The sequence below is a fragment of the Dermacentor andersoni genome, chromosome 10 (assembly GCF_023375885.2).
Source record: "Dermacentor andersoni chromosome 10, qqDerAnde1_hic_scaffold, whole genome shotgun sequence".
In the NCBI taxonomy this organism is placed as follows: Eukaryota; Metazoa; Arthropoda; class Arachnida; order Ixodida; family Ixodidae; genus Dermacentor; species Dermacentor andersoni.
Window position 1 is genome coordinate 101169375 of NC_092823.1, and position 72089 is coordinate 101241463.

A 72089-nucleotide genomic window follows, 5' to 3' on the forward strand; every position below is an offset into this window, starting at 1 on the left:
GGAAGTTGATCGGAGCAATTTTGCACAGCATGTTTAAACTTGATACATAGAGAAGGTGTTACATTTGCTTCATTGAAACTGGCTAGTCCTCTAAGTCAGGTTCATCGTCAGGTAATGCCACCCAAGGAAGTTAAAGAAAATCTGCTGGAGTGGCAGGAGCGCCTGTCAAGTGAAGCCGCCGCGTGGCCATGTTACGGGGGGCAAAAGTACGCCAGTCGCAGCAGCTTGAATGTTTCTATTCGTCGTACCTTGCCCTGCGTGGTGCTAGGCGCATCCCAAAATGTTCTAGCGCGGTTGGGTGTTTTTAGAAAAGTTGACGGACAACCAGTTGACATGTTAGCGGCATCCTTCCCATTTAAATAAGATTACAGATTAGCATTGCCTTGCTCGAGAATAAAGAACAGTTCTATATTTAAGGCCAAGAGGAAACGGACGCTGTCAAAGTTCCGAGACCCTCCAAACAATAAAGAAGCTAAAGCATCGGCAACACTTGGGGCCCTATAACGTAACACTATTCCAATATGCATTTATCCCAGTTTTTTTACTTCTAATCCACGTAACCGCCGACGCAAGCATCGGGCGGTGACCCGCAGGGTAGTCTGAACAGACCAATCAAATGCCCTCCTCTTCCATAGCACAGTCTTAATTAGGGGTATATTTATCAAAAAGCAATCTCCATCAAAGTCATCATCCTCACCACCTTCATCCCAACTAGACGCAACGTAAAAATTAAATTATGGGCCTTTACGTACCAAAACCACTTTCTGATTATGAGGCCATGTAATGCATTAAGCCCACTACGATGCGAGTCGTCGTTATGCCAGTATTTGTACTCGCCTTTCCTGTACTGTTTTCTTCGTCATAATGTCATCGTCGAAAGGCCACATCCAAAATTTGATCTTCACTGTAACCACCGTATTTGGAACTAACTACGCCACCAACCGCCACTGGGATTCAAAATTAGATTATAGGGTTTTACGCTCCAAAACCAGGATATCATTATGAGGAAGGCCTTAGTGGTGAATTCCGGATTAATTTTAACCCCTAGGATTCTTCAACATGCACCAAAATGCCACTGGAACTCAAACAGCTTCGTCTGCGGTAGCGTGAGATCCGCAGGTTGACGCCTTAGCCGCTGCTTTATTCCGCGGAATCAACACTTGACAATTCGTGCGATATTTGCCAGCGTGCCCAATAAACGATGTAGTGGTGACCTTTTCCTTGCGTACGAAATGCCACAAAGAGCATCACTTTAGTCGACGACGACAATGTCGTGTGTGTATAAATGAAAATAATAATGAGAATATGATCGTGTCTGCGGTGGGATTTTTTTGTCGCGGTTACTGAGTTCAGAGCAAGAATCAGATTCTTTAAATGATTTTATTTTTATATATTGATTTTTCATATTGGGAAGCACCCTAAATCATTTCACACTGGTCTGGAGCGCTACGACTAGAAACAATAGTTTGCCTGCATTTTGCCTGATTTCAAGTGGATTCCTCAGAGTAGGTTGCGGATTATCGTATGCGTAACTGAATAGTCTTGTGTTTTACACCTCTCACACAGCGTGCTATGCAAAAAATACCTCTATTTCACTTGCAGTTAGAATTTTATTGCATTGCTCGGGCCAATTCCGAAAGCTAATGAGTGTGCGAATTTGTTGCTCAATGCAATGTTATGCTTCTAAAGGCCCTACCCTTAACGTCAAAGCATGTTCACATGAGCATGTATTTACTGCATCCAAAAGCAACGGGACGCTAGGCTGGCTGCAGGGTAACAATTATACGGCTCCTGATCGAGATATCTTCAAGATAGCAAGTCGCTGATTCAGACCTTTTAGCACATAATCCATATTGCACCAGAATATTGCTGGTGCTGAGGCAATACCGAGTAATCGATGGTTAAATACAAAAATTTCCTATGACCATTGACGTCTGGAAATGTCTCGAGTCTTGGTCAAATTCTAGTTGCTGATATTTGCGGCTTACGTCAATCTGAGAATTTCTCTCCTTCATCAAGCGCCGAAAACAGTATCAGATTCAGGAAGTGGGTACCTCTTTATGTACACTATGGGATTGATGGCTACTCTAGTTTCCACAAATTCGGATTGAACCATCACCTTTAATGACTGGTACTATTGGAATCGCGTATTCCCAGCTGGCCTGTGTGGTACAGCGCGAAGCGGGACAGGGGACACTGGAAAAAAGGAGGATAAGCGCTTATTGCCAACTCAAATTTTATTGCGTGATACATACGTAAACATAAATTTCAGTTGGAAGTAAGTGCTTGTTATCGTTTTTTTCCTGGGTCTCCTGTCCCGCTTGGCGCTGTACCACACAGCCTAAAATGAAAACGAACTAGCCCAAACCATCACACGTCTATGCCACCGCTGTCAAGTGGGAAAATCATTTTTAACGCTTCCACCACGGCTTTTAAACCAAACGGAGCAATACTTGGTTTACAAAGTAGTTGTTCCATGTAATTTAAAAAGAGTTTTCATCTTTTACCTTGAATGGTATTCCACCCATCCTTGAACTCGTCTGGGTAACGGTCCACCAGGTTTTGCAGCACGGGAGGCTTCGTGCTGGCCGCTTGCACATGTTGCCGATTCCTAGGGCAGCAGACTTGCACCCAGCCTCGCTTAATTTGCTGCAGCCAGCTCCGTCCAAGAAGAGGCAGAACATCCTGGCGAAGCACGTACAGAGGCAAACGTTGGCACTGACCGTTGTGCACAAATGTGGTGAACGGCTTCACAACTTTGTTCGTGTACTGCTGTCAGCACGCATAGCACGAACGCCCCCGCAGCGGGGCCTGTACCGCCTCGGACTGACGCCAGCGCCGCGAAGTGTTCGGCGCCGTTGCCGATATTTGCCGCTGTTGACGACAGCTACAGTACAGCGAGATTTTGACTGGTTGACTTGCCTTCGCTTGTGCCTAGCCGGCGGGGAGAATGCGTTCATTTGACAGGTTCGTTTCGTCGCGTTTCGCTCGCGGCTGCGGTTCCACGCGCGCACACAGAAAACACGTGGGGGTTCGCTTATCTCGGCAAAGCGAAATGGGACGCGACGGCTCTCGCGCCTTTTGAGTTTGGCCGCAGAGCTGGCGCTTGAAGGAAATTATAAAAAGAAAAGCGTAGTAAACCCAGGTTTGCGGCGTTTCTGAAGGCTGGACAGTAAATGAGTCTGCAAATGGCGGTGGTGTAGTTTAGGCTCTTCTGCATTTATTAATTCTCGGACAGCGCGCACTGAGTGTTCTCGCAGGTTAGTCCCTGACTATGTCTTTAGTCCACTCTGCACTGGAGATCTAGTGTCGGGGCTTGCAAACTTCGCTTGTCCTGAGCAAGCAGGACGTCTGAATGCAATTTAAGCTAAGCTTTTCACGTCTAGTCATTAGCGAAAAGCGCGAAGTGGCATCTTGTCGGATAGGAAACTGACTCTTAGGGCAAACGCGGTTTGGTTTCACGGAATTAAATGTCCGAAGGCGACTCAGGCTAGCGATGACGTAATGGAGGGCTCCGGATAATTTCGGCCACCTGTGGTTCTTTAACGTGCACTGACATCATGCAGAACACGGCCCTCTAGCATTTCGCCTCTATCAAAATGCGACCGCCGCAGCGGGGATAGAGCCCGCGTCTTTCGGGTCAGCCGGACGAGGCCCATAATCACTGATCTATGGCGGTGGCACCGCTCGTTTAGGTTGGTCTATTTGAAGCTTCAAGAATAGAAGGAACCGCATAGCAAGCCGCTTTTTAACGCCACAGAAATACTAGTCCCATTACGAGAAACTCCGATGGCGTGTGTGTGTCCTCGCGGATGATATCACTGTGCAAAAAGATATCCTTCTTTTTTGTATAGTCAGAATGCTAGTAAATAAGATAAATTTGAAATTTTCAGCTGCATTCCAATATTTTATAGTATGGCTGCCGAATATTTACAGTGCCTAAGAATACTTTCATTGTACCCGCACTAACAAGGCTGTATGACGCTATGACAAAAAATGAGGGTTCAACGAACTTATGCTCAATAAACGCCAAGAAATAACGCGGGATTTCTGTGATTTTTTTTTATATTTCAGGCAAAGACAAAAGACAAGGAAGAAATTCGCGAAGGCATCGAACTAAGGCACCTGGTGCTATTTGACACGAAAAAGAATGTTAGAAAAAAGCACCACCAAGAAGTGTAATTTTCTGTTTTGTATAATCATTCAGGAAGGTAACAAAATTGCAGCGATGTTGTGGGCTGCATTATTGTGAACTAAAACGTTCTGACAGAAAAGTAGACAGTGACAGATTTTCCCTAGTGCACGACGTCGTTAGGACCAAGTTCGAGAAACGAGCGTTTACCCTAACGACATCGGACCTGTTTCGCAACAGCTCATTGCAGGCCTTTACAACCGTCGTCCTCAAGGAAATGGTCCAAGTCGGGAAAGCTTACCTCCGCTTTCTCACGTGTGACAGGTTTCGGATTATCAGTCACCAGCTCCTCGCCCGGTGATCACCTCCGTCAGCCTCCTGATTCGTCGTCGCTACCTCGAGCGAGTTGGCACGAACTTGTTGCTACATTGAAGCCAGCCCAGAATGAAACACACAAGCGCAAGGTTTTGTGGAAAAGTCCCACTTAAAGGTAAAGGCTTAGCGGGGACAGATTGGCCACCTGCGTACCTGCCATCAACGAAAGGACAGCTGTCGACCACAAGCTGGTAGAATAACTTCTGTGGGTTGGATCATACCTGCTAGGCGTAGTTTGTGGACCCTTCGTAATAGAATAGTCACTTTGTCAATATCCCGAAAAATGACCCCTACAGCTTTATATTGTATTATCTATAGGACACTAATGTTAGTTTTTATACGGATTCCACACAGTACATGCCTTATATATCTTTGATTATTTGAGGTAAGTATAAGTCTCTGCTCTACTGAGAGGGGGAGTATGCTTGAATTGTCTTCCGAAAGACGAGTTACATTAGAAAAGTGGCTATTGCTGCTAAGGTTTCTTGTTAGACTTATTCCAAGATATATATATATATATATATATATATATATATATATATATAAATATATATATATATATATATATATACATATACATCCGCTCATACTGTGAGCGCGTCGGAGCTTGGCATATAGCCAAACGGCATTTGAATATATTGCTGGCATGAAATTGAAAGCATTATTATTAAAGGTCAATTTTATGCTTCCCCGAGAGCACCCGGAAAATAGTTTTGAAGGTCAAGGGTAAGCATTATTTGATCTTCGTAGCAAGCAACCACATTAAACAACACGCAGTCGGCAAAAAAATATCGTAAATTGAAGAGGGGGAGAAATTTCATCACCTATATCATAAAATATACAAAAATATACGTCCTAGCACACTGCCATGAGGCACTCTGGAGATTACTAAGAGTTCATTAGAGAGCAATCATCAACTTAAGCGAATTTCTCGCGATTATTCCTATAAGCAGCCACCCACTTAAAAATATAAGCTTGAAGGCTAATCGATTCAAGTTTAGTGCAGGCTTTCTTAACTTCCAGATATATTACGTCAATATAACTTGACTTATATAACAAGACAAAAGAGATGCGCGGCATCTGTTGTACTGCGTCATATCGTAAACTAGCCAAGCAGAACAGAAATATATCTTGAGCCGGCTTGAAATTTTGGCGGTGTGTGGTCCGTTGGAAGGATGTGATGTGTTCTGTTGGAGCTGAAGTACACCATAGTGACGTATTGAGTGCTCACAGTTCATATCGACACGTGAAAACTGTCAAAATCACCAGTTGTGAGGTGGTTTGAGCACGCGAGTCTGACTACACAATGAAGTATTTAAATCAAATGACAGATGTTGATGTACTGTGTCCGGCACCAGTCGAGGTTCTGAAGAGATACCTGCTAAAGAGTTTAAACCGGCGGCACACCTGAAGTTGTGTGGAACCTTAGTCCATAAGAGTGTGTCTATATAAGAGAAAGCCGAGGCGACCGAGACCAGGAGATATCGAAGGGTATGGAAACGTCTTACTTAAGATAGCCAGTAAACCAGAATGATCGATGTGGCGATTTTGGTCACTATCATGATTCTCAGGCAACAAACTATGCGGAAGTTGACGCCGAAATGTGCGGTGTGTGTGTATGCGCGTTCTGCGATGTATTCCTGGCGTAATTTTTAAAGTGTAATTAGACATTTGCGGTTTTACACGTTTAAATATGGGACCCCACATGTTGACGTCTAGAATTTTTCTGTTAGGGGTGTAACATGATCATCTTTTACTGTGCCTCGCACTTCACAGGTTCCTCGATATGGTGTGTTCACAGCGGACATTTATGTACAGCATATGACTAGGGAGAAATTAGTTACATTGCGCAGCCGTGATGAGCGAATAAACCGCCGGACCCTACGAAAGCCTACGAGCACTTGAGGTGCGCGCTAACCATGTTTCTGTATTATTACATAAATTCGTTCCCTCAGCAAAATGAAAAGTTCATCATTCTTATTCATCCGATTCGTGAAACATCTGCTGTGCTATCTCAGAGAGAAAATCATAACTGCGCCTTGTTCGCTTCATTAAAACACTGCGTCGAAAAACACGTGTATGACTTGTACTGCAGCTGTCACTGTGACGTCATTCTATCATGTATGTGTAACGAATCGCTGGACGTTCCACCATGCTAATAGCATCGCAATTTTTGAATTTTAATGTTCCGCCTATAGACGCGTCCTTATCAAGCCCGAACTGCGCTTCACACTTGAAGATTCAGTGGTATTTTACGATTTGCTCACGATGCATGGCCTAGGTGTTATTATTATCGGCCTCTTTCTACAAGTGGGATGTCAAGGCAAAGCGAAGTCCCGCGACTTTACTCCCTCTAATACACGTAAGCTATGCCTAATTAATATCGTTGTGTCTGCATTTACTTCTAAGCACGGAGCAATAATTTGTGACTGCCACGACTTTTATAAAGCCAGTATAACTTCGTGGTTTCTGTTCTCATAGCAAACGGGATTTCGTAACTGCAATGATACAGATATCTTATGCTAATCCACCAGCAAATGAATAGCCACGTCGGTGCCCTAACACATACCAATTTTCGCTCTCTAAAGGCTTCTTATGTTGCATAACGCGCTCTCCTCAAAGGTTATGAGAAGGAATGTTCTTCTTGTATTGAATATTGTTGTATAATTTCACTGCAAGAACTGTATATAGGGTGTTTTCTTAGCTGCACCAAATTTTAAAGAGCTGCCTATGGCGGACAGTTCAATTATATACCTTGAGGTAAATTACTCGATGTGCCAATCATTGATTCTATTAGAAATCTGAATGCTGAATCATATATCTACCACAATCAGATCAACAAAATTGATTAATTATTTACGGCATATATTTCTGTATACACTTGTAGCGAGTGAGTCTGCAAGGCATCTTGACAAGGAATGTATTCTGAGGATGACACTGGCTTCATGATATGCGCCGCCAAACATGTTATAAAATGCAATGTTGTTTCACTTCCTTTTTTAAAAAAGGCGCTGTTTTCTGCATTCAAGCACCAAAGTAACGGGAATGCCATTAAATTTTCTTCGTGGCCTTGGAATTAAATATCTCAAAACAGGTGCTCAGAGAATTCACTAAAAGCGGAAACCTCGTGCAAACTCACCGGCTATGAAACATGCTTAAAGCGGGGCGCCTAAGGACGGCACATAGAAAGAATGCGCGGCGGACAGTCGCCGACAACGGCTAGAATTCGTAGATTGAAATATGTGCCGTAAAGGAAATAATTAAAGATGTGATTCAAGCAGCTATGGTAACTATTCAATTAAGCATTATGATTTTTCATAGAAGCAATGGCCGGCCCATCGAGTTTCTAGAAGAATGGTTAGAAATGTGCTTTCTGCCACAGTCCATTTTTTTATTTGTTGCATCTAATGAAAATTGCGGCAGAACTCATCTCACGACAACTGTCGACGGTAATGGATCAACACTGAATTAATACTGAATCAATTAGTATATCAGTGGTGTGACCGTTGGCTAATGAAGCTTAATCCCACTAAATGCAAACTCGTTTTATCTTCACGCCAGTGTAATCCTCTGCTTCCTTCGTACGTAATCTTTAACTCCGCTGTTGAACAATTCTGATCCTATAAGTACCTGGCGTCACTTTATCCCGCGATCTTTCCTGGGGCGCAGATGTCACTAAGGTTCAGCGTTCACATCTCATGACGATGTATATCGCAAATTAGGTGAGACAATAAAAATGTACAGAAGCGGTATGTATCAAAGTTAACTGCCTGCAAGCTTGCAGCATAAAATTTGCCATATAAGCTACCGCTCAGAACGAGACAATAAAATTTTTAAAATCTTATATTATTCTGCGGAAGTTTGTGCCATTAGCCACAATATATGTCCGCCTCGGTTAGGATCCCCTCTGCATAGACATCCCCTACACTACTCCCACGGACTTTCTATAAAACATATGTATGCATTTAGAAAACACCCTGAACAGTTCGAATGTGTTCCACCTAATTTGGAATTAGGATTTCTTCCCGCATCATGCATTGCCTCTTTGCATACGTTAGATTGTCTCCAAACACACTTCTCGGTACATATGCAAGTAATGGAAAATTGGCAGTTAAGTGGCGTTTCCTGGTTTGTAATAAGCGAATGTTAATTATGACATCTGCTGCTTTTCAATGATGGAGACATTTAGGTGCGGCAGTGTCTAAATACGCATCAGAACTAACCACTGAGGGGCACTAGGTGCAGCATTAACGCCTCGACGTTAGCCTTTTTTGTTGGACTCCTGGTAATTCAATCGTGTGGACTATGTGTTACAACATATAATAATGTTAACGCCACAGTAATGTGCAATACATTGAGCGATAATTGTTTGTGATGTCTGATTCTGCGACCATATACCATTCTAAATATAACCTGTGCAATAACTAACGTGATTTCTTACCTTCATTCAACTTTAACAGGTCCAAGAACACTTCAACAATAAGTCGGTAATGATATCTATAGTCATTAAAAACATCAGTATGGTAAGTGCTGAAGTCTCTGCTTAATGACCGAACAGTTCATATATATATATATATATATATATATATATATATATATATATATATATATATATATATATATATATATATATATATATATATATATATCTTAGGGCATTTTTCCTCCACTTTAATTTCCCTTAATTTATCGTTTCTTTGTTTCATTTAGTAAGCACAAGTAATTTTCCCTGTGTTGTCCGTGGTGTCAGTGTTTGTTGACTTTTATGGTATGACTAACAAAATTCGGGCCCCTCGGTTAACCTCTTTCTTCTCGTTTATATAATATATATATATATATATATATATATATATATGTGTGTGTGTGTGTGTGTGTGTGTGTGTGTGTGTGTGTGTGTGTATGTATATATGTATATGTATGTATGTATGGTGTGTATGTTGGGTTAAAAGACACACTTAGCCTGGACCGCTGTATCCTTACCTTCGAGTGAACTGTAACCAAAGAGAATAGCACAAGATCTCCCGAGAATACATCAACTATGCGCGAAGCTATCGGCGACAGTACACGTCAAAAGCTCTGCCTGAGAGTAACATCAGGAAATAGCAAGTGGAGGCACATCATGCATTAAACATTCACTCCGTTGTATTAGTATCCAGGGCGTTCAAGTAGGAATTATATCGCAGGGATATGTGTATGTAATTCACTAAGAAATTGCCAATCCAGGACAATAACTGCCGTAGTCAAAGGGGACCATAAACTAAAGAAGCGGACAGTTGGGCTTCTTGGTGAGTTGTTATTAGAGGTAAATCAGACGCTGCAATAGTACATGAACAGCGATTTGTTTGGACGCCCTTGTCCATCTGTTATTTTTTTGCGCTGTCTATTTATTCCCGGAATAGAAGCCTAGGAGGTTGTATATGTCAACGATTCGGTCGCAGTGCACTAAATTGAACGTAATGTTATATGCAGACGGCATATCTGACAATTAATTAGAGCATGTACCTCTAAACCAAAACGTACCTGCTCAGAAATGAAGTGTCCATAAGAACTGAAGCGCCACTGTTCTGGCCACAGCTTATGTAAACACAACTTGATCTATATTGTGTAGAAGATACCTGTTGGTCAATCAGTGCTAGCGAATAAAAGAATTTTTGACCGCATTGTGGCGTAGTGGCTTTCTTGTTTTTGTTTTTATTTTTTATTTTTGCGCTGCAATCACGAGGGCGTGGGGTCAAATTTCGGCTACGGTGGGCGCATTTTAATGGACGCCAAATGCAGAAACGAATATCTACCGTGCAGTGGGTGCACCTTAAAGAACTCCACGTGGTCAAAATTATTCCGGAGACTGCCACTATGGCATGCCTCCTAATCATATCGAGGTGTTGGCACCTAAAAGTACAAAATTTATTTCTAAGGCAACTTTTGAAAGTGTGTTTCTGTATCTCAGTTATTTCTTCTATTTCTGTATCTCAGTTATTTCTTCTATGTTTCACTTGGTAAACCTTCAAAAAAACTTGTCAGGCTAAATAAGACTTACTGAATAAAAAATACAATTTGTAAAGTAATATACTGCGCAAAATAATAGGTCGTCTAGGGTATGTAACAAATTTGATGTTGGGTCCTCTGCGGAAACTGAATCTTCGTGCCTCTGAGCAAGGAACTCTTTACGTATGAATAGCCATTGGATATACCACGTCACAGTATATAAATAAACACTCATAAGGAGTATAACAATGGTAATGCAATCATTGCAAAATTTGCTTCTTGGACCGAGATAGGCCCATCACTCAGGCTCTCAATCAGCATTTTATGCGGATCGAAGAACGAATTTAAATAATTTCATCGAGTGCGACAGTGTACCTCAGTGGAGTCCAGTTCACGACAAGAGTGGTTCTGGATCTTTCACGTGACGCGATCATTAAGGACGACATGTTCAGGTTCGAGTTCATGAGCCTCAATTAAAACACTTAAGAACGACAGACTGGTGGTCTAGTTCGTATAGCATTATTCACACAGTAAGGCAGAAGCGCATGGACGAGCAAAGAAACGAGAGGCCGAACGCTATCAACAGAGTGTTTGTTGCACGGGAGCAGATAGATATGTCACCGTACAAAAGGAAGGAAGAAGGAAGACACAAACAAATCAACCCAGGAAAATTAAGTGACACAGGCGCCTAACGAGACAAAAACATTGATTTCTCCGATAAGGAGACTGACGGTATTAGTTGTCCGTCAGTCTGGCCAGACACCCTGACCAGCTCACCAGAGAAATAGTAGAAGCTGAAGAGTTTAGGAATAGGGATTGTGTTAGTTGCCCGTTAGTCTCCTTCAGACCATTTTGCAGCAGAACGATTAAATTTTTTGGTTTCGCTTGCTTCGTTTTCTGAGGCATGCTTCCAGTATACACAGCACTGATTAAATCCGAAGAGCAGGTGACGTGCGGAAGGCAGCGAAGTGACGTGGGCAATAACGCACGCACTAGACACACCTCATTTTATATACATAATATTGCGGCGAGACCACGTCGTACCAGACACAGTAGATACAGCACCGATAGAATCCGAAGAGCAAGTGACACGTGGGAGCCAGTGACGGAAACAGTGATGTGACGTGTGCAATGACACACTCACTTGGCCGAACTTCAGTCAACCAGAACCTTGGAGCAACCACGGCGTCTGGGGCGCGTGCTCGTCACGCACCCCGGAGGCCCACCTTTGATTCCCATCCAGACTTAAATGCACCAAATTATCTGTCGAATTCCATTAATGTATTTTGCATACAGGCACCTGCCTGATAAATATGACGTCAATCCGAGTATTTTGACGTGTGTTTACTGTTCACGCCGTCGGCCATTTTTGGTACCATCATTCAGTCCCGTCGCCATGGACAACGCTGGATTTTAGCGTAATGGGGTACATAATTTAGCAATAATGGTCAGCTACCCTGCTTGAGTGAATCAAGTATGTTATAATGTCTTTCGTTCTAGCATTCTGTAGCTCTGGGTGACGGCGCCCCTAGCTGGTGTCATGGATGGGACACGAATAGGCCAGGCGAGCACGTTGAACGACGCTGCCAGAAAAAATGCGCGGGCACACAAATTGCAATAGAAAGTTGGGCGAGTTGATATGGTAAGATTATCTTGGATTTTAGCACGAAGTGACAAGGACAGAGACTAGAAGTAGACAGGACGAGCACTAATCTGCTTCTAGTCTGTCAGTGTCACTTCGCGCTATATACCATGATCATGTCCCACAAAGTGTATAGGATTCTACGGTATAGCACACCACCATAGGACGCACATGCCTCACTCCCACTAATAGAATACAGCAGGTCTCGTGAATGAAAGAGAGAGAGAGAGAAAGAAAGAAAGAGCAAAAAAATTTCTTTCAATCATCGAGCTCGTTGCTCTTGAATAAATAAAAGAGAATCTTGAAATTCAAGTGGGCTTCACTAGTAGCCAAGAGCGAAAATGGCACTACCACAACACCGACCGTTGTGGCGTAGTAGCTTTCGTGTTGCGCGGTTGAGGCCGAGGGCGAGGGATAAAATCCCGGCCACACAGCCTAATTCTGACGGGGTCGAAAGGCGAGAACGCACGTTTACCATTCATAGGCTGGACAAAAAAGATCCCCAGGTAGTCAGAATATTTTTCAGTCCGTCCCTAAGGTGTGCCTTATAATGATATCATGGTTATGGCACGCAAACCCCCAATTTACTGTAAAACTGCTACAATAATGATAGGAACACCTTGCTGCAGGCAGTCAAGACATCTCCTTTGTCACTGCTTGTCCGAACTTTTCACTTGATGATAATACGATAGTCCTGGACTTTGTTATTTTTTTCTTTTCAGAAATAAAAACAATTTTTACTTCGGTCCGCTCTTGAGAATTTTTTTAATGTTGGCACCACCACATCGTATCAAGCATGCCAATGTTGGCACCACCACATCCTCCAAGCATGCCAATGTTGGCATGCTTGGAGGACTGCAAATATACCGATTTCGTGATCAGCAGATACTCCGCATCCATAGGATTGGTTTACCTCATGCAGGGCTGGCTGAAGCCTAAATCACTGCGATAGGCGTTTCATCTGCAATTGGTATATATAAATGATGATGACCACAACATATATATGGAACAATAAATAAAATTCACGAAATATTTCGTTTCACACGAGCAATCCTGGACACACAATGTTAAGATAACTGTCTTAAGAAAAGAAGAAGAAGTATTTTAATGATTGGAAAATGTAGAGAGGTCGGCCGGATAATGGAGCATCTGGCCTGCTACTCTACGTAAGGGAAGGGGAAGAGGGGGAGAAAAAGTGTCACAATGGGGGATGATAATGGGAGGAACGTGGTGAATGACATTACACAACTGGTATCACAGGCGTGAGTCCAGGCCCGTGTCACCTAGGAAACGTGAAAGTGCACGCATTGTCTCTGTCGTCTGCCAACTCTGTGGCCACGCGCCTAGCAAGAGGTCCTCCGACAGTGGTCCATTGTGTAAGTGTCTCAATGTATCTGCCAATGTCAGTCTTTCGCGCGCATACTTCTGCACTGAGCAATAAGCAGTAACTCATGCAGCTTTAAATTTGTAGCATAGAGGAGCAGTATGATTTGGAAAGCACAATGGCTGCTTCAACTATTTTACAGAATATGGATCTGGAGGTCAAGGAACCCAAGAAGAAAGTATTGGACGGTAATGCTACACTAAAGCTTCTGCAGAACTACTCGGATTCTCATAGTTTGACGAACGATAGCATTATTTATCTATTCACTGAGTAAGTATTGGGTTTGTGTGTTTTGAATATATACAACAGCTTATATATAATACAATAATGTTATATTATATATATATATATATATATATATATATATATATATATATATATATATATATATATATATATATATATATATATATATATATATATATATATATATATTAACACAACAGATCATATAAATCCACTATTGTACCTGTTTCATGCACTACTATTTATGGAACGATGAGTGTTTAATTTCTATACGTAATTCTAGCCTGACATTAGGAATACTACCTTGTAATGCTCTGCATAGCGAATTCAATTGCATAATTGAAGTAGGTCAAGGAGGTAACATTTTCCCTGTCCTAGCAACGCGTAAAATCCAATTAAAAGACAAAAACGCTAATTGTTTGGCTGTATGTCATACTTAAGACCGTAGAAAGAAGTCATTGATATGCAGCAGATTGTCTACAGTTACCAAAAATATTTTCCCTATACCAACCACAAGCAGTGATGTAAATTTTGGTGCAGTTGGTTACACTCTTAAAGAACTGAAAACCTGCTTACAGCCATGTTTCAGAATATTGTTTTGTTTAGGCACAAACCTATGTTAGTGTTGAGCAGCAGTGAATAACTTGCCCCCTTGCCGGTGGTCAAACTGTGGTCAAAAGAAGTTTAAACGAATTTGAAACATTTCTTCATGGATATGAAATAATTTTTAACGTGCCAGTAGACAGAATCCATAAATATGCACTCAGACGTAGTGGTGTATGCTGAGATACACTCTAAATAGCTTCTGTGGGTGCTTACATCTTAATATCTTTCTTCAGGGTAGTACAAAATCTTCCAAACCTGATGAAAGAGGTGAGGAACACAAAAAACTTATATTTCGCTGTTAATTTCTAACCAAAGGTTTGATATACTAAATGGCATCGCTCTTGTGTTCATTGGAGCCTCTTCTCTCTGGCGCTGGGCATGTTCATTCAGAATTAGTGGAGAAGGAGAAATATCACACTTTGCCATGAGAAAAATAAACTGCCATGTCTGCGCTGTACATTAACAGTGCTTAGAAGCCAACATGCTAAAAAAACTTCATACACCTAGAAAAATGTTACCCACATCATAAAACACGGATACTTTGATCGCTCACATAGCCTCAAGCCAAGCCCGGCAGCGCCTGCATGTCCATTAGGGTGGCATGCGAACGTCCTCTACGAGGTTGCATGGGCGGCTCTACGCGTGATGCAGAAAGTTTCAATAGCTTAAGTAGCAGAACACTTATCTTTTGAAAACAGTGCTAAGGCCGTCAATGTTCCGATTACCTGCTCTAGGCAGCCGGTCGTCTATGTTGCTTGGCGGCGATGTCATTGAGTGCCAACCCATGACGAAACTCGCACTCCTTCGCGTGGTATCCCTGACGAGGGAATGGAAAACTATGAAATGTGCCACAAGCAAAAACAATGCAGGATGAAGCATTGGCTACGTACACTGCAGAACATTAGAGAAAACTTCGCCACGTAACATCGGTAAGTGCATGTTTTGCTGCCTATCGCAGTTACGTCATACCATCGTTCATCGTTTCTAGGCATCTGATAAAACAGCGAAACAGTGGTGGTCTACATGAAGCCTTCAATTCGGTGTAGAGGTCCAACCGGGGACATTGCTACAAAGGAGGAATGCACATTTCCTGTGCCCTTTAATACAGGAAAAGTCATAAGCCAGTCCACTCTGTGAAGGTGGATGACCAGCGAAGCTGTTTAGCGCACGACAGAAAGGTGACCCAAATTTTCAACAAACGTAAAAACTTATTTACCGTAGTTTTTATATGCATTCGCGTGGACGACGGGACCGCAACCAACGGAGAGCGGAAGGACAGGAAAATAGATACGTAAGTGCGTAAGAGTTCGGTGCTGTTACGTTCGACCGGCGGGGGCTGGCGATCTTCGGGGAAGCGACCAATGGAAAAGCGCCACCATGTCTGCTGCGATGACTGGCTTTGAAAGGACAATACGTCAGTCCTCAGCCCATCGGCGCCACCATGGCTGCGGCGGCGACTCGCTTTGTAAGGAGGACAATGTGCCGCGTCCTCAATGGAACGACGCCGAGATGTCGACACGCATTTGGTGGAGCAGCTATTGTTAGTGTGTACGCCGACACCGTCATGCTCTGTTTGGAGCAGGCGAGCTACGGGATGATGTTTGGCGGTGCCGTCTCACGCAGCTTAGAAGTCGTCAGTCAATGGACAGACGCGGCGGCCATTGTCTGCAGCGTCGACTCTGGGATAAAGAGGTGCCTGCTCGAGGCAACACCGTGTCTGCGAGACACTGTGCTGCGAGACGCCTATCACGTTGATGTGGTCAGTGCAACCTGTGCGGAAGTGAGTGCGTGAACCCTGCCCCTCAAAGGGAGGTCGGCTACGACAACTTTCGACGCTCCGTTTAGTCGAACGGCTGTTTTCCCTCAGTTAGGAATCTAGGGAAGGCAGAGTGTTTATAAGCAGCTGTTGTGTGGTTGCTGAGCGTGCATTCTCGTTCAGTCATGCTAGACTGATCAACTGTAACTTTCTCATGTAGATACTGTAACTAAACCCCATATTCCTCGTTCTCGATGCGAACAAGTCTCTCCCTCCAACAAAGTCCTCAGCGTGGTGAAGTAGGACGACGGCATGGGCCAGCTACCATCTATTTCATGCCCCACCCCAATCACAACAGTGCGAACGTAGACATGGGGTAGTATAGTGCAGTATCTGTTCTTATCTGCTTATTATCGGATACGGGCTCTATTTCGACCCAATATAAAAAAAAACTTATTTGGCAAGTTGTTGGAATGCTTTAAGCCTGCTTCATCTCCGCCGCTGTTCGGCCCGGTATTTCACAATCTCCGAGATCAGTCCATTGTTTTTGCACACGCCGAACAAAAGACAACACAAGTATGAGCACATTTCTTTCCCTTATCGGTGGCCATCGTGACAATAGGTACGCACACACATTCTCTTATCACCTGTGTTATTATATGCATAGACATTTCTATGCCTACCCAACGAGAACTTCGTCCGTCACGTAAGACAATAAATGACTTATACCCCCGTAGGCTAGCAAAAAATATTATTATCTACCTGAGAGTCTGCTGATCTTGAAAATTGTGCCTGTTGATAACTAATCTACTGATGATGATCATTTAGAGTTTTTATGGTGCAGCAGCCGCGCAGTCTGTCATACGCCAAACTAATCTCCTGAGCATTCATATCCAAACAAGTAAACGTCTAAGCTTTTGCATATAATGAAGCCAATTTGCATCAAATTCGCGAACTGAGCTTTTACGAGGCAGATTTGTTGACGGACACAAAGACTTTAACGGGCCCTAGCGAGAAACAACTTCGGTGTAATAGCTTGGTGATGCGGTGGCCCGCAGCCTCCTAATACTGTGTCAGCTCTTGCCCAAGTGGCAGGGTAGAGGCCGATGCTAATCAGACAACATGACCACAACGATCAACGCGAGAGAGTTGATCATTTACCAGCTTCATCAGAACAACTTTTCCAGCTAAGATGCAAACACTGCGCAGCACTGCACACAAAACACACAACGGCTCAGCATTCGAGATGGATTCAGATCAAATTGGTCCCAGTCCTCGTTACTGCTTCCCTGATGCACTTTTTTTTTTACGGAGCCATCCTGTGTGTATACCGGTGACTAACTTTAGGGTTTATAGAAATTTTTCTAAGTACCTATGGTAGATACTACAATTCCATTCCTTGTGCTAGAATATACAAAGAGGAGGACGTTACTTGCACAATAAATTGAAACACACATTCATCAAATTAACAGAAAATTACAAATTAACTTCCTAATTACTTACTTTATGGCAGATACTGCAATTTACGAATGGTAGCCGGTGACGTTAAAAGGTGTATCGACTTAGATTGACTTTTCATAATTGTAGCAGCTTTGCAGTACCCATTGCCAAAGTTTGTGATGACAAAGATGGGCGCTCAAGATACATTTGTGCTTCATTCTATAAAACAGCGGTTTGTTGAAAAAAGCAAGCGGAACAATAGTGCAGCTTCACCACAAGTTTCACGGCACATATATCAAAACCAGCGCGATTCTTCGAATTCATTATTAATGTAAATGCCTTGAAACCTAGCTGTCTGCAATTCGGAAATTTCAATACAAGGCGATCATTTATTGGTTTTGTTCAGATTTAAAAATGACCTATGGCAGATAGCATATTTCATGTCCTTGATCTGGATTACTCAAAGTGGACTTTACTAGCACGAGTATTTGAAACGCATACTCAAATAAGAGAAAAAAAATATCCCTAGTTCACTTCATTAATTCCTTTACGGCACATATTGCAATTTATGAAATGTACACGGTTAGCTTGCAAGGCGTATCCGCTTGAAGTTAATATCGAGGATGACACCTATTTCGAAATATTATTTCCCAAAGTTCGGACCAAAATAAATGAGGACCCGCCGTGGTTGCTCAGTGGCTATGGTGTTGGGCTGCTGAACACGAGGTCGCGGGTCAAATCCCGGCCGCGGCGGCCGCATTTCGACGGGGGCGAAATTCGAAAACACCAGTGTACTTAGACTTAAGTGCACGTTAAAAAAACCCAGGTGGTCAAAATTTCCTCAGTCCTCCACTACGGCGTGACTCATAATCAGAAAGTGGTTTCAGCGCGTAAAACCCCATAACTTAATTAAAATAAATGAGCGCTCTAGTTACTTTGTGCTTCAAAGCATAAAGAAGTGTATCGTTTTTTAAAAAGTAAGTAGTACAACCATGCATGCATCTTTATGGCATTTTATGGCGCCTACCCCCTAACTGGGGTCTTTCTGGAAACTCTTTCTAAATGGATGACTCTATGTCACTGTCAGAACGGGGCTAGCAAAACACGGCTTCGAGGCCTCTTAGATCTCCGATGATACCAATCTGAACCCAGCACATCGCAGCCTTTCTATCCATACAACAGCAGCGCAACGTGAGTTTTCCCTCTAGGTAATACAGTGAGAAACAGTACGTGTTTTGGGGATGACCACGCTGTTTTTTTTCTGTTATTTTAAGGCAATCTTGCCGCGTTCTAACTGACACTAGAGGCCAGGACGTTCATGTACCGATCATTTGATATCCTAAAAAAACCTCAGTGGTCCAAAAATGAACAATGCCAGGTGCTCTGCAAAAGGCAAATAACACCAAATAATTCCACAACACCTCAGATTGAGCTGCTATCTAATTTTAGGCTCTGATTGACTCTCCGTGATTTCCTCAGCTCAGTAAATACTTCAAACATTCTTGACCCACATGTAATAGATAGTCATGCATTATATATAGGTCCTTTTTATCACCCAACTAAACTGTCTATATGCAATTATTATTTATATAATTAAAAAGAATCTCACGCTTTTCTCAGTAGTGACTTACCTGTATCGCCTGCAGAACTCCATGAACATCGCTTTATACTAATTTTGCCATGTATCTTGTACTCCGCACCAACGCGATAGGAAATAAAATAAAAGAAACTAAAGGTTCCTGATGGGGACAACATGCCTCCTCTCATCGAAGATGTCAGTGAAAACTTGGGTCATTTTAGTTTTACTTCGATTCAGTAAATAATTCTTTGTCGGGTCTTGACATTTCAAGTGCTTGCTGTAAATGTCTAGCTTCCAACTTCCGCCGCTTCTATCTTTCAATACGGTACGTTGCTCGGTGAAATACTTCAGCTTGGCACGGTCTGTTATATCTGACTATATAGTAGCTGTATCCCTCGACAACCATGAGAATACTTTATTTCTGACTCGATCAGTGCAGCAACGCAAGTGAGCGGCTCGCCTGTTATTGGATCCCTCTGCAAGTTATTCATGGACGCGAAATATAACGGATAATTCTGATCCTTTTTCGCCCACGACTCGTGCGCCAGCGCTCAGAACAATCCCTTTCACTTACTCAAAGGTAGGAATCGTATATTACCGAAGGTTTGATCCGAGTACGTGAGGACGTTTCGGTGGGGCGAACACAATTCCGCATTGACATAGAGGTGGGTACTTCGTGCGGTCATGGCAGACCATCGAAGGATATGAAAAGTATGAGGCGTCCGCAGCGACGGCTGCGGTGTTTCTCGCCATATTTCAAGTCGGACAAAAACGCGCAGGTCATCTACTGATTTGCTCACTTTACATACACATACTGTGCTATCTAGTCACACTTTGGACATCATAACCCTTATGTAAAATTATTTGCCTAAGAACATTTCTGCGACGGCGCTGGGATTTGCATATCTCCTTTAAGTTATCACTGGTAAACTAGACAAGTCATGGAAAAACAAGCGAACCTTCAACACAGAGAAAGCGCAAAGATTTTAGGTACTAAACAAGCTTGAACAATTAACTTAGCGAGTACATCCAGACAGCCGAAGAGCAAAATACACAGCTACACTTTGAGTGCGCTAAAGCTCAGAGAAGATGGAATGGCTCACAAGGCACAGTACTGGGGCCACCTTCAGCTTCCAACCTAGTGTAGCCATGAATATTTTCACACATGTGGTTATTGTCTGTATGCAGGCAAACGTCACCGCGTTTGGACGTAGATATTACGGCCGCTATAAGCATTCTATGCGCTTTCTTGTGTTGTTTCCTTGGTTAAAATTCACGCAAAATTGGCTTTTTACCACATTGGCCAAGAAGTGTGATTTGTGAGGACTAATGTTTTGAAATGAAGTTGCACTATTTCTCTTTCTTGCAGGAGTACCCCTGTTGACAAAGCTTACTTTGGTGCAGCGTTTCCAGATCTATTTTCAAGTAAGCCACTGGACAGTGAAAGATGTAGGGAGCTTTATCCCAGCTTCTGTGGGGAGCTTCTTCAGTACCCAGGCACGCTAAGAATAGCATTGGGAAGCAGGCAGCAAACATGTACGCTACCACATGGGCTGTGGCGCTTATTCTTGTAGCTGTGCAATAGCCTTGTTTTACCTACGTCTCCATGAAGGCATCGATGGCTTGAATAGGGAATGACAGTTTATGGGCCATTCGCAGGATAGTAGATAATCTAGTTCCAGTGCTTGCCGCTGAAAATGATCTACATCTGCAGCCTAGCTTATGAGTGGCTCTAACACTACCTGGAAACACGAGTACGTTTATATACGAAGCCATGAAAGTGAAAGTACGCACACGTGTAAATGTAATCATTGGTTTCGCGGAACCAAAACCACGATTTGATTATGATGGTAGGCCGTAGTGGCGTACTCCGTATTAATTTTCACGACCAGGGGATCTTTAACGTGCCCTCTATGCACGGGACTCGGGCGTTTGTAGCATTTCGCTCCCAACAAAATGCGGCTGCCGTGGCCGGGATTCGGTAGCGCGGCCTTGTGGTTAGCAGCACATCTGAATATCATCTGAATTCATCGAACAGGTGCACATTACTAGCACGAGAAATAGAAATATATATTCAACGAATTCAAAACAAATCATTGATTCACTTCTTTCTTTACTGTACGGCACATATTGCAATTTGTGAATTGTACACGGTCACCTTACAAGGCGCATCTGTTTGAAATGAATTTCCAGCATGACACCAGTTTCAAGGTGTAATTTCCTGATAGCCGCTAAACAATCGCGGTGGGTCTCGCGCTTAGCAGCGTTGCACCATAGCCGCAAAGCAATCACGGCGGCAGAGTTCAACGTTCCATTAAGACAATCACTAATTTCGCCATGATTTACAACTCTCAGTTACATGTTTGCTTGGTATCGTTGCTGCTATGAATTTGAGCTCCCCAGTTTCCCTAATTCCATTCCCAAATTTCATTAGTGCGTCGAAATAAATATCTAGCTTAGCCATTCTCATTAAGAGTGGCAATGTTAGTGCGATCGCCATTAAAGCAATGCGTGATACACTGCACTGTCCGCCCTTAAACAGCACTGGAGAATTCCTGAATAGTGTTTTGTGCTACTGAAGAGGAGCCCAATTCTGTGGCACATACCTAGTGACACAAGTTGGCGTCAAAGAGGTTCAATAAAAGTGCGGTACATGTATAGTGACAGATACCCTGTAACCGAAGTTAGGCCCGACCGTTTATTTGGAGTCCGGATCCCCCGGCAATTTCGCATTCATGATCAAACTATCCTCTAAAATTGCCGATATGTGTATGATTAACCTACCGTTCGTAACTATTGTATCATACACTGCCGACTGTGGTAGTGGCATTGCCAGCCTTTCTGAAAGCAATTTTTTGCATTCATTTCTCATTGAACATGGATTCATAGATTTAATGAATTCATGGATTCATGAATTCTCTTAATGGATTTAATTATGTCTTTCGGGACTATTGAACACGTGTGCTGGACGCACTATCAGCGCTCTGAGAAAGCTCTGCTACCGTATCACCGTATTCATTCAGAATTCGTCAAAATAGAGATCATGTCCACGTTTTTGAGCGCAGCGCATGCAAATGCAAGCAAGCAGTACGTCCTGTGAAGTTTTGATGTTCATGTCAGCCGCTTCCACAGTTAAGGGTGCACATTCAACCTTGTTTCCTGTGTGAGCTGAAACATGGAGAACCCGCTGTGGTTGCGTAGTGGCTGTGGAGTTGTGCTGCTAAGCCTGAGGGTGGCGGATTGCCGCGGCCGCCTCTCGATGAGGGTGAAATGCAAAAAAAAAAACAGCTGTGTGTCGTGCATTGGGCCCGCGTTAAGGAACCCTAGCTGTCAAATTTAATCTCGAGTCGCTCACTACACGTGCGTCTCACAATGGGAATCTGGTAAAGGTATGAGAGTTATGTTATTGGCGTTAGCAATTCATTGCGTTGCAGAAAAAAGCTGCCTTGGCGTCTTTATAAGCATTTGGAGAACTTACGTGCTCCTGAGAGGATGCGATTGCAGCGTGACATTAATGCTCATTGTCTTATTTAAGTAAAGCGCGCCGTTAAAACGTGGACAAAGTATCGCCGCTACCAAATTCCTATACAGTACGTGTTTTGAAAGCACTATTTCTTGCTATATCGGCCAAACCTTACCTATCAACTGTCGGAATATTTCGGCATCGATGTCTACATTTCTTCAATAATTATCGCTGTTACTACCTCGACTCACAATAAAATGAATGCTTGCTTCAATAATTGAATCAAGCGAAATGTGTCTAATTATCACATGCGAATTTAAGATTTCAAGCAAGCTTTCCAAGAAATCCGGTATTTTTTAACACCACTGCTGTGTATATTCAGTTCTGTGACAAATTTTGCAAGGCGATATTGGGTCTAAGCATATGAAAGAAATAAACCTGTATGAGAGTTAATATAAAACAAAAAATATAACTATTTCCCTGCAGCCTACTCCACGTTTGGAACTTTTTGCAGTAACACCAGCAGCGCCGCAATGAGGCAGTCACCAAAAAACTGGAATTATTGGTCGACTGTGAAAGCGACGGCACTAACGTGAGCATACGTCTATTTTCTTTCTGTGTAATAATCACAGCAGAAATAGCCGAGTCACAGTTTCTTCTGTAATCAAATGAAGAGCGTATCGGACTACTGCGCTGAGGTGACGAGTTGAAAACCAACCGAGTGACCAATTTGGGTCACTGAGTATGTGGCAATGTGTACATACATGCCACTCGTAACAAACCTATTTCACGTCGACAGGTGCGACTGTAAGGTGCAACGCTGGGTAAGGAGTACTGCTCGCAGAAACACTTTGACGTTGACATGGAGCACTGGGTATGTGCCACTCTGTCTTTTCTGGTCTTTAAAGAACCTGTGTGATGCCAACTTAGGCCACTCGGTATGCGCCAGTAGCGTTGTGCCGCGCTTCAATCAATGTGTTTGACGCCAACTTGGCTAATTGGTATGTGCCGCTGGAAATGTGGCGGTCTACAAAGACAAACAAGATCCCTAAAATTTATCCAAGGCTGAATGGAATAGAAGCCAAGTCACAAGGGTTCGTCAAGGACAGCTACCCGACGCATTAGCAGGCTGCGCCACAAATGTATTCGATATGAGCCGCTTTTCAAATGTACGCCCTACACGCCAGCGCTTGTAGATATATATGTCGCCAACGCTCTAGCGAGCTTCGCCAAGAATGTACTAGGTATGAGGCCATCTTCAATGAACCTCTCGCCAACCTGGGTTACTTGAGTGAGTACCACTGAGTTGGCAGCAAGCGAGGGACAAATTCTGAGCGAATTCTGAATTTTTGCAGGCACTGGCGCACCAAGCTTCTCATCTCGGAGGCCACGCGCGGATTTTCGACTGCGCCGATAGACAGTGCAGAATGTCGATAAGCAAGCGCGAGAGAGGAACGTTTTGGCGCGTTAAGGTACGTCCTCACCTGGGGAAATAAGCGTGTGCAAGGCGGCGCGCGGAGAAAGGCGCTTTCGCGGCAAGAATTCTCTGCCGCAGAAAGATGGGTCCCGAACCCATTTTTCTCCGGCGCCGCGTTTCCGCAAACCCGAGCGAGCCAATCACAAGCGCCGAAGTCGTCACGCGGTCGGTGAGATCAGTTGTCTCGGTGGCGAGCCCGACCGGCATGCCCGCCGTGTCCCAGCGGCCGGGGAGGAATAGCGACTGAAACGCAAGGGAATTCTCGCGGGCTACCGAGACATCTTGAGAGATGGCGAGAACTCTCTCCTGCCCGCCGCTCTCCGTGATCGAGCAGTGGTGTGGATTTCGGAAGGCGGCGCGCGTTTTTAAGCGCGCCGCCTTCCGCGCGCTTATTTCCGCAAGTGAGGACGTACCTTTACTCCGCGTCCCTACGCACCGGTGCTTCATGCATTTTGTAGACCACGCGCACGCTTCGCGGCGGCGGCGCTAGATGGCACCGAATGTTTATTTGGAAGCACGAAAGAGAAGTACTACTTCAAGAAAGAGAAGTACCACTTCAAGGAAGAGAAGTACAGCTCCATACATAATTCCTTTCGATGGAAGCAACAGGTTGTGTCTATATTGGTTGAATGCTTACGCATTACCGTCTGCAGCGATTGTGAGATGGGCTCTGACGCAAGTTGTCTGTTGCTCAGAACTTGCTTTATTACTCAAGTAATATATAAACAATATGCTCGGCATATTTCACACAGAAGACTAAGTAAACTATACGCCTCGTATTCCACACGAAAATTAAGCCATAACGATATACGCTAAATACTGACAAAGAGTCACACATATAACTTGCAGGCGTCGAACCTTGCATACAAGTCAGTCATAGTAACGTCCCATATTCCGCAGCATATGAAATTGTTGCCCCAATTGATCCTTTCAGGTTAGCTGTGAAACTCCGTAAATATTTTATATGCCTGTAGAAGTTATGTTAACTCGAAAAGCCCCAAGTATAATACAGGCCGAGTTTCAGTGTTACTCACCGGTTTGACTGTGTGCCTCGATTCATATGGCGGACTGATATTTTGATGTGAAAAGGCAGTACTACAGCAATTTTTACCACCTTTACTTATACAGAACATTTCCTTGATAATACACCCTAATTGTCTAAAAAAAACTCAGTGCACATTCCCTCTGTGAAGAAGGATGACCAGTGAAGCTGTGTATGTGGGCTCCTTAATGGCGAGCTGCACCTTCGCTGTGGGTCGGCCCGGCATTGCACTATCTTGGAGATCCGCCCGCGTATGGGGAGTGCTTAACGCCTGCTTTACCTGTGCCGCGGGTCGGCCCGGCATTGCACTATGTTCGGGATCCGCCTCCGTATGGAGACTGCTTAACACCTGTTTCACCACCGCAGCAGGTCGGCCCGGCATTGCACTATCTTCGGCATCGGCCCACGTATGGGGAGTGCTTAACGCCTGCTTCACCTACGCCGTGGGTTGGCCCGTTTTTTGCTTACCTCGCCAACGACACGAAAATTTCCTTGGCTAGTAGAAGTTTACAGCTTCGCTGTAATAAGCGCCTGTTAGCGTCAGCCTATTTCACATCCCTAATTGCCCTCTTGTTCCAAAGGAAAATGGAAGTTGCCGAGATTGTAATTTGTGTGCAGCCGTTTCACCAAGAATCAGTGTAATATTTGCGAAATTTGATTGACAGTAGCCTGAAAATTATCTGTTTCCGATAGCGCACATGGCTTTCATTGCGTATGTGATTGCGCACTAGTATCTTCTAAGAACCTCCCGAGATCTTCTTGTTAGGTTTATTCTGTGCCAAATCTTTGTAGTCCGCCACATTTCCAGCGGCACATACCAATTCCCCAAGTTGGCGTCAAACACATTGATTGAAGTGCGGCACAACGCTACTGGCGCATACCGAGAGGCCTAAGTTGGCATCACACGGGTTTTTTAGAGACCAGAAAAGACAGAGTCGCACATACCCAGTGCTCTATGTCAGCGTCAAAATGTTTCTGCGAACAGTACTGCTTACCCAGCGTTGCACCTACAGTGGCACTTGTCGACGTGAAATAGGTTTGTTAAAGAGTGGCATGTATGTACACATTGCCACATACTCAGTGACCCAAATTGTTCAGTCGGTTGGTTTTCAACTCGTCACCTCAGCGCCGTAGTCCGATACGCTCTTCATTTCATTACACAAGAAACTGTGACTCGGGTACGTCGGAAACGATTAGATGCAAACATCGATACAAATATAGACCGATGCACCCAAACATAGCCCTCGAAACTGCGTTAAGTAGACTAAGTTTGCTACCGCAGTAAAATTGGTCATTCGGTGTAGGTTAAATCTCACTTTTCTATCACTGCAGGTTAGCATAGTGAACTTAACCGCTATATTTTCTAAATTTCTAAAATGGCTGTAAAGGAAAACAACTTCGAATTAAATGTAAATAAGCTGCATACAAAGTGTTATTTGTGGAAGAGGTTTCACGTTCCTGCCTTAAATTAAAGCGTGCCCCATGATTACTTCATCTTTGTTTTCTTATTTTCATGCATTAGACAAGGTGCGTGTCAGTTTCAGCGCAGTCTTCCCCGAATAACAGAAGGCGCCTTCCTTATTTGGTGAATATAAGGAAAACGGTGTGTATAATACAAAAACAAATTTCAAAGTTTATCAGCATCTTGTTTCCTTTGAAATATATACGTATGCAAGTGCTCCGCAGTAGGTGGTATGTGGTTTACTAGTGGGCCTATGTTTATCCCGCTCCCTTGTGATAAATAGAAATGCCACTAATAATAACATTGGCAGAAATTTCGCAACATTATGACTAATTGCTTCTACGAGGTCCATTGCGTGGCGATCTAAAACAGCTTTCCCCAAAAAAATTCACTTAGGAAGTGCTTATTAGCGGTAGTTGGCCCTTACACACTATGTTTCCCAATGTACTCAGGAAACTCTACGTTACACCAAGCTTATATTTGGCGGCAGTGAGGCTAATCTCAAGTCCAATGTGTGACAAAAGTTTTAACGTCGCTGACCTAATTAAGAGGGTTGCAAATTGTGACTTATCCTTTGTCATTTGGTTGGTTAATGCGTTATGCCAGGTTCCCAGCCGGTTCTTCTTGTGTTCTGAGTTGGATAAAGCAGGCACCTAGTTTATATTCATTCACTATCATGAGCTGCTTTCGAGGTAACGCATAGGTGTGCAGATTAATTAAGAATTTGAGAGTGTGCAGACTAATTAATGCCATTCCAGAATATGGCGCATGCGAGCGATGCGAAGGGTTGTATGTATGTATCACGACACCACATATTTTAACTTGGTGCCTTTAGCGAACTGCAAACAACACCAGGAGGAAAGTATCGAAAATTAAGGCAGCTAAATTGATTATGTTCCCGTGAAGTAAGATGTGTGTGGAAGAATTGCTGGGTTAATGTGAGAGATATTTCTTCGAATGTACACGAAAGCAACCTTTGCGGGCAAGATTTCAAAGGGGCTGGTAATATGAGGGCAACAATAAGTATGTCACGTATACGGGCAACTGGCAATCATTTCTCAGCTACTCTAACAAAACAGATTCGCTCTAAACTGGATTGCAAATCAACAAGTTCCGGCACATCTGTTTTGATGTTTCTATATCAAAGCTCCCAAATAACTGAAGCACCATTGCATTTTTCTCATATTTACGGAACGCATATCTTGACGATGTTGACAACTTCAAATTTTTTGTCAATGACGCACCCTCTGAGCTCACCTGCTTAGCCTCACAGATTTAATATGTGTAACTAGATAGTAAAGTTATACTTTAGTTTACCAAGTTTTAAAATATATGTTTAGAAGCATTTCAGTTTCTCGCAGAAACCTTCTATACATATTTTGAGATAGCCAACTAAGCGGTACAACAGGGCTACAAGGCACAGGCGATCATAAAAAATTCTGCTCACTTAAAAAAAAACGTCTACCTACTCAAGTTTGTATCTTCGCAGCATACGAATGCAACCTGCAGAGTAATAAAATTTTGACAACTCTCATCTACTGCGCGTATTTCTACGATTGGCTGTTTGGCAGCAAATCTGATATCATTGCATTTCTTTTCCAGGTTTCGAACAAGAAACTTCATACAGTTCACGATGGAAGACATAGAAAAAATGAAAAACACCTTTTTGTATGAAGAATTTATTTTGTTCTTATGCCGCCATAGCATGTAGTGCTAGCTGCGACGCACGTTTGATACCCAAATTTAGGTTTAGAACACCAAGAACCTTGTTTACGATTCTAAACATATCCAGTGATATTCAGCTGTGTTTTAATCGTAATGTTGCTCAAAAAGGGGGAACCGCGTCGTTGGTGCGACATATAATAACGTCTCTATTTTCTCCGCTAGAGGGTAACAATCGCGACATTTTTCTGGTTAACCTTCATGACTTTCCTTGCCCTCTGTTCCTTTCTGAGGCTAAAGAAATTGTAGGCATTGTTGAAAAGAACTTATCTGACCAAATGACCACTAGGCTCTCATTCCAGATAAAGGAAGAGCCTTGTCAATGCTCGGCCGTCCGCGCCCTCTCTTACTTTCACAATTTCCATGATTTCACACACTCGGCCATCATCATCCCCGCTCCCATCTCGTAAGAAGAAAAACGGGAAAGCCCCGAAGGGCACCGAAGGGCAAATAGAGTTGGCCACACTGCCCCTGCTTCGTCATAAGGTGCTCCAGTAGCAAGCCAAGCTTCAAGGCTGAACCTACGAGCAGTGTCTTGCACAACTAAGACGTATTTGTTGCCGCTGTTCTGAACTATCCAAAGTGCGCACATTGTCACGCTGCCGAGGGATGTGACAATTCCGGCAGTTTGGAGCCTGATTGATGTTCTGGAAACCTCAGAACTTGAACTTGCAAGCATTCCCTATGACCGCGGTTTCTCGTCTGCTTCAACACCGAAGTTTCATGGAAGTTGAGCGTATTCAGCGATGGCAATTGTAGCACCGGTTTGTTATGGATGTAGAAACGACAGTCTTTCGACCGATACAAGCTCAGCAGGATAGGTTAAAATATACGAGAACAACGTCTGTGTCGATGCCCTCGGTAGCGTCCTTCGGCAAACTCGCAGACCAGCGATGAGGCAATACCGAGAGAGAAAATTGATTCTAAACCTCCAAGTGGTCAAGCGCCAGCAATAAAATCAAAGAATAAAACAAGCAAAACAATTTCATATGGACAAGCTACAGGCCAAGGAGCAGACACGCTTGCGTATATACCTTCACATTCGCAAAAAAACATTCTCCTCTGTGGAGGAATTGCCGTGAAACATAAGAGTAAGCTTATGCTCCACGGCGATGTATCCATTCCTGTTGACACTTTTGCCATGAAGCCCACTTTCCACAATATTGTCACGTTTATTAGACAGGCGACTTCTGAAAGAGGCCGTTAAAGTTGAAGTCGTCGAAGAGGCAGCGCAGCACCAAGAAAATACCAAGGCGCGAGCTCATGAGCCAGCCCGTCCTCGTCTTCTTCTGGGAGCAAGAGGCCCAAGCGCGGGGCGCAAGCGCGTGACGCAAGGACGTGGAATTACCCCTCCTACCAAAAGAGCATCGACTCGATGCTAAACAAATCGTTGACGGGCAGAAAGACTTATCCAGGACAAACGCAATGGCCCGAATACCATGACTATTATGGTGTGCGATATGGTTTTAACCGCCCAACGTGCACAATCTCCGGCCGCGGTTGTCGGCGGCGTGCTGGCTGGGTGCCATCCGGAAGAACGTCATACTTCACGTCACTCCCTCGCCGAAGCACTTTGTAAGGGCCAAAGTACCGAGTAAGAAGTTTTTCCGAAAGACTTTTACTGCGGACGGGGGTCTGTTGCATGGGTAGAAAATATCCCGCACCTCCACCAGAAAAATGTCACGTTTAATTGACAGGCGACTTCTGAAAGAGGCCGTTAAAATCCGAGTCGTCGAAGGGGCAGCGCAGCACCGACGAAAGACCAGGTCGCGAGCTTCTGAGCCAGCCCACCCTCGTCTTCTTCTGGGAGCAAGTGGCCCAAGCGCGTGACAATATAGCGAAGTACAATTTCGGCCAATTATCTGCAAGGTCATTAAAATGGCGCCAGTTAGGCAGAAAGTAGGATGTCTCTAAAGCTTTACACTCTAAGAAAAGTTTACACCCGTCGCAGTGTATATTTGCCACACAACTATAATGGACATCTGTCTTGCCCGCATTTCCTTTCTTGAAAACGCCGCGCTAGCTACTTTCCTATCGGGAATGCTATGCCATGCTGATAACGCGCATGCCGTTCGTTACTGGAAAGTACCGGGCTCTCCGCGTTAAAGAAAGGAAATGCGGACAATACAGATGACGAATATGGCTGTGTGGCAAATATACAACCCAAGGGGTGCAAATGTTTTAGAGTGTACCATCTGCCCTCTTGTCATGGCTGGATTCCTTCGTACTAGCTTGTTTGCCAAAAACATCCCTGCCTAACGCTTTTTCGTCAAGTGCAAGAAGCGAATGATGTGGAACCATTCCTGGGGAAGGAGAGTCAGTCGGTTTTGACGCACGCATTTTTCATCTCACAGAGAATTACAGGTGACGTGGTGTCTCGGGAGGTGGAATTGAGTGTTTTTTTTTTTTCATCCTCAGTCTTGCAAGTCTAATAAATCACGGTTATAGATGGTTCACGTCAGAATGTCTGCGTAAGATGTATGCATCTGGGTACCAGGCGCGATACCATTAGGACTACGTTGTAATGCAAATCAGAAGTATCAGCAGAAAAATTCAGTCCCCTTCCACTGCGAAAAAGGATGAGCAGCGGAGCTGTGTATGGGGGCCCCGTAATGCGGAACGGCACTTCCGCCGCGGGTCGGCCCGGCATTGCACAATCTTCGGGATCGGCGCTCGTACCTGGAGTGCTTAAACCCTGCTTCACCTCCACCGCGTGTCGGTCCAGCATCGCACTATCTTTAGGATCGGCTGACGTATGAAGAGTGTGAAGTACCACATCAGAGTTTGAAAATCTTTCCACCACATGGAATATGCGTCCACCCCTACGTTTATGATTAATCAGTGCCATACATATAAAGCCGACTGTTAAGTTATAGTTTCATGCTGCAGCAACCCCACTTTCATTACTGCCATGTTCTTCATGTTGTTCGCCATGTTTGGGCCTGACCTGCATCGTGAATTCACTGGTAGGCACAGCGTTCTTGCAACAATTCTGGCATTGTAATTCAAGTGATGCGACTATTTAGCTAGAACTAAAATGTTTAGGCTTCGTCACGCTGGTTTCGTATTGCTCAACAAATGTAGCGCATCTGTTTGCAGTGGCATATAAAAAACGAGGCATCACTTATGATATTCTTAATAAACGGTAATTAGTACATGAACCAGTTTTGTGTAATAATCTCAGATCCGAAGAGTTACTGTAGAAATGGAACTGAAACTGCCATTTTGTCGCGCCTTCAATGGAGCGCCATTTGTAAGAGACAGATGCGCGGCACGTGAAGGCCCTGGGAGCACTGCTTGTAGAGATGGTCTCGTTGGAGGTCATGATCTTCCTGCCGGCTAGCTATGCGAGCAGTTGACAATTTTTGCCAGACTGAACTTATCGGTTTCGAGGTCGATAATCGAAAATTGTTAAAAAGACACCTCAAAAATAAAAATTTTGATGCTGCCTATTCTGCGCTGAAATATCGCTATACAACAATTGAAGGTGCATTTTCGGATGCTGATTTTCCTCTCTTCCCTTCACTAATCATAAAATCAGTGATTGTACTGCAAATGCTAAATCAGAATACACAAATGTGATTTCAGAAAGTGTATAAGTTATAATGCGTTTTCAGCAAATGTATGCAACAACGCTAAAGTGAATGGCCTCCTTCACTTCATCGACAACGATGTGATGTGATTTGAAACAGCTATTTCTACAAGTGATGAGTTTCAGAAAAATTGATGTTTTGCTTTTTATACCGGCTGCTGCAGTGTTCATATCATTTTCTTGTTTACATTGCAGACACTGTCATGTTAACGAAATAATCAAAGATTCAGAAGAAGAGTAATATCCCGTTTCAGCTATAACCAGCTGAAGAACCACCTCTTACGAGCAAAAAACATTACTAACAAAGACTGTGAAAATTGATCCTTATCAAAATAATATATAAACTTTGTTTCCTATTTCCTAGTGCTCGGGAGGAAGTCCTTCCATCATCACAAACTTGGCGCTGAAATTCTCGCACTTAGTTCCCTATTCAAAGGAGTCTTTTGACATCTTCCCAAACATAAATATCTGGTGCGAGCAGCTGTATCGCCTAGCACTTGTCTTTGTTTGACATATGTACAGTCATGCCTTTCTCAGTACAAATTCTACAGCTTTCAAGGGTGAAGAGACACTAGGATTTTACGTCAAAGCATTGACGTCAATGTGTTGACGTCAAAGTATTGACGTCAATATTATAGGAACAGAAGTAATTTTTCAACAACTGAGCTTAAGCTGCACCGAAAGGTTTACGATAAAGTGAGAACATTTCTCATTTTGTACTATACTTAAGCTAGATAACTCTCCTTATCGATGGCTTTTGGCGTGTTTAAAGAATATCCAATTGCCTTTCAAGCGTTTCATACAGTACATTGACAATATATTTCTTCGAACACACCTTCTAAAGGAAATGCCTACTTGTTCATTTACGTTCGTATTATTCATTAGTCCTCATATCTTACAGCGGAGGACTTAGACGTTCTCTCCAAGCGAAGACATCTCGGGTAGGACGAATAACAAATATATTTATGCTCTAATACTAAATACTAGGCGAAAAATTTGTACAGTGCTGAATACACCATTTGCAGATGCATCTGAGGAAAGTAAAAAAATATGCTTTGAAAGAATTATCTTTAAAATTAAGATACTGACAAAATAAAAAGTGTACGACATAAACAAACAACATAACATCTTAGCAGCGCTTTCTTTCCTCAAGAAAATCAAATGGCCAAATTTCCAAAACTTTTATCGCACGAGGAAGTGGGTGCGTTATACAGCCGTCCCTCCTTTTGATTATAACACCGCACTACACAGAAAGCCACTCCACAGCAGCGTTGCGCTTAAAAAACGCTAATTGGGGGGAATGCTGTATTACCACAGCAGTATCTTCGTCGCCGCTGTCGCATTAAAATTCAGGGCATAATTTTTGTACAACTACACATTCTGTGTGAACCACTGTTGATTTGTGGTAGAAATAAGTGCCGTGTTGTGCGAAACTTTGTTCTTCCTTTTCTCGCAATACGTACACAATAGGCAACCGAGCAAACCTCGATGCCTGCGAAAACACATTCATGGCATCACAGTCGGAGGCATCCTTGAGAAAATAAATAAACCGGCATGCCTGCTTTTCCCACCATCATTCGTGAGAGCCTTTGCACCACTATTACAAGATCGCGTTACAAGTACGAGAACACGGCCTTTCTCCATCGATGACTAATCAACTCCGGTTCAAGTTCTGTGAACAGCTTCTTATACACAGAGTATAAATGACCGCCAAAAAGTACCTGGTTGCGCAAATTATGTTCAGTGACAAGCCAGGAAAAGATAAGCCGTGAACGAGTCCTCAAAATCACGGAAACTCATCTGGCTTCATAAGGCGCACCGCTCACAGAAGCGTCCACATGATTCCGTGAGACACTTTTGTAGACAGTCTACGTTAACCTGCTGATATTGACAAGAAAAGAGCTTGTTATGGCATAATGCGCGGTAGTCCTTTAACAGAGAATACGCAAGTGTAAAAAGTAACTGAGAAGGGTTTGGGTGCGAGCTAGTTGGTACGTGTAATTCCCTTTAAACAGCGCCAAAAATTACATGAACAAAGAAGAGCACAGGAACAACGCTGACCGACAACATCTTTATTGAAACCCGCACAAATATATTCTATTCCCAACGGGCTGAAAGAGAGAAAAGAACAAAGGAAAGGCGAGTCATCGTCAATCTACTCCTGCTATGCAAGCGTCGCAAACGTAAAACTATACAAATGCGCTGTATGTACACAACCGAAACTGATTAACTTCTAGGGAAATTAAGTTTCTTCTCGCAAAGAGCATTAGAAGGGCCGCTTACGAAGTAGCTCCTAACTCACAAGTTCAAAAGGCCTCAAAGATTTCCCTAATCATCTTATCGCTGGATCTTCTCAGCACACGTGTGTCTCTAGGCCGGGTGAGCAGCGACGCTTTGCACAAACAGCTCGATTACTACCACTATTAATATTAACACAGTGCGCATGCTGTCGTAAACGTTCATTAAGGCAGCGTCTCCTTTGCCCTATGTGAGTGCAAAACCCTTAGACAAAGGTGAACCCTTTGGGGCGTATGTCTGCCACACAACAATGATAGTCATCTGCCTTGCTTGCGCTTCCTTTCTTGAATACGCCGCGCCTGCTACGTTCCTGTCGGGAATGCTATTTCATGCTTATAACGCGTATGCCGTTCGTTACTGGGAAGTACCGGGCTCACAACCTTTAAGAAAGGAAATGCGAACAAGAGAGATGACGTTTATTGTTGTGTTGCAAGCTACAACCCAAAGGGTGTAATTTTATTTCAGAGTGAGCCGCAAGAGGTCGGAATGCCATAAACTACATTCGTATTGCAATCTACGGGCTTGGCGGTGTGTCGCTTACTACAGAGTCCAGGCGCTTGCCAGCTATCGTTTACTTACTTGCAGAACCTTCCCCACTTGGTAGGAGCGGTAAACACAAAAAAAACAGCGGCCCGGCACGCGGCTTTCTTGATGCGGTGGGACACACAATGCACAGACGGAATCACAACAGTCTTGGTTATGTGCCATACCACTTCGTGTGGTTTCGTGGGGGAATGACCTTCATGCAATAAGACTTTCATCAAGAATGACAGATAGCTATAGAAGCACCCCTTGTATAGCTCCTTGCGATAAGCAACTTAAATTCCTTAGAATTTAATCAGTTTCGATTGTGTCCATATTGTGTATTTAATTCTCTATGGTTTTAGGTTTGTGACGAAAGCGCAGCAGGACTTGATTGACAATGACTCGCCTTCCTTTTCTTCCTTTCTCTCTTTCAGCCAATTGCGAATAGTATACATTTCTGGGGGCTTCAATAAAGATGGTGTTGGCAATCAGTGCTGGCCCTGTGCTCTTTTGTCCGTGTGTTTTTGGCGATCTTTAAAATGAAGTAAAAGGTAACCCTTGTTTGCAAATTTTCCATGCGCAACAGTGCGAGATGATCCAATAAATCCATCTGATGACCTTACTACCCGACTCCCCGTGGAGAAGAAAACGAGTGCAGGATATATTTGAGTCAGATGTTCTTGAAACAGGATACTAAGATCCGCAAGATTCGTTATGGCATTATGGGTATGATTATGACAATAACAAGTGGCAATTCGGTGAAATTCAGAAAAAGCGACGTCACCTTGGCATGCTGCCGGAATGTGGTACGCTCTGCAGATTCTGAATAAGATGCCAACAAATTGGGGCGAATAGAAACACCTTTCCTTGATGCATTTCCAGAGCCACCCTTTGGAGAGAGGGGAGTTGGCGCTACGCTTCAGATATGCACGTGCCAAGCTAGAAGAGCACAATCTTAAGAAGCCTTCTCTGTGGCATATGGCATGTCCTGAAATATCATTTCGAAGGGGGCGAAATGCGAAAACACCCGTGTACATAGATTTAGGTGCGCGTTGAAGAACCCCCAGTGGTGTAAATTTCCGTAGTCCCCCACTGCGACGTGCACATAATCAGAAATTAGTTTGGCACGTAAAACCACATATTAAAAAAAAACTCTTATCATTCGCGGTTATAGCCGTGATAACACTCGTACTTTCTGTCAGTATCCGAAGCAGATTCAATTGGAAGTCCGAGAGGCAATAGCCTAATGTGGTGTGTGAAAAATTCGTCAGTGTAACCAGCACTAGAAACTAGTCCTTGCAGAGAAGTATTTCATTCGGAAAGAAATGACACGAATGAGCGAATAGAAATAGAGTCACGTATACGATCAATCGAATCTGCAGGGAGCCTAAATAACAATTACTTGCAGTCCTTGAATTCCTACTTAAACAGTCTTGGTAGCACTTTTCATGTTCCGATTGCCTGTGAACCACGCCCACGCACGAAACTAGGTAAAGACGCCCTACCTTCTATTGAAGACCACGATGAAACCGTTCAAGGTGGCATCCTCTAACCTGCTTATTATACCATGTCGAGCATGTAGAGATTGATAGAGTTGGGGTGGGCACACCCGGGGCTTGGCAAAGTCTGTACCCATAGTCAACCAGAAACAGACACCCGTTGTCTCCGCAGAGGGTGAACTATGTGCGTCTAATGTAATGATAGTGCCATAAGCTCCGAGAGTAAATAGGGTCTGGGGTGACAGAAATGTTAAGTGACTGTGTACCAAGTGTCGTGTTGGCAATACCCGGCATCACCTATGACTTTCTTTTGCTTCGCCCTGACAAAAAGAAAGCGAAATACATACCTATAGTGAGATGGCAACAGTTTTGTTGAACACAATATTAAACTGATGAAAAGTGTGGAAAGATTAAACCCTGTAATGTCAGTTCATTGTGAAGAAAATGCCAGGGCGAAGCGTACAGAGCTGCTAGGCATAGAAAGCTAACCATTAGCATAGAAAGGCTAATTATCGACACGTACACGTATAGTACCATGGAACATCACAGGATTTTTCCACAACATTGGTAATACCAAAGGACTTTTGCATAAAATTCATTTTGAGAGCCCTTTGTTCAAGAAACAGATCTAAACCACACAGTTAACTTTCTCAGGCAAAGAGCCATCTCCGGCAAAGAATGAGACCCTATGATTTCACGTTAGGCGTAGCAACATTTGTAGGTTAGTTGTAGTTGACATGATTTGGCACTACAGGTGGCCATCGAGGTGGTTGCATGGCAGTTTTGCAAGAACTATTAAACAAGTCGATAACCATCTTCTGCATTTACATATCCACCAACTAATCATATCAGCTCAGCAAAACAGAATTCTAAGGTCTCATGAACGAGCTCCAGAATGTTACTTTATCACTGGTAATTTTAATGGTCATAGCTGTTTGTAGCAGACTTCTTTCGCGACGTGCGACGTCGCCGGATGGAACAATTTCTTATAACAAACGATGCATTTCTATTCAATATAAAAGGTGCCCACTGACTACAATATTTCGCGTATTCCGCATTTTTCTTGATTCAGCCGTTGGCTTTGCCGCACTTTTTTCCCACTTACAGTGGAAATTCGTCAGGAACTCTTTTAGAAGGAACAGTTGCCGCGTAACACTGAACTTCATAAAACAACAAACTCTCTTCCAAATAGTTGAAAGTATCTACGAACATATCACGAGAGTATTCTATGCATTTTAGCACAGATTACGTAGTAGCATAATACATCACTTTTAATGCTGATGCCAGAAAAAAATTTTACTCCACAACCAAACGGAAGTTCATACAAAGGTCGGGTCCAATGTTGAAATAATGAATGAAGCGAAGCGCAATGAAAACAGAATAACCCATGAAGCATACTTCGTTGTTTTCCAAATGCAAAAGTTCTCTTTAAGTTTGAACACAATAATCACGGAGAAGGCGGACACGACGCGCGGCCAAAAGAGCAAGCAGGAAAAGGCTTCTCTCGGACGTCAATTCCTTTACGCACGAAACCAACGTATGCAAAGGGCTCAGAAGGCTAACGGGGCATGAAACTCGTCAGTTGTTCGCGGTGAGTGACCCAGGACACAATATGAAAGATCAGGCAGATTCTCATCGGGAACACGTCGACCGTGTATCCATCGCCATGCATTAGTGAAAATAATTGCTCAAATAAAAATAAATAAGGAACGGCTTGCAGGCAGTGCAGACAGAACTAACCATACAACCATAAACCTATGTAAACTTCAGCGCAAAGAGAGTATAATGTATAACATAATTAAGATCCTGCACAGGGACATGCAAATGACACTCCTCGATGCTTTTTATGCTATTTAGGCTGCAGAACACCTTCCGACTAAATAGAAACAAGACATCGTTGTCACAAATTAAAGGAAGCTAATTACACATCTTAAGTTAAGAGCTACTAACCGATGGCGCCCACAAGCTACCTATGCAAGTCTTTTGAGAGAACGATAAATCGCAGTTTTCCCTATTAACTAGGATTTTAAGATATGGTTCATCGATGCCAATGTAAGTGCAGATAAGGCCGATCGACATCCAACCACCTCGTGCCCATCAAGTCTAACATTCGGATTTGTTCACAAACCGTACTTGTCGGTATTACTTGACGTGAAAGCGGCGTACGACACCTAGTGGTGCTGCAAAATCCTGTGGGACCTGTCGGGAGTGGGTATGGGCATAAACATATTAATTTTTTTTTTCAGAGCTACACATGATACCTGACATACCGAAGTTGAATCGGCAATGCTCAATTCCGGCATTCTTCAAGAAATTTCGTCTAACGCATAGTGGCGTTCTTTAACATATTATGTTTTGCAGATCAATCCTACTCCATATGTTTCATTCTGTATATATGAACGATGTGTCTGTAAGATTTATATCTTGCACTCCCGCACTATGTGAGTGACACATTCAGGTCAGCACATACGAAGTGTCGAAAAGGGGTAATAATGATAGGTTTAAGTTAAATCTCTAAAAACGCTGTGGGGTTACCTTGCTCATTAAAGCTCATTATCAAACTAAATGAACAGCGCCCACTTCTGAACTCGGAGCACACGTTTTTAGGCGTAATGCTTGACAGAAAACTATCCTTCGTTGAGCACATCATGTGCTTGAAGGCTTAATGCCTAAAGACATTGCTCACATTGAAAATGCTGTTGCGCACAACACGGGGCAATGAAAGAAAGTGCTTATCAAACTCTACAATAAGTTTGTGCGATCGTTTCAGGATTAGAGCGACATGATATATAACTCAGCCGTACTGATCGCATTAAACATGCTGCATCCCGTTCACCATTAAAGGGAAGCTACAACACTTTGAAAAGCAAGTGAGCGTCAAGCGAAATATTATAGCTTATTAACTCCTGCATAAGAAAATTATAGTTCAACAGGCCACAAGCGTGAGCCAGTTGCCTTAAATTGGAAAAAAAAAACTCGCAGTTTCACCCGAAAGGCTAAGCATCGATTGCGTTAGCAAATTAGCAGACAGCTATAAGACATAGGGATAGTAGGTTTATCGGCCGCATAAAGTAGTAAACATTCGCATGCTAAATAAATTAACAAGCACGGTCTTACGCGCGCACAGGTAAGCATGAACACATCGCGCTCGTTGACCGCGGGAACTCGCTCTCAAAACGCTGGAAATGAGGAAATGCGGCAGCAGCAGCGAGCGAACTGACATTCGTGCTGTCTATCGCTTCAACGGAAAGTGAGCGCCGCGAACACACTACACAGAAAGCTATGAGCCACCGACACACCTAGGCTCTTCCCCCCAATGCAGATCGCTCTCAATATACGGCAAGGCACCCGCGCAGCGCCGCCACATTAGCAGTTACAGCCGGAGTAGAACGCCGCCCCCCTCTCTCCTCCTCCCCTCCCGGTGCCTCGCAACGTCGGATATCTCGCGCACGACGAGATACGGCGCGCTTCCTGCCCGCTTTCGTCTCTTTTGCGAGGCACTACTGTGATATCTGCGAGTTCGGCCCACAAATAAGATTAAAGCTTCTCAATATGTATCAGTTCTCAAATAAGCATTTCCGCTTTAAGAGATCCTGACGGTAGGCGCCTGCCGTGACATTTTCCACGTTTAGCACACGTACGGAATTTCCGCGTGCATTTCAGCAAGGTTTATTTTAACGCCAGCCTAGCGCGGTACGGTAGCCTAACGTAGAAGCGAGATATTTTGGCTAGCCTAACGTATTCTGCAGGTATTTTCAATAAAGTTGCTCTCTCTCTCTCTCTCTCTCTAGTTTAGTGCTTGCTTTCCCGCCTACGAGCACATGTGCATGAGTGTTCGCGTTCCTGGCAGCAGCCTTTTCAACGAGAAACTCACTACCCGAATCAAATCCTGCACACGAACTCTTTCTCAGAATGCCGATGCTATGCAAAGCTCACAAAGGAGTCTGAAGGACAGCCGACATTTTTATGTAGGAAAACGCAACCTCAATTGACTGCCGTAGCAGTCTATCATCAAAAATGGTGTCGAGATAACAACAAAAAAACTGCACCGCTTAATCAGAAAATCTTCAACAGTGAAAATCTTACTTCTAAGAATTCAGACGCTTCGTTCGATAAAGATGCAGGATAGGGTTTACAGATGATAAAGGAAAATAGTGGAGGGACGTGCTGAAGGAAGGCTGCAGGAATATGCCGAAGGAATTCTCGTAGTTAGCAAAAAATATAAGTCTGACTGATTAGGCTACTACGGTGAATCCACTGAAATTGACAAAAAATACAAGTTGTAAAGGCAGAATGAAGTCATAGCTAAGCACCACGTTTTAGTGGAAGTGCTACTTGTTCGCCAAGACGGTAGTAATAATTTCAAGCCCAAGACTTAATAAAGACGATAAAGTTGCTAAACTGAAAATGTATACAAAACACAAAACCTAGTGCTAGTGAGCGTGCATATTTTCGATACTGTTGCACCAAACACAAAAAGGATTATCTTTTTAACCCATTTTAACCTATTATTTCTAGATGGGACGAAAAATTATCGGCGTTTATCCGCTTCATGTAATTTTAACTGCAATAAGGCACCAAAGTCGTATTTCGACCATGTTTCTAAGCTGATGTGCCAATTTTGCATCGATATCAGATGATCTCGCTCAATAAAAAAAAGGCAGTGACCAAAATATGTCGAAAGATCTGAGTGCGACTGCATACGCGTTTTCATTTAGCTTTATATTAAGGCAAATAATTTTAGACCAATACGTGGCGTGAGATAAATACTGTTTATGTGAGTACACTGACGAGATGCGATCGACCAGATAAATAGCAACGGCATGCGTCCATCGGCCCGGCGACGGCAGCGGAAAGCTACTGGTTGGACGACGCAACTTCGAGACAGAAAAGGTTTTGTCCACCGTTCTTAAACCGGCGCTTCGCGGTAAATTCGAAATAACTGAGTGATGCGCGAAAATAGGTAACCGTGGTGAGGAGAGAGCATGGGGGAGAAGGCGAGGGCCATCTAAATAGGTCGCGAAGCTTGTAACGAAAAGCGTGCCAAAACTTATCACCTAAGATATCAGTTAGTGGTGTACGACTGAAGCGCAACTAGGTGAGGAAGGGAGAAACGCTGAAATTAGAAAACCTATGTAAATAAAAAATGTTCGAAAATTTGTAATCAGAATACTGTCATATGAGTAAATATTTCGTTTCGACTATCTTTCCTGTATTAGAAAAACAAATGTTACTTTCTCCTATTTCACAATTTATTAGTTCGCTATTGATGATCCCTACTAAGCAGTGATTCAGGCCCAAGACTTGGCAAGACTGTGCAAACAAGCAATTATGTCGTGCAGAATGGCGTTGCTCACTTGAACGTGTCGCTTTCATCGGAGTTTTTTTTCTTGCGTGTTTGTTAATAGTATGGCGTGCGCTTCACTTAAAATTTTGCGTGACCTAGAGCACGGCATTCATTGGCGAAAGGTGCGAGTGCAGATTTTTTGTTGTCAGGCAAGGTTCACGCTGTGGCATCCGACGCGCTTGTCTCTCCGTGACAATAAATGTGGAATGCTCCGTGAAGAAACGTGGCGTTATGTTCGTTTACTCCCCATCACGCAGGCTGAGTGTCCGACGGGCAGCAGAATTAGTAAGTGGAATGTTTTCTATATTATAATGTGGGGCAATTTTGTTTTGTCTGATAACTGCTGCATATCAATACATGGTGTCACAAGGAATTACATATGATTCTGTGAAAACGATCCGCATATGTTGCTATACATAACGACTGTCGGATGGCCATTGTACTTTTCATCTATATAAACATGTTTTTTTCGGTCGAATATAATGTTTACATTATTGTAGACGAATAAAAGTGAAATTGCTTGTCAAACCTCTGTGGTAGTGTCATTTATTTCCATCCTATACGCTCGCTTTGCCAAGGAAGCTACTGGAGCAACTGCCGTCAATAACAGCCTAAATGTGTTAACATTAACACATACGCCACTCCTATAGTTAAAGGACACGCTAAAGTTTCAGCTGAGGCGTGGCGCAAGCTCGCCTCAGCCCAAAACGAGAAGTAACTGCTGGCGTAGCGCTAGAAATGCCGGACACTAAAAAAATTCAAACATTCGCTGCAAGCAGCGCAACATCTTGACGTCACTGCTATGTCCGGTTGTGACTTCACTTTTTTATTTTTTTTTATTTTTGGTCGCTGTTAATTGTCCCGCCGATACGTAGATGGCGACGGTTGCAAGAAGCCGCCGTTATCTTGACATGTGGGCTTCTATGCAAGCTTCACTACCAGTATACGTATACCTTGAAGACGTCCTGGACCAAGCAGACACGGCTACGCGACGCCGCATGCAGAAGCCCTTCTCTTGTCGCTTGTGTTATCCTCGAATTATTTGTCAGCGCACGCTCTCGCCCGCCTTCTAACTGAAGTTGCGTCTTCCCGCCGATAGGTATCCGCAACCGTCACAGCACCGACGCATACCCGCCGTTCCTGGTTGATCTGGTCGATATCTTTTCGGAAGCAAGCCAAGAAGTCCCCACCTAAAGAGCGGGCAGACCGCAGGCACCGCGGACCGTATCTTATACCGTGGACAGAAAACACCACACCGACTAACACTGGGGCAGTGCCGCCAGCGCCTTTGCAGAGGGAGGGGAAGTATGGGAACACTGGCATGATGAACGGCATCGTAGCCAGCTGTGGCGGGAGTAGTGGCACGAGCGTGTTCGCGCAGCTACGCAGAGGTATTTGGGCCACGACGTATGTGGTGGCTGCTACCTAGCCCACCAAACATGATGGGCCACTCGGCCTGCGCCAAAATGGACACCATGCAGGCTGCTGTCTGGCATAGTAGAAAACTTGGAAGACTGAGTATCTTCTAGCGGATACGTGCTCCAACAGGCAACTGCGGCACCGCGTATGCGACATTGGCGTGTGCGCATTCTTTGAAAATTTGCCAGGAGAGCAAGTTACCTGTTTGGTTGGCAGCCATGTGGGCCAGGACACGCACTAGGGTAGTACCAGGTGAGTTGGCTGAGCGCTAGCCGAGAGACGCCCATCTGCAACAGACAAATCCGCGTTGAGCGCGACCGCTTCACGGATAGCCACCGAAACAAAGTTGCAGTCAAGATGCTAGAAATAATGGAGGTTGCAGCAGAGTTTCAAATGCAGTGTTCTTATGCAGTGACGTATAATGTGCGCCGGTACCATTTGGCAATGTGGTTGGCGGCGAGATTGCCACTTCGCGTGTCTGGTGATATGGGCTTAATGTTTCTTGGATTTTCTCAGAATTTTCTTTGAATACTAAATTGATTTTGCGGTCCCACGCACTCATAGTAATTTGTTATGAACTATTCTGTGGAACAACTCATTGAGCGATCTCCGCTGCGATAGGTAAGTAGAAGCTGTACAACAAAATAAATAAAAACATAACCTAACCTCTACACAAGCACAAGTCTAGAACTCCTTTTTTACCCTTATCTTCAAATATAAATGTTTACGCGTCAAATTATATTTATTCTTAACAAGGTCCGGGAGGGGTGTGTGCATGCACTAAAAGGGACTTCATCGAACAGCAGAATGGTGCCAGTGAAGCGACTATCCTATACCTGCATTGACTGCGTTGGGCATCAAGGTTGTTCCAAGGCGGTCCCGCTTTACTTCCTCTTCCTGAAATATACAATTATTTAAAACTAAAGAAATTATTGTTTCAAATGTATATTTTGTTATTATAACCTAATATTATAATATATAAGAGATACATTCACTGCTTTTAAAAAGATTATTTCACGGTGGCATGTAGTGCAGGATGTGTACCTCCCTTGTTTTCCTTTGGCATTTCTGTAAAAATCTCGTCCCTTGAATTTCAAGCTATTTGTGTGTTTTGACACCATACGCCGGAATATGTCATAGCTTACCGTGATCGAAGAAATGCCAAGACCTATTGTGATCGTGAAAGTAAGTTTGCTCTAAAGCTACCCTAAAGTAGGGTATGGTAGAGCAGTTTCGGAACGACCATTATGCCTGAAAGATATTCTTTGACAAAAATGTGCAAACTGAAAAAAGAAGTAGTTCAAAGATTTAAGAACACGCTAGTTGACTTCATATTGGCTAGTGATAATAAGAGGCATCTACTACACCAGTTGATCCCTGTTTTTGAACACGACATTCCAAGGCGGTTATCGTTCAAAGCCTATTTCGCTTCTTTTTCAGCTGTGTAGCTGTGAAGCACTTTTTTGTGCGCTCGTGAAATGTTTATATTAGTTGCTTGCTAGACACAATTTCGGGTATGGAATTTATATTCCAACTCCAGCTTCACAACAATTCTGGTAGTGCCACGTGTACTCTTATTGAACTCTAGAACAGCTGAGTCTACGGCTGTCTCCACGGACCTCTGGTATGTGAACTCCGTCTTACGGGAACTCTTTCACGCCAGCACCATGAACAATTCATTTGCATTCAGCGTCGGTATTCTCGAACACTCCCACATTGTTGAAAGATCACTGGCTTTTGAGGAATGTCAGCGCTCAAGGCTTGATGGTCTTCTTCTAGCCTTCGACGACTTGCCGCTATCTACCAGGGCATTCTCCCGATTCTACTCCTCGTATTCGCCTATTGTCATTTCTTTGCGACCACGAATCTGTGTTTTAGTATCTGTTTTCCAGTATATCTATAGGGTTTACGTTATAGAAAATACGTCATTGCGAAAGTCATTCTAAGACCCAAGTTGTCTCTGTTTACTTGTTCATTTCGGCAGGACACAGCCACAAATATTACTTTCTTCTAGCATATTCCGCGCGTAATCTAGCAGCCTTGATCAATCTCTGATGGCTAAAAAGTGCAAAGACCTATCTTTTGAAAGATGTTACTTCTGCGTTCAGTTTTGCTAGTGTTCTGCCGCATCGTTTAGTGAACGGCGTTCACGTGTGCTTACGACGGGAAATGTGCGCCACTATCACGTGAAAAAGTAGTTCCTTCTGCTGTACTGCGCAGATAAGAATACGGCTTGGTGATAAGCCTTTTTACTGTTTACTTAATCGAAAACAACCATAATTCAAAACTGGGTATGTTGGAAGTCACAATTTTCACTCCGAACCCACGCTTACGTTGTTTTCAAGCATTTCTGGGTGGGTTTGTCTACCTTTTATTGTTTCAAAGTTTTTTCTGTGCAAGACATCGTTACTCTACTGAAACTTGATTGTTGGTACCGGATCGCCTTGCAGTGAATAACCACAAATTATGTTTTTGGATGTGTCATACAGTATGAAATTAAAGCTTGCGTATTGTCACATGGTAGTGACATACGTATAAAGAACACAGTAGCAATACTGTGTAAGACGTAACTAACATTTATTGGGCGAACCTGTGCCCACAAAAACAGGCTACCCTTAAAGAACGACGAAAGCGGCGAACACAGTCGGCGATCGTCATTATCGCATCAGTGGGTCAAGCGCGTCGGCTTTTATACATCAGTGGTCGAATGTTCCTGAGTAATCGCTCGGACCCACGTGTCTTCCCCAGAGTTCTACACCATTCGCGCCGCGCATACGTGCAATCAGATTACACAAGGTTCGGTGACAGAACGCGCATGGAGCCATCGATAACATTCCAGAAACTTCCTATACATGCAGGCGCGTCCTGTACTCTGCGATAACATTTGTTAGGTGGTGAAACGTGGTCATCCGATAAAGATAAACAAGTACACGTGTCAGTATTCACGCAGTGGCTAAGCCGTTCCGCTGCCAATCCAGAAGGCGCGTGGAGGTCACATTCTCATGGGGGCGAAATGCTTAGACGCCCGTGTACCGTGTATTTGGTGCACGGTAAAGAACCAGGTGGTCTAAAATGATATGGAGTCCTCCACTACGACGCTCCTCATAAGCATATCGTGGTTTTGCAACGTCCAAACTGCCGATTTATTTCTTTTTTTCATTTAACGACAGCTCTTGAAATTTATACGGCAAAATTACTTCGCCCTCCGCAGCCTGTCTAGATGTAATAAATACAGGGAAGCAGACGTCTTTCTATATTGTTCCGGTAAAACAAATCAGGATAGAAAAAGCAATCGTATTCACGTACACACACACACACACACACACACACACACACACATTCTATAACTCCAAAAAGACCCGTAAGACGTAGGCCCTCTCGACAAAAGACCACCCAAGCACCGGCATTTAAGCTGTGTTTTTTGCACTCTCAGTTGGTTTACCAGAATGAGTTGCCAACTATCTCAACAGCAATGTCTTCGAAGTCAATATAGCGACGCAAATATTGACGTGTATAGTGACATGTCGCCTAGTGCATTCATTACAAACAGATTGTCCAGTCTTTTTTCATAACACGCAGTTCCTTTTGAAGTAGCGTGCGAATCCGTTTGGAGATATGGATGAACAGGCAATATCACCAAGTTTTATTTCAATTGCTATCGCGAACATCGAGAGTTGAACGCACTACCTTTGGTTAGAGTCGGACACACTTGGAGATATAGGAAACCGGGTGCACCGCAACCGGGCCAACCTAAACAAATTTTTTAGGTCAGGTATTACTTGTCGCTGGCAAATAGCGATATGGCATGTTTGGAAACAAATCTGCACAGCACCAATAAATATAACATTGTGTGTCAAATATAACACTGTGCGTCGTATGAAAGTTTGACATCAGTTCATTTTTACTAAGAGAACAACGTAAAACATAAACGTGATACCTCATTCTTGAGCGTAGCTATACTTCTACAGAAAAACCGCATTTGACCAATAAATCTATATACCGTTCAAGCATTCGCGGTGAACTAGCATTCAAGAGAGATAACGTCGAATTCTGAACTGTCACATGGTGTCGTATATTTTTCTCTGTGCGGAAAATGTGGTGAAAATACCATTTTTTCTATAAAAGTATGCCAGGTGATTCACTCGAAGTGTGCAAGGTGGTGTGTCCTATATTCCCTCTAACATACTGTGCGAGCATTTCATTTTTCACTTTAGAAATTATGAAGGAGCGGCTGGTTTCCCATTGGCTGAATGACAGACAGCATACCAACCTATAGAGTATTTTCTGAGCTGCAGAAGTTTTCAAAGTAACCTGTTTAAGAAAGCAAAAATATAAGTACTCAACTAAAAGTCTCCATAACGCGGACTTCATTACGTGGAAAACTCAACGCGTAATTAGAAAAAACACCAAAATTTTGATAATCATATTTTTTACACCTAGCTTCTACCACATATCTATAATTACGAATTGTTACTAGTGAATTTGCGCAGCACATCGACTTAGAAAGAATTCTGAGCATAGAACCGGTTTCGAAATGTGCCCCGTCAAATTTGTGTTAATGAAGGCGCTGTAATTAACCGACACTTAAATAAAATAAAATTCATTAGGGCAATCGAACCCACAACCTTTGGTGGAAGTCGAACCCTCGGCCTTTGGTTATTGAGGCTATATTAATTAGGTCCAGTTAACTAATATATAGTTAATAAGGGCACTTATACCCATGACCTTTTTTTTCTTTTCAGGAGCGCTGTTTCATGCATTGACGCACAAACCCCAGGAACCCCAATCTTTTTGATCACAAACTTTGGAAATTATTGTCTTGGTACTGGCCTCATCTAAAACCTCCAAGTGGATATGCCTTGCGAATTCCTTGGCGACAATTCGTAATGTGCGTTATGTGCTATAATGAATAAAATTAAGAGGTATGTGTTTCATCTGTGCGACTTATTATGCGTGTAGCAGAAATAAAACATGTCATATCGTGTTATCTAATTTGAGGATTAGACTTGTATTCTTTAGGTGAATTTAGAGAATTACGTGAGGCTAAAGAAACACTTGGCATATATCTGCAACTACTGGGGAAAGAAAGCTCTTTGTCCTCTTTGAGAATTTGTATTACGATAGCTTTCTATTTCTAGCAGGCAGTGTGTGCCCGGCAAATCTTATGACTTTGAAAGGTGACAGTAGTGCTATTTTGTTTCTTTACAGGGTGTAAGTGTTAGATCATCTCGTATATTTTATGGTCAGTTCCTGGAGCGATTTCCTACAACTGCTCAGGGATGCCTTAAACTCAACTACGCTGAAAGAATCATTGTACAACAATTTCTGTGAGCTTTCTAGATAGAAAGGCAGTCAGTGTGTTTTACGAATATAAAGCAGTAGTGGGTGAAAGTAGGTACGAAGTGCCCACGTAGAAAACTGGCTTTTTCTTCGACTATAAATGTGCGGGCGTTTGGCAAACCTAGATGAAACAGCTCACCCTTTATTTGTTGACGAAGTTTCAAGTTTTCCTTCTATATATGCGGTATAACCGAGCTCAGATTGGTCCACCTTGACTGATCAAATAGGGCACCACTGTAGGTTAAATGAGGCGTACAACTCCTGCGGGACCCGCCGTGGTTGCTCAGTGGTTAGGGTGTTAGACTGCTGAGCACGAGGTCGCGGGATCGGACCCCGACCACGGCGGCCGCATTTCGATGGGGGCGAAATGCGAAAACACCCGTGTACTTAGAATTAGGTGCACGTTAAAGAACCCCAGGTGGTCGAAATTTTCGGAGTCCTCCACTACGGCGTGCCTAATCAGAAAGTGGTTTTGTCACGTAAAACCCCATAAATAAATTTTTAATTTAACTCCTACGGGGACGGTAGAGTATCCGTCTCCAGTGCAAGAGAACCGTGATCCAAATCCCGGTGCCGCGCAATTCTCCACCGGAAAATACAAAAAAAAACCGTGTGTTGAGAAAATTGCACAAACAGGCCTGGAGTGCGGCCTGATCCCGGTGACCAGAACCGGTAACGCACTCTCTCACCAGAGCAGGATTGGCCACCCTGGTGCAGTACTTGGCCACAACCTCCTATATGAATACAACAATCGAACCCCGGCCCTCAGTCCCTAGCCGCCGCGAAGCAACTGACCACGGCGGTGGTCAGATCTGTGACGCTGCAGAGGGTGCTAAGAATACCTGGCTCCGGACAGGCCGCCATTGGAATCTGAACCTGGCAACGTTTAACGTTAGAACGCTATCTAGTGAGGCGAGTCTAGCAGTGTTATTGGAGGAATTAGAGGGTAGTAAATGGGATATAATAGGGCTCAGTGAGGTTAGAAGGACAAAAGAAGCATATACAGTGCTAAAAAGCGGACATGTACTGTGTTACCGAGGCTTAGCGGAGAGACGAGAACTAGGAGTCGGATTCCTGATTAATAAGAAAATAGCTGGTAACATACAGGAATTCTATAGCATTAACGAGAGGGTGGCATGTCTTGTTGTGAAACTTAATAAGAGGTACAAAATGAAGGTTGTACAGGTCTACGCTCCTACATCTAGTCATGATGACCAGGAAGTCGAAAGCTCTTATGAAGACGTAGAATCGGCGATGAGTAAAGTCAAAACAAAATACACTATACTGATGGGCGACTTCAATGCCAGGGTAGGCAAGAAGCAGGCTGGAGACAAGTCAGTGGGGGAATATGGCATAGGCTCTAGGAATAGCAGAGGAGAATTATTAGTAGAGTTTGCAGAACAGAATAATATGCGGATAATGAATACCTTTTTCCGCAAGCGGGTTAGCCGAAAGTGGACGTGGAGGAGCCCGAATGGTGAGACTAGAAATGAAATCGACTTCATACTCTGCGCGAACCCTGGCATCATTCAAGATGTAGACGTGCTCGGCAAGGTACGCTGCAGTGACCACAGGATGGTAAGAACTCGAATTAGCCTAGACTTGAGGAGGGAACGAAAGAAACTGGTACACAAGAAGCCAGTCAATGAGTTAGCGGTAAGAGGGAAACTATTGGAATTCCGGATCAAACTACAGAACAGGTATTCGGCTTTAACTCAGGAAGAGGACCTCAGTGTTGAAGCAATGAACGACAACCTCATGGGCATCATTAAGGAGTGCGCAATAGAAGTCGGTGGTAACGCCGTTAGACAGGAAACGAGTAAGCTATCGCAGGAGACGAAAGATCTGATCAAGAAACGCCAATGTATGAAAGCCTCTAATCCTACAGCTAGAATAGAACTGGCAGAACTTTCTAAGGTAATCAACAACCGTAAGACAGCGGACATCAGGAACTATAATATGGATAGAATTGAACAGGCTCTCAGGAACGGAGGAAGCCTAAAAACAGTGAAGAAGAAACTAGGAATAGGCAAGAATCAGATGTGTGCGTTAAGAGACAAAGCCGGCAATATCGTTACTAATATGGATGAGATAGTTCAAGTGGCTGAGGAGTTCTATAGAGATTTATACAGTACCAGTGGCACCCACGACGATAGTGGAAGAGAGAATAGCCTAGAGGAATTCGAAATCCCACAGGTAACGCCAGAAGAAGTAAAGAAAGCCTTAGGAGCTATGCAAAGGGGGAAGGCAGCTGGGGAGGATCAGGTAACAGCAGATTTGTTGAAGGATGGTGGTCAGATTGTTCTAGAGAAACTGGCCACCCTGTATACGCGATGCCTCATAACCTCGAGCGTACCGGAATCTTGGAAGAACGCTAACATAATCCTAATCCATAAGAAAGGGGACGCCAAAGACTTGAAAAATTATAGACCGATCAGCTTACTGTCCGTTGCCTACAAAGTATTTACTAAGGTAATCGCAAATAGAATCAGGAACACCTTAGACTTCTGTCAACCAAAGGACCAGGCAGGATTCCGTAAAGGCTACTCAACAATAGACCATATTCACACTATCAATCAAGTGATAGAGAAATGTGCAGAATATAACCAACCCTTATATATAGCTTTCATTGATTACGAGAAAGCGTTTGATTCAGTCGAAACCTCAGCAGTCATGGAGGCATTACGGAATCAGGGTGTAGATGAGCCATATGTAAAAATACTGGAAGATATCTATAGCGGCTCCACAGCCACCGTAGTCCTCCACAAAGAAAGCAACAAAATCCCTATAAATAAAGGCGTCAGACAGGGAGATACGATATCTCCAATGCTATTCACAGCATGTTTACAGGAGGTATTCAGAGGCCTGGAGTGGGAAGAATTGGGGATAAAAGTTGATGGAGAATACCTTAGCAACTTGCGATTCGCTGATGATATTGCCTTGCTTAGTAACTCAGGAGACCAATTGCAATGCATGCTCACTGACCTGGAGAGGCAAAGCAGAAGGGTGGGTCTGAAAATTAATCTGCAGAAAACTAAAGTATTGTTTAACAGTCTCGGAAGAGAACAGCAGTTTACGATAGGTAGCGAAGCACTGGAAGTGGTAAGGGAATACATCTACTTAGGGCAGGTAGTGACCACGGATCCGGATCATGAGACTGAAATAACCATAAGAATAAGAATGGGTTGGGGTGCGTTTGGCAGGCATTCTCAAATCATGAACAGCAGGTTGCCACAATCCCTCAAAAGGAAAGTGTACAACAGCTGTGTGTTACCAGTACTCACATATGGGGCAGAAACCTGGAGGCTTACGAAAAGGGTTCTGAAATTGAGGACGACGCAACGAGCTATGGAAAGAAGAATGATGGGTGTAACGTTAAGGGATAAGAAAAGAGCAGATTGGGTTCGGCAACAAATGCGGGTAAACGACATCTTAGTTGAAATCAAGAAAAAGAAATGGGCATGGGCCGGACATGTAATGAGGAGGGAAGATAACCGATGGTCACTAAGAGTTACGGACTGGATTCCAAGGGAAGGGAAGCGTAGCAGGGGGCGGCAGAAAGTTAGGTGGGCGGATGACATTAAGACGTTTGCAGGGACAACATGGCCACAATTAGTACATGACCGGGGTAGTTGGAGAAGTATGGGAGAGGCCTTTGCCCTGCAGTGGGCGCAACTAGGCTGATCATGATGATGATGATATAGGGGGAAGAATTCACTCTGCCTACTGTCTGGTCTATTCTGGCTTGCCTCAAGGCTTGGTCCTTGGACCACGGCTATTTCTGATCTCACAATAGTGTGGCGTTCTTGTATTTATCTAATGAACTTGTCGTTGCTGACGACTGCGTCATATTTCTAGAGATAACTAGTAACACTGACAATTTTTTTCATTCAATCATCGCGAGGTAACCATTAGCAAATGCAATTTGGTGCGAGTAGCAAGCCAGGCTAATACTCTACCGGTTTATGATAAGGACAACACCGTTCTTGGTTCTGTTTCAAGATATAAATAGTTCGATGTTTTCGTCTTATCTGACATTCATTGGATTACACACATTTCTCTATTGATAGGCAATTATGATAGATCACTAACTACCTGAAAGGCAGATTTTCTGCGCTCCACTGTCAATCTGATACACTAAGACACACTACTCCGATCTAAATTCGTATACACTGCATCAGTTTGGAGTCATAGCTTGAATATTTCATTTATTTAATAGAAATGTTAGAAAATATTTCGTATGCAGTTTATATTCTGTAACCTCAACAAGAAACTTAAACGCAGTGAAATCAAATACACTTAGAATCTTTCGCGTCGCGCCGCGAATTCCTGTGCATTGGCATTTCGTGAAGTAAATATTCATTTATCATTCTGGCCACAGCATTTCGCTCGCGCTGCCTCAGCAAGCGTTTTCATTCATCCTTTTCAAGTGGTCCAAGGGCGTTGACCGATGCTTTTGGCATGCCATGCTAATCGGATCCTGTCGCACCTTGACGCCCATCGAGGAGAATGACGTCAATTGGGATGACCAGCTGTCTCAACTGCTGTCGTCATCAGAAAACGACTACATGACATTTACTAAAGCAATTCTAGCGCTTGAACTTTGAAGAATAGCGAATTCGTAGCTATACTGGATCGCAGGCTATAAGTTGCGACGTGTAAAGCCATGTGAAATCAAACAAAAACTAACCTTACTTTTCCGAATGGGGATTTTAGTAAAACCATAAATTTATGGTAACTAAAACAGTCGAAAAGTCAACACAATACCGCAGGTACCGAATCCAAAAAGAGCTTTCTTTAAAGATCCGGTCAGTATTATTTTTGTCGTTAGGAAGATGGTGACTGGATAATCTACCCAACTGCACATAACATTCACACAAGCAATTCTAAATATATAATCTAAAGAGCCATTACACTTTGAAATGTGGTAACTTCAAATAAACCTTGTTTGTTCTATTCGCTGCGCTTTGGCTGTTACCTAGTTGCAGAAAATGCGGGCTGCTCAAGGAGCGATGCAATGGAACGCAATAGAAATTATCTTCTATACAAGTGTCTCACGTAAGCCTTCTTCACGGTAACGCTACCATTGATTATCAGAGTGTGTCATCCAATCGCTCAAGCTAATTCCGCTTGATAATTATGTGTGTGTCTTGGTGAGGCATCAAACACTAGTGGGGGCATGATGAAACAGCGATTAACGGTCACTGGTCGCAAAACGGGGTGCACCATGAAAGACAATGACGGAGTACAACAGGAAAGCTGAAACGTCAGCTGATGTCGCCGAAGCGACCAACGCGGTCTCCGTATACCGGGCTCAGTATTGCATAAACACAATATGGCTGCGACGCCTGGTATTGGATTTCCGGAAAGGGCCAGGCAAGTAAATAAAAAGATTTTGAAAGGGCGAGGGTGGCTGTTTTAGGGGATGCATGGCAGCCACAGAAGTCTTTACTGCTTCTGACGTTGGCAAATAGCACAGCAGCCAACATACTTCTTCGCCATCTTCCTGAGGTTTGGTCAATAGAAACGCTGATAGTATCCGAGCAAGGCAAAGGTGGTCTGACGTCATCGTGCATGGCGTTAAGTATTATATTGCTTAGCGTCGGCGGTCAACAAGAGCAGTGGAGCAACTCCTGAATAATAATGCTTCTGATACAACAAATGATCAAATGTAAGGGAAGCTGAGCCATGCACTAATTACGGAGTGGCACCAAGTCGAGCTTTCTTCAATGACTTTCTTCAGCGTATCACAGGGAGTTATTCATCTAATTTATTGTCCGTACTTGTCGTGCTTTCTGACGGATGGCGAGATAAACAGTCAAGATAGATATTACTGCAATCATTCTCCTACATAATAGAAAAATAGTATTTTTGATGTGGTAATGACCGGTTAGCTAATCAGCTTGTGGAGCGACGTACTCCCACCAACCAGCAAAGATAACAGTGGTCAATCACTATACTGAAGTGAAAGCCGTACATGTATTGTTGAAAATTGCGGGTAACGCAGACGATTACAATACATTGCATTCCGGTTGTGATTAAGTTCCACTCAATATTGTAAGGGGGCGGCTTACATGGAAAAATTTGTGTGCTGCTGAAGACCATGCTGCAAATTGTAAGTAAATGTCGGTGAAATTAGATATGTATTGCATTATTTGAAGAAAAAGAAATGCCTGTGCTAGCCTAATGAAACTGAAGCGCGGAAACTGCGGACGTGGCGGGGTGTTCTAATTTTTTATCTCTTGCAAATTACTTTCGCATTAGTACGCGAAGAATAAGTTTCGATTGTAGAGTAGCTGCGGTGGACCACATCGTGTCCAGTAACTGACAGTGTGATGTGTCCCTAGAATCCTTGACGAAGTACTGCTAATGCGGTTTTGCAGCTGGTATTTCTAGCTGACCTCCCATAGTCTGTGCACTCTGAACGAAATAGTTACCTGTCCCCGGCTAAAAGAGGGCACGCCGAAACACAATACAAAGAGGCATGGGCAAACCTGGGCGTAAGCAGGCACATATAGTTACCAAAACTCCTTAATGGTAAATTGAATTTTAGTATTACACCTAAACAGTAGCACCATTTTACCATAGCTATTTTGGAAGTACCACCGATAAGAATCTAAATCGTGTATCTCCACATAACAATTCTTGCAGAACTCACCTCAGGACTTTTGCCAAATATAATGCGATTACCATTTGCACAATGTAGCCAGAGGTCGAAAAATAAAGGCATATCTAGTTAGGAACTGTTGTGGTCAGTTCGATGTTTAAATTCCTTCCAACTTTGCAATTGCACTCGCACTCCAAGATAGGCCCTCACCGTGACGGCATAATGACGGTGTGATTGCGATTAACTGACAACGACAAAATCACGAAACAGAAAGGACTTCAATGAACCGAAGGAGGTGCTGTGATGACGACCGTAGGAAAATAAATGCATAATGACGACTAAATTACGACGACTCACTGACAACAACATGAGAACGGCGGTATTTTCCCGATTTAACAACGACAGCACAAATACGATGAAGAAGGTATAAAGTCGATGAAACAATGAAAGGAGATTGACGACGAGGACATTTCTGAAAATATAAAGAAAATATAACAAATATGTGGGACTGGGAGTCATTAGGAAACCATTTTTTTATTTTTTAGAAGTGAGATGCATGTTATTTCTGCCAGTGTTTCAAGCGCAGGGTTGATGGAGCGCTGATACCCTTGCGGTTACGATTAAACATGGCAGTGGACACATCTTTAAAGGGCAAATAGTTGAATGGCACGTGCATTCAGCGTAATACTTTGCCTACAGGAAACTTCCGAAAGAGAAACTGAGATATCTTCTCTGAAGCTGTATTCACAATTCATTTCACTTTATAAAGACACTGTCTACTCTGCTTGTCGTATATGACCCTGCGGCGAAGAAATACAACTTGAGTTAATTTACCCGAAGTGGAGAAGGTGGTTCATAGTAAATCTATATCCCCCCTAACCAAAGTACAGGTGATTTTTGTTACATTAAAAAATTTGCAGGACGAGCCGATTTAACTTTTGCTGAAGAGTATAGAGCTTGTCAACATATCATTATCATCATCATCATCATCATCATCATCATCAGCCTTGCTAGGCCCATTGCAGGACAAAGGCCTCTCCCATAGTTCAACTACCCCGGTCATGTGCTAATTGTGACCATGTTGTCCCTGCAAACTTCCTGCTCTCATCCGTCCACCTAACTTTCTGCCGCCTCCTGCTACTACGCTTCCCTTCTCTTGGAATCCAGTCCGTAACCCTAAATGACCATCTTTCCTCATTACATGTGTTGCCATGCCCATTTCTTTTTCTTGATTTCAACTAAGATGTCATTAACTCGCGTTTGTTGCCTCACCCAATCGGCTCTCTTCTTATTCCTTAACGTTACACCCACCATTCTTCTTTCCATAGCTCGTTGCGTCGTCCTTAATTTAAGTAGAACCCTTTTCGTAAGCCTCCAGGTTTCTGCCCCGTACGTGAGTACTGGTAAGACACAGCTGTTATAAACTTTTCTCTTGAGGGATAATGGCAACCTGCTGTTCATGATCTGAGAAGGTCTGCCAAACGCAACCCAGCCCATTCTTATTCTTCTGGTTATTTCAGTCGCATGATCCGAATCCGTGGTCACTACCTGCCCTAAGTAAATGCATTCCCTTACCACTTCCAGTGCCTCGCTACCTATCGTAAACTGCTGTTCTCTTCCGAGACTGTTAAACATTACTTTAGTTTTCTGTAGATTAATTTTCAGACCCACCCTTCTGCTTTGCCTCTCCAGGTCAGTTAGCATGCATTGCAATTGGTCTCCTGAGTTACTAAGCAAGGCAATATCATCAGCGAATCGCAAGTTGCTAAGGTATTCTCCATCAACTTTTATCCCCAATTCTTCCCACTCCAGGTCTCTGAATACCTCCTGTAAACATGCTGTGAATAGCATTGGAGATATCGTATCTCCCTGTCTGACGCCTTTCTTTATTGGGATTTCGTTGCTTTCTTTGTGGAGGATTACGGTGGCTGTGGAACCGCTATAGATATCTTCCAGTATCTTTACATATGGCTCATGTACACCCTGATTCCGTAGTGCCTTCATGACTGCTGAGGTTTCGACTGAATCAAACGCTTTCTCGTAATCAATGAAAGCTATGTATAAAGGTTGGTTATATTCCGCACATTACTCTATCACCTGATTGATAGTATGAATATGGTCTATTGTTGAGTAGCCTTTACGGAATCCTGCCTGATCATCTGCTTGATAGAAGCCTAAGGTGTTCCTGATTATATTTGCGATTACCTTAGTAAATAGTTTGCAGGCAACTGACAGTAAGCTAATCGGTCTATGGCGTCTTTGGCGTCCCCTTTCTTATGGATTAGGATTATGTAAGCGTTCTGCCAAGATTCCGGTACTCTCGAGGTAATGAGGCATTGTGTATACAGGGTGGCCAGTTTCTCTAGAACAATCTGCCCACAATCCTTCAACAAACCTGCTGTTACCTGATCCTCCCCAGCTGCCTTCCGCCTTTGCATAGCTCCCAAGGCTTTCTTTACTTCTTCCTGCTTTACTTGGGGGATTTCAAATTTCTCTAGACTGTTCTGTCTTCCATTATGGTCGTAGTTGCCACTGGCACTGTATAAATCTCTATTGAACTCTTCAGCCACTTGAACAATCTCATCCATATAAGTAATGACATTGCCGGCTTTGTCTATTAACGCCTACATCTGCTTCTTGCCTATTACAAGTTGCTAGTTCCTAGGGTCCGTTTTTTGAGCAGCATCAGTTTCTCTAAACATACCTTTTTCAGAATGTAAGAATATAATCATTCATTGGCAGATAGGCAGATTTTATTTCTCGAGCAATCAAATCGTAATTACCAATTAAACGAGAATTTCAATAATGATATTGTCTCGTGGTAGTGACTGTGAAGAAAGCAGGCAAACTGAGAAATACGAAACTAGCGTTTTATTGGGAGAACTTGTGCCCTCAAAAACAGGCTACACTCAAAAAACGGCGACAGCAGCGAAGAAAGTCGGCGATCGTCGAAATTCTGATCAGCGGGTCAAGCGCGTCGGCTTTTATACATCAATCGTCGAATGTTCCAGACTAATCGCTGGGACCCGCGTGTTTTCCTCAAACTTCTACAACATTCGCGTCACGCGATGAAATCAGATAACACAAGATTCGGCGACAACAGACAGCGGATAGAAGCATCGATAACATTCGAGAAACTTCCGATACATGCAGGCGCGTCCCGCGCTGTGCGATAACATTTGTGAGGCGGCGAAACGTGTCACCCAATAAAGACAAACAAGTACACGTGTCAATAATTTTTACACCGCACTTTTACCACCTACTTATAGTTAAAATTGTTGCTAGTGAATTTGTTCAGCACATCCACTTAGAAAGAATTCTGAGCATGGAACCTGTTTCGAAATATGTCCTGTCAAGTTGGTGTTAAAATTCACTGTTTATTCACTTTCCTTTATTTTCTTTTTAGGAATGCTGTTTTATGCATTCACGCACAAAAGTAGCAGGAACCCCAGTCGATTTGGTCACAAACTGTCAAAATTATTGTTTGGGAACTGGGACGCTATAACGTAAAACTATTCCAAACTCTTCTATTCCAATTCTGCAATCAGCCCAATGCGATTGGTCAAACACTTTTTTGGACCACCCCCACTTCACCTGTCTGTCACGCGACGACACAAAAAGCGCGATAGCTCCCCATCTGATAGGAGGTTTATGATTATGCATAATTTGACCAAAAAGAACAATAAATATTTATGATTCGACGCCTTTTCGTCATTAACCCTCTTCTATCGGTCCAAAGTTTACGGGCTGCACCCACTTCACCTGCCTCTTACGCGACGTCACAAAACCGCAAGAACTTACCGCGTCAAAGTGACGCGTACGCGTTAAAGATGCATTATTATGCCGAACAAAACTGAATTTTCTTCTGAATAGCCGAAGCGGCCCCGAGCCGAAAGGAATAAAAGATGGCTGTCACCAAACTCTCTGGCACTGGCTACTCGCCCCTGCCGGAGAGCATGGGTTTATTTGCGTACAATAGAACTTTTTGCCTGGCCGTGTAACGTTTTAGAGAACTTTCGGCACGTTTACGAACTCGTTCTGATAACTCTCCTTTACCGTGGATCCGTTTTAGCGTCATTCCTAAGCTTCCGTTGCATGCCGCCGCGACTGTCGACGAGCCACCTCGAGTGTCGGCGAGCCACGGCAACTTAAGTAAGAGAAAACGGACCAATCGCAGACGCCGGCACCACCCTCTTCATCCGGTTATCGATATCCAGTGCAGTGGCTCGGGCTCATCGGATCCCTCTCCACATGAGCATGCTCCTCGCCTCCTGTGAACCAATTAGATAAGACAAGCTGCTCAGTGCAGGCAATGTTATTCGTTTGTCAAGCAAACAAAAGTTACCTGCTATGAACGAGTGGAGCATTTGATTGGTTTGTTCAGACAACCCGGCGGGTGACCACCCGATGCTTGCGTCGGCGGTTACGCAAATTTGACGTCAGGAGATTGTAATAAGAACATATTGGAATAGTTTTACGTTATACGGCCCCTGGTCTAGTCTAAAAATTATCTCCAAATGTATATTCTTTTCGAATTCCCCGGCGACAATTCTTAAAGTGCGCTATGTGCTATATTAAATAAAATTAAGAGGTATGCGTTTCGTTTATGCGAATTATTAGTTGTACATCTTATTTCTAGTAGAAGTATTACCTGCCACATCGCGTAATTTCATTGACGGAATAGAATTGTATCCTTTAAATGATTTTAAAGTATTAGGTGAGGCTAAAAAGTCATCCGGCATAGATCTGCAAATGCTGGTTAAAGAAATTCCTTTGTCCTCTTTGAGAATTATTATTACGATTGTTTTTTTTTTCTAGCAGGCAGCATGTGCATGGTAAATGTTCTGACGTTTAAAGGTTACAGTAGTGTTATCTTGCTTCTTTCTTTACAGCGTGTAAATGTTTGCTCATCTCGTACATTATACGGTCAGTTCCAAGAGCGATTTACTACAACTGTTCAGGGATGTTTGAAACTCAGCTACGCTAAAAGAATTCTTGTACGGCTCTTTCGGTGAACTTTCCATATAGAAGGGCAGTCGCTGTACTTGTTTGTGTCCATTGAATATAAAAGAGCAGTGGGTGAAAGTATGTACAAAACGACCACCTAGAAAATTGGCTTCGTCTTTCACAGTCATTCTTTTTGGGTTTGTTAAATATAGAGAATAAGAGAGATGACCATTTATTTGTTCAGCAGTTTCAGATTTTTCTTCTATCTATGTTGGAATTTATAACATAGGTTTATTTTTCCGAATTGCAGAGTTTAACACGTCACCACCTTCCCCTGCTCTATGACGTTATATCCTTAAGGTTAATGAAGTCTTTCTCTGAACTTTCCAGGTGGAAAGACGGTCACTATACATTTTTTTTTTATCTTACGAATGTGACGAAGAGAATATTTATTTTTTCATGAAAAGAACTCTCGCAGGCTCCAACAGGCCTTTTGTGTGAGAGGGGATTATACAGTATATATCTTCGTAAGTGGAAGCATTACAAAAAATGCTGAGAAATAACAAATATATAAAACGTGTACTAAGGTCCATTAAAACAAAGTGACGTGAAATAATAGTCAGCGGAACGCTATATACACTAAAGGAATTGATGGTGACATACACATTTTAAGGGTATATCTCTTGACACTCCCACATACAGAAGTTAGTGAGAAGCGTATAAATAATCAAGAGAAAATAATCAAAGCAACTGGTCACAAAACGATAGCAGTTACTTCATGACGAAAGTTAACAGGGCCATGAATGTCCACAACATTATCAGGGAGAATATTCCTTTCTTTAATTGCTGGTCGTAACGCTGATGAGTTGAAAGCGTTTGTGCGTCTAAAGATATGTTTGACGGCGCGGTTGTTGAGTAAACAGCGCATCGTTCGTAACGGTTGGGAGGAAAGGATGGCAGTTTGCTGCTGACGGTTTGTTATATTATAAAATAAGCAGATTAAAGAAGTCATTCTGCATGATTCTAAGGAGGATAAGGACAGTGAATATGTAAAATTAGTAACACTGGAATGAAGATTGTAGTATTTGGAGATTAAACGTACGGCACAACTTTAGATATGTACAAGAGCCTTGATTGGACATGATTTAGGAGGTGATCAAATTGATAACGTGTATTCAAGTTGAGGACGAACGAATGTTAGACGTATGTTAGACGTAAACATGTACGCCAACTTGTAAGGCATTGTGCGGACTACGTGACAATTACTGAGAGGGTAGTTAGATGCTGAAGCTGATTTCTTGCAGATGAACGTCACTTGTTTTCATTTATCGATATTAAGAGACATCTGCAAGTGTGAGCATCAATTAGTTGCGAGATTCAGGTCCTGTTGGAAAGCAAGATGATCAGCTGAAGAAATCTTACGGTAGAATAAGCAATTGTCAACGAAAAGCCGCATGTTAGAGGAGATACCCGCTGGTAGATTGGTAATGTAAATTAAGTATTATCTTGGGGTCAATATCCCAGGGTAATATTAGCCTGGGGTAATTAACTACCAAAACACTACCCTGGGGGACGCCGGAGGTGACATCGCTCAGAGGAGGTGAGAAGAAATTAGTAATGCTGTATCGTTTATGGAAGGGAAAAAAATTCTCACCCAAGATAAAGTTAAGAAATCTAAATAAACATAAAAAATATATATTAGATCAAAATGCGCAACGCGATCGAGAGATATAGAAATAGTTAGGGAACTGAAGGCAAGTTCGAAGCGTGCACCAAGAAAACCTGCTCCCTCTTCGAAGGTAAACCTGCTGGTATTTAGTAAAGTTACAGGATGACGCAGCTGACCTTTTATTTGTTTACACCTTTTCAGGCCTTTATTCTGTGTAAGCTGGAATTTATCGTATAGGTTTATTTCTCAAATTTTCCCGTTAGCGCGTTCCCATGTTCACCTGTCCTGCGGCATTATATCCTTTAGTTCAATGAACTCCACTGTAATTGGCGAGTCGCAAAGAAAACTCCACAATTTTTGTGCCTTTTACCTCATTATTCATTCCATCAGTGAAGACGGCGTTTGCAAGGTACCTTTTGAGAAATGTATACTGATGCAGCGTGCATTACAAGCTCTTTCTAGGTACGCTATTATGCAATCAGTATGAAGTGCACAGATATCATTCCGAAATAAATGGGTGTATTTTCTTAACGGCTCATTGAACTGCATTCATTTTCTTTTAAATTCGCCCTTGCAGTTTCATTAGAATATTTGTTTCCATATGGGTTAGTGTTTAGTGTAGCGTGTTGCAGCGTATTGAAGACCGTCAAGGCTCACTGTTACAGACAGGCTCCAGAACCACCAATTTGCAGGACGTGAGAACAATACATCCCAGCTATTTATCATCTATGTAAGACTTCACAGTAATTATCTTCCCACTGCGGTGAAGGTCATTTCCTTCAGATAATATCTCATCACCATATGCAGCAGGGCTAATGTTCTACAGAATAAACCACTCCACAATAAGACACTTGCAAATCCAGTGCATTGCGCAATTCCGGAAACTCATAATATCTGGTTTGAAGTACGCATGAAAAAGTATTCACTGAGGGCATGACAAGAGCGGTGTGTCCTTCTGAAAGAGTAACTATTTTCAACTTTCATTTGATGCGGGTTGAATAATATTTTTCAGAGAGAAGACAACCGAATTTCGCTAGGCTACCATCAAGTATAGAATTTCGCAACCCAAAGTACCAAGCTCTTGGTACCGAGAGACTTGGCTCTCGTGAGAGCACCGAAGCAAGTTCACGTTATTTAGGAGTTGTATCGGCCGGTCACGTACAATTTGGTTTGTTTCCGCATTGCATATTTTGAAAAGTAATATTAAACTGAGGAAATAGTTTGATGTGGCACAGGAGCAAGAGTAGACTCTCTCTGGCCTATTTTGGCGTGCGTCAAGGCTTGGTCCATGGACCAGTGCTATTTCTAATCTACAATACTGGCGACGTTCTTTATATATGTCATGTTCTTGTCGTTGCTAGCGCCGCGTAATATTTCGGCAGATAACTAGCAATGCTGAGAATTCTTAAATCTAATCTTCGTGTTACAGCTTGATGGTGCGAGACACGATGTGCTGAAGTAAACATTAACAAATGTAGGTTTGTAGTGGGTAGCCAGACGTGCTAATACTCTACCGGTTAATGACAAAGATAACACCGTCCTTCGTTCTGTTTCAAGAACCAAATATTTCGATGATTCTATCTTATCTGACGTCAATTGGGCCACACACATCTCGCTATTGATAAACAATGCTTATAGTTGATTAAGCTACAAGGCAGATTTTTCTGTCCCCACCATCAATCTGATTCACTACAAAACACTTTTTCGATCTAAACTCGTATACGCTGAATCAGTTTAGATTCCTAGTGAGAATATTTCATTTATTGAGTAGAAGTGCTAGAATATATTCCGTACATAATTTATATTTTCAACTTTCAAGAGCAAACTTAAAGGCAATGAAATTGAATATACTGTTAGAATCTTTAGTGTCGCGCCACGACTTCATCTGTGTCGCCCTCTCTTTTTCAGAATATATTTTATAATCCTGCACTGTGGAACAAGCAACTTTCACCAACCCATTACGTATAATTTCGGCTTAATCTCTACCAAGAAGTTGGTATTTCGTCAAATATATATTGCTTTATCATTCAGCCACAGTATTTTGTTCGCGCTGTCATAGCAAGCATCTTCCTTCATTCTTTTCAAATAAGTACCTTCACTGACCTTTTTAGAATGCCATGCTAAGCGGATTCTGTCGCACCCTGACGTCGGTCGAGGCGAAGTACGTCAACTGGGATGACTAGCTGTCTCAGCCATCGTCATCAGAAAACAGGTACGTGACATTTACTAAAGAAACTTCACTTTGAAGAATAGCCAACTTGCAGTTATACTAGGTGGGAAGTTATAAGTTGCCACGTCTAAAGCCACGTGAAGCCAAACTAAGGTTAACCTTACTTTTGCGAGTGGTGGTTTTAGTAAAGCGATAGATCTATGATGAATAAAACAGTCCAAAAAGTTAACACAGTTACCGCAGGTAACGAATCCAACAGAAGGTTTTGTTAGAGATCTGGCCCCTCATAGTTTTTTCGTTAGGAAGGTGGGGACTGGATAATCTAACTGCACACAACTTTTACACACACACAAAAAAGCTGAATACATAAAGTTGAAACAGCTATTATATTTGCAAATCTTGCAATGTCAAAGAAAGCATTTTTTTTATTTCCCTACCTCGAAGCAACGCAGTCACTGACTAGTTTTGCGCTTTGGCTGCTATCTAGGGGTAGGAAATGTGGGTCGCTGTAGGGGCGAGGTCATACAACGCAATAGAAAATATATTAGCAACATGTGTCACGCAAGCCATCTTCATGGTAATGCTACCATCGATTATCAGTGTGTCTCAGGCAATCGCTCGAGATAATTATTATGTATCTTGGTGCGTGTCTTAGATCATTATGCGTCTTTGCGTCTTGGTTTGATAATTATGTCTCTACATTTCCTCGGCAGGTATTGCTCTGGCAATATGTAATCACCTGTGAGTTCATCTCCGAGGGTAAACAAAGCTATCCGAAGAAGTTACATAAAGGGGAAGAAGACAGAAGAGGATCTCCCACCTCGTCGCCTTCCCCTGACCCCATCTCGGGCAAATAATAAAGTTGTTCTCTCTCTCTCTCTCTCCATACATTGAACAAGGTGGTAAACGTAAGGTCGGGCGAATTGGTCAACTCCGATCACTTTTGAAAGGTCACTTTTGCGATGACATATGTAATGTCTCGCAAGCGTGTCTGTATGACGTATAGTCCAGAGCACCTCACAGAGAATTTAGTGTACAGCCCATTTTTCCGTGCTGGAATGCAATGCGCCAAAGTCCTCGGGTGCAAATAACGAGCATATAGCAACAGGCATAACGAGACTTATCACCATTTTGATAGAAAAGAGTTCTAAGGTGTGGCAGTCTACGCAACGACCATGGGACGGCGACCATGGGACGACGGCACTGTATGACGTTTACGAAATGATGATCATTAAATGGAAAAAAACGGCAAGGACGATCACTGAAGTACAGCGACGGCACGCCGCCTATCTCTTGGATTGACTTTGACAATGACGACGACTGTATGGTGATGGCTAAATTGCGAAGCAGGAATTACGTTCATGTAACGACGAAAGCGGTCTCATAAATAAGGCTTGCTGACAATGGGAATATTGTAAGGATGGCGATGGTAGTACCATGACAGCGTGACAATGACGGCATAAAGAAAAACGGGGATGATGAGCGCCGATGTCGATAACGGAGCAAAACGAGAACCAGGTCAAAGCTGGAGCCAATGTTTCGACAAGTGGACTTGTCTTTTTCAAGGCGACATATGCTGTCCTCGCCACAGTATATAGAGGTGGGGTTCTTCTAAAGGGGAGGGGGCGTAAGGCGGGTGGGTGCGGCAAGGAGCGGATGTGTGTTAGCGTGTCGAATTGAGAATAAAGGAGCGCTGACACGTCAATCATGTGTCAACGTTCGCGTGTCAGCCGGCGTGTCGACGGCGCGCACAGCAGCCCTGTATTGCCTGTTTCACTGGTGGTCGTAGGATATCGTGTCTCTGAAAGAGATAATAGAAGGAGCAGCAGAAACTGGTGGTCCTCAAAAAAGAAAAAAACGGAAAAAGAAGGCAAAAAGGGAAAAACTGATATGGTATAAATAAATAAGCGAGAAAATGGAAAGAATGGAAGGAAACGAGAGAAAAAAAGAAAAAAAACGCTAAGAAACCTAAGAAACCAAACTAATTGTTGTTGCCTATAGCTTGAAATTTAGCATGGCGAATATAATCTAGAACTCCTTTTGAAACGTTTATGCGCATTGGTTGCAATGTCTTGAACTTATGAATAAGGCATGATTCTCTGTATTTTCTTTCTGGTTCACAACGGAAATTTGACTGTAAGATGCATAGTTTAAGTTGATTAAAGTTATGTCCTGTTTGGTTCAAATGCCCGGCGATGGCTTTGGGAAGCTTTTTAGCTGCGTTCGCGCGATGTCCATTTAATCTAAGATTCATTGCTTGTCCTGTTTCACTGATATATTGGTTCTTACAGCAGGAACATTCAAGCGTGTAAATCACATCCGTACTTGTACAAGTGAAGCTAGATTTGACTTCGTGTGTATAACTATTTGTGCTGCTTTTAATTTTATTGTAGCTTTGAAGGTGCCTGCAGGTTTTGCACCTGGAGCGACAACATGCTTTTATAACGGAGGAATGCTGTTGGCTGACTTTTGCGTGCACTAACATGTCTTTAAAGTTCCTGTTGCTGCGATAGGCATTGAAGCAGGCCGCCGTCCATACTTGCATACTGGAATGAAGACTATAGAGCGACAACCACGGAATCACGACGACTTGAGGACAATGAATACATGATAAGAAGACTGCTTGACGGCGATGGCATGAGAATGGCGACATCATCACGATCGAATTAAGTCTGTATGATTACCATAGAATGTGCACGAATGCACGTGATGTGTGCGATGAAATGTGTACGAGTGTATGAAAACAATGGGGTAACGACTACTGCATCACAAAACATGTATGGCGTTGATTGCATGACGACGTCGACATCACGAGAGTCGGTGGAGCAAGCTGGAGTGACCACAATAGCGTGACCATTACAGGATGACTACGACGGTCTGACAACGGTAGCATTACAGAAGCTGTATGATAAAGAAAGTGCCACGACTGCGCAATAATCACTATTGAATGACAATAGGATGATGACGGTTGAATGGCGAAAAAATGTTAGCGTCGATAAAACGACGAATGCTGCATGAAAATTACGCCACGACGAACATTAGGTGACATTTCTGAAATGAGGGGTACAGTACGAATACAGCGCGACCAGAAGGACGAAATTCTAATGAGGCATGAGAATAGCATGACGATGACGTCATGACCAGAGTGGGAACAGATAGCCAAAATGGCGATGATAGAATGACCGCGATGCCTTCTCGAGCAGGAGAACATATCTAGTGTTCCAAGCTAGCTGACAGTTTGGGTCAGTGGGCCCGCGTACAAGGTTTGAGACACAGACTGATGCACATACAGACTTTCGGTGTTCCGTGCAGCAGAGCCGAGATTCTCGCATAGCGAGATGTAGTGCCAATGTTCGGAACACCAAATTGCCTTGACATGAGGCCTTGTTGGCAGGTGCTCACTTACAAGCTACTCTGCAGGTCAAATCTCAGGAATTACAATTAGGAAAACAGTTAAATTTGCGAATGTCAACTAGACCACCGGGCACAAGTGGATGTTACAAACCAGGTCCATCTCGTGCGACACTCTGGCCGAGGGCTGCTCTTGAACTATCCGCTTCCACCGTCTCTGCAACCCTCCTGCTCCTCTAGCTCAAAATATCTTGATGTCACACACCTTGTATAGCGATGCCTATGAAATTGACACTCCAGACGCATTTTTTGCCGTCGTCGTCGCCGACCACGTCAGTGTCGCCGTGATGTTCTGTAAAAAGTTTCATACTCTTGTATACCTACACTTTTCCCTCACTGCTGCCTTTAACACTCGCACAACATCGTTTAAAAGAGCAAGTCATTGCTGAATCCACGTCACATTCCATGGAGCTATTGTGAAAGCCAACTAGAAGTTGTCAGACGTGTCTTTTTGCAGAACGTTTAACTGAAATGAGGCATAGAAGCTTCACCTATCGGAAATTTTATCTCGTACACTAACTTTATTAGAAGAAGCCGACGACAAACAAAGAGTTGCGTTTTCATCCAATTTCATTTCCATTAATCTATTATTTGTTGTAATTCAATTAGTAAGTAAAAGTGATCTCCCCTATGTTGTCCTTGGTGTCTGTTTCTTGGCTTCTTATGAAACGATTATTAAAACTCGGGCACCTCAGTTTCCTTCCTTTTTGTCGAGCACATCCACTAAGTAATCTTTACTACAGTCGTCACTAAGCTGTCAAGGGGAGACGTACACCTTTGCAAAGCAATATCATAATGAAAGACCTCTATTCAATTACCTAAAATAACAGTATTTCATGTCGCTCTTGATTAGGGCAGGACATGTTTGCTATTTAGGAAAGCATACATATAATTTTGCAAACGGGGTGCAATGCTTGGTTTGTCTTGGCACTTACTACATTTGTTTCTTTTGCAAATATCACTATCTCTGCAGAACAATACACGCTATTAACTTCCCTTACGCTGGTGAGTATGATCGCAAGAGTTCTGTTCGGCCATGGTTGTTCCATTCTGACGGAAGCGCAATGCACAATAGTAATTAGGATTCCCCCGTTACTGCACCCATCTTAACCGACTGTAGCACGCGGACTATGAACTCGACAAGTATTTTTTTTTTCAATTTTTCAAAGTTTTTCAATGTTCGCGTTCATTTTTCGCCACGTTTCTTGCTTCGCCTACTCAGTCAATAAGATGCGTCCTTATCAAGAACCGAGCGTTCAAGAAAATAATACAGAACGTCAAACATCACGCGGGGTTTTTGATGACACGCTCCATCATTGACATGTGGTTGAAGTCATTACGACTCTCACAGTAACACGTGGCCTCCAGGCGCGTTTCTCTCTTTCACTCTGTGTGTTCATTTGTACGGTGTGACAGCCGTTTCCAAGTGTTCACCAACGTTAACAGCCACATACTCAACACATGACAACTAACCTGAAGAATGCTGTGAAGCGCTGCCACATTGATCGAAGCGCGTTTAGTTACAATGTAGCTGGTACATTAATAAAATTCCAAATAATGCAATTAGCATTACTTGAAAATTTCGCACAATTTATGGTATATCTTTGTTCAACTATGTTCATTCACGCAAAGTAGTAATCTGTGTAGATATTGGTGAAATGAGTATAGCCTCAGTGTGCTATGTTGAGGGAACGAAATTCAAATCCAAGTATTCTGACACTGAGTTTTAGCCGCTCTTAAAGAAACGCCAATATATTTTGTCCCACACACTGGGAATGAATACCTCAAAAGCGGTATAAAACTCAAAAGGTACCGTAAAATAAATACTTACGAAAATTCGACCGAACCCATCTCACGGTGACTGTCAACGTAATGTGTGTAGCATTGAGCCAGTAGACCAAGACAACATATTGCCTCTAGCGAAACAAGTTACGTAAACGTGTGTACTGCATCGGAATTCCACTTTCGCGCGTCCCTAAGGACACTCGGTGCCATCTGGCGACGCCTCCGCAAAGGCTGCACATAGCCTACGAAATGCGTGACGCGGCGGTGTGGGCGGACGCATAGGAAAACGTGATGCGGCAACCGAGCTCATTTCGTGCGCTTGTTTCAGGACAATCTACGCCCTTCTAGGGTTACTAAGAAGTCTGCGGGTGGCCCCCGACATGAGCAGCGTCGCGCACCATTGCCTGCGAACCCGGAAAATTGTTCTCTCGATTGCTGCGCACTCAGTGGCGCATACTCTTTGAGCTAAGTTGGCGAGAGATTCATTGAGAAACCATGCCGGCCTTGTGCATTCGGGGTGCAGCTCGCGAAATCGCTGACGCCAGAGGTGAAAAAGTAGCACGTACGCAGTGCATTTGTGGCGTATCCCGCTAATTTGTCCGGTTGCTGTTCCTGAGCAACCTTTGTGTAGTGGGTATCATTCCGCTCAGCGTGGGACAGGTTTGATGGACCTTTGTCGTATTCGTATAGCGGCGCATTCCGCGTCGAATTTGCTTAGTTTCCAAAGTTGTCAAAGCATTTCACTGCAGAGCGGCGCAAACCTACTTGCTCGTACTCAGTGACCCAAGTTTGCGTCAATGAGGTTCCTTGAGTACCAACTATGCGTTTTCACATGACACTTTAACAAGTGTTTGTACCACCAAAATCTTCCTAATACCATCCAAATCTTGGCCGATCCCCTGCAGTGGGTACGCGCTATCGAAGAAGGAAATCCAATCCAATCCAACCAGCACAAACAAAGCATGACAAAGTGGCACATACCAAGTACTACAAGTCGGCGTCAAAGCGTTTCCTCGAAAAGCTCTGCCTACCCCGTCTCGCATCCATAGGGACTCATGTTGACGTGAAATAGGTTCGTTGAAGAGCCGCACGTGTGTACACTTTCTCCAATACTTGTCGGCTCAAGTTTCTCCTAGGGTTGGTTTCGGGCCCTGTTATCCCCGCACGGCAGCCGGATGGGCCATGTGTTCAGCCAAGGACTACGCAGTCATCTAGCTAGGCTTGAATGCGAGGATATACAAACATTCATAGATAAAGATAGGTAACAATATAAACAGCCGACAGAAGCTGCCTCAAGTACTCTAAACATCTGAATGCAATAAAACTGATTTATTAAAATTTGATGATTTAGTAAATATGTGTTTGAATTTACTTTGGCGACAACTGCTTCATCGGATTTTTTTTTAAATATGGACACTACGACCACCACCCGCGGTATTAAGGTGCAGACACCAGAACATATATGTACCTTCATGCCTGCTATTTGGAACTAACACCAAACAAAGAAAAAAGCCACGCCTTGCTTCTGATACTTGAGCAGCTCTCTAAAAAAAAACCGACCTTTGTTTCATTGCAGTTGCCTTTGAGACGTCATGCTATTATGCATATGTAGCAGATCCTCCGACGTGTATGCAAGTAAGTCGTGTCCTAGAATCAGACCTTTCACGGTACCGGGTATAAAAGCGCGCTTTCCAACCACGAATTTTGCATCGTACTTAGTTGATCTGCGGTACATCACTTTACTTTTTCTCCACTATGCATAGCCTTGCTGTTATTTTGATCTCTCTCTCTTTACATGCGTGGTGTCAAGGCATGACAAGCAGCAATGGCAAGACGTCTTTAAAAAAAGGTAAGTTATATTTCCTTTCGTAGAATTTTTCACGCATTTACTTTAGATGTATAAACCAGAATCCGTTATTCCAATAACAATGGCTATAGAGAGTGTTCTTTTTGTTTAAATTTATACAGCGAAAGGGTTATCTTAGCTGTACTAATAAGCAGTTGCAATTTCGCCCCGAAAGGCGAAGCATTGATTAACAGATAAGCGAACTATACGAAGTTAGGGTAGCAGTTTTATCGGCCGTATACACTTGTATACCTAGGCATAGTAAATAAATTAACAAGCATGGTGTCAAGTGCGCACACGTAAACATGCACACATCTCACTCGATGACCGCCGAAACTCGCTGTCAAAACGCTGGAGCGAAAAATCGCGGCTGCAGCGAGAGAATTGGCCTTCGTGATGCGGCTCGCATCAACGCTAGCTAAGCCGCAAAAACACACTACGCGGCAGACTCTGTCCCCGTCGTAGCTAGCTTTCCACTATACAACCCATTACTACTATCGAATTATTATCGCAGTATTATGAACACCCAAAGGTACTCAAGAGACATTGCCACAACAAGAATTAGATTTCGTCGTTTGGCAGACTAGAGGCCAGCATTTTGTGCTATAAAGCAGCAAACGCGGGATGCCAGAGGCAACCTTGAGTACTTCTCATGTTGAACAATTCGACGTTCGCACTGTAGGCGCGGTGCAGAAGAAAAAAAAAAAGAAAATATAGTTTAGGCCTGTTTGTAGTGTCAAGTTAGAAATCGCTTGAGAAGAAGGCGCTATCATCGAAGATTATTCTATTTCTGCAGAACTTCGAAGCTAGTTCATACATTTCTCGAAGGAAGCCGCTCGTCTAACATATTAGCCATGCCAAGGACTATACTTTTGAGTGCAAGGGCAAAGTATACATAGTTAATAGCACGGGAACACTTTTATGAGACCACGTCTTGAGGACACGCAAGATTCATTAAAATGTGTTAAAGCGAAGGCTGCCGGTGGCAAGATTCACACTTTATGAACGTTTTTTTCGCAATATTTTTCGTTTATGCAGCTCAGGCAGTGCAAGTTTACTTCAGCCAATAAAGTTTGGCACATCAAGATTCCGTCTTCAATCCAGCTTTGTTAGCTCCTCCAGGTTAAAGGACATATCACAATTCCAGCCAATGGCGACCTTAGGTAAATTTGCATATCCATAAGTACAAAATGTATGCGTGTATGTAGACGTATCACTGTCCTTGAGTGCAGGAGCTACTTGCACTTTCTGGAAGCAAGTCAGCGTTTTCCCCAAATGATGCTTATTATGTGCTTGTTGTTGGTGATGCTTGATGTTAGTAAA

The 72089-nt window shown here is 43.2% G+C and overlaps 1 protein-coding gene and 1 non-coding gene across 2 annotated transcripts; both read left to right on the forward strand.

The window, feature by feature from the left end:
- The first annotated feature begins 8971 nt into the window (after nucleotides 1–8971).
- On the forward strand, nucleotides 8972–28300 carry LOC129388060 (uncharacterized). Its single transcript, XM_055078072.1, has 5 exons — nucleotides 8972–9030; nucleotides 13661–13788; nucleotides 20515–20570; nucleotides 23095–23200; nucleotides 28192–28300. Exons 1-5 carry the CDS (start codon nucleotides 8998–9000, stop codon nucleotides 28298–28300), a joined length of 432 nt encoding a protein of 143 aa, XP_054934047.1. The 5' UTR covers nucleotides 8972–8997.
- LOC126546425 (U2 spliceosomal RNA) lies at nucleotides 16475–16673 on the forward strand. Its single transcript, XR_007602591.1, has one exon. It is a non-coding gene; the product is annotated as a U2 spliceosomal RNA (small nuclear RNA).
- Nucleotides 28301–72089: the final 43789 nt, after the last annotated feature.

Bases quoted from the DNA above. Each gene is read 5' to 3' on its own strand.
- LOC129388060 (XM_055078072.1), top strand. From the start codon at position 8,998: ATGATATCTATAGTCATTAAAAACATCAGTATG. The intron at 13,789-20,514 runs GTAAGTATTGGG...TCTTTCTTGCAG, and splicing joins ATTATTTATCTATTCACTGA to GAGTACCCCTGTTGACAAAG. The intron at 20,571-23,094 runs GTAAGCCACTGG...ATTTCCCTGCAG, and splicing joins GTTTCCAGATCTATTTTCAA to CCTACTCCACGTTTGGAACT.